The sequence below is a fragment of the Delphinus delphis genome, chromosome 12, assembly GCF_949987515.2.
Source record: "Delphinus delphis chromosome 12, mDelDel1.2, whole genome shotgun sequence".
In the NCBI taxonomy this organism is placed as follows: Eukaryota; Metazoa; Chordata; class Mammalia; order Artiodactyla; family Delphinidae; genus Delphinus; species Delphinus delphis.
The window spans coordinates 79932494-80004582 of NC_082694.2; the positions used below are offsets into that span (position 1 = coordinate 79932494).

The 72089-nt window shown below is 37.3% G+C and overlaps 1 pseudogene; it reads right to left on the reverse strand.

The window, feature by feature from the left end:
- Window positions 1-17908: 17908 nt before the first annotated feature.
- LOC132434750 (alpha-endosulfine pseudogene) lies at window positions 17909-50607 on the reverse strand (annotated as a pseudogene).
- Window positions 50608-72089: the final 21482 nt, after the last annotated feature.

Below are 72089 nucleotides of genomic sequence, written 5' to 3' on the forward strand. Positions count from 1 at the left end.
AGGAACACAACCCCACCTATTAGCAGAAAGCCTGCCTAAAATCATAATAAGGTCACAGACACCCCCAAACACACCACCAGACATGGACCTGCCCAGCAGAAAGAAAAGATCCAGCCTCATCCACCAGAACACAGGCATTAGTCCCCTCCATCAGGAAGCCTACACAACCCACTGAACCAAACTTAGCCACTGGGGGCAGACACAAAAAACAACGGGAACTACGAACCTGCAGCCTGTAAAAAGGAGACCCCAAACACAGTAAGATAAGCAAAATGAGAAGACAAAGAAACACACAGCAGATGAAGGAGCAAGGTAAAAACCCACCAGACCTAACAAATGAAGAGGAAATAGGCAGTCTACCTGAAAAAGAATTCACAATAATGATAGTAAAGATGATCCAAAATCTTGGAAATAGAATGCAGAAAATACAAGAAACGTTTAACAGGACCTAGAAGAACTAAAGAGCAAACAAACAATCATGAACAGCACAATAAATGAAATTAAAAATTCTCTAGAAGGGATCAATAGCAGAATAACTGAAGCAGAAGAACGGATAAGTGACCTGGAAGATAAAATAGTGGAAGTAACTACTGCAGAGCAGAATAAAGAAAAAAGAATGAAAAGAATTGAGGACAGTCTCAGAGACCTCTGGGACACTATTAAACGCACCAACAGTTGAATTATAGGGGTCCCAGAAGCAGAAGAGAAAAAGAAAGGGACTGAGAAAATATTTGAAGAGATTATAGTTGAAAACTTCCCTAATATGGGAAAGGAAATAGTTAATCAAGTCCAGGAAGCACAGAGAGTCCCATACAGGATAAATCCAAGGAGAAACACACGAAGACACACATTAATCAAACTATCAAAAATTAAATACAAAGAAAAATTATTAAGAGCAGCAAGGGAAAAACAACAAATAACATACAAGGGAATCCCCACAAGGTTAACAGCTGATCCTTCAGCAGAAACTCTGCAAGCCAGAAGGGAGTGACAGGACATATTTAAAATGATAAAAGGGAAAAGCCTACAACCAAGATTATTCTACCCAGCAAGGATCTCATTCAGATTTAACAGAGAAATTAAAACCTCTACAGAGAAGCAAAAACTAAGAGAATTCAGCACAAAAAAAACAGCTTTACAACAAATGCTAAATGAACTTCTCTAGGCAGGAAACACAAGAGAAGGAAAAGACCTACAATAACGAACCCAAAACAATTAAGAAAATGGTAATAGGAACATACATATCGATAATTACCTTAAATGTAAATGGATTAAATGCTCCAACCAAAAACATAGACTGGCTGAATGGATCCAAAGACAAGACCAGTATATATGCTGTAAACAAGAGACCCACTTCAGACCTAGGGACACATACAGACTGAAAGTGAGGGGATGGAAAAAGATATTCCATGCAAGTGGAAATAGAAAGAAAGCTGGAGTAGCAATTCTCATATCAGACAAAATAGACTTTAAAACAAAGACTATTACAAGAGACAAAGAAGGACACTATAATGACCAAGGGATCAATCCAACAAGAAGATATAACAATTGTAAATATTTATGCACCCAACATAGGAGTACCTCAATACATAAGGCAAATACTAACAGACATGAAAGGGGAAATTGACAGTAACACAATCATAGTAGGGGACTTTAACACCCCACTTTCACCAATGGACAGATCATCAAAATGAAAATAACTAAGGAAACACAAGCTTTAAATGATACATTAAACAAGATGGACTTAATTGATATTTATAGGACATTCCATCCAAAAGCAACAGAATATACTTTCTTCTAAGTGCTCATGGAATATTCTCCAGGATAGATCATATCTTGGGTCACAAATCAAGCCTTGTAAATTTAAGAAAACTTAAATCGTATCAAGTATCTTTTCTGACCACAACGCTATGAGACTAGATATCAATTACAGGAAAAAAAATATGTAAAAAATACAAACACATGGAGGCTAAACAATACACTACTTAATAACCAAGAGATCACTGAAGAAATCAACAGAAAATCAAAAAATACCTAGAAACAAATGACAATGAAAACACGACTACCCAAAACCTATGGGATGCAGCAAAAGCAGTTCTAAGAGGGAAGTTTATAGCAATACAACCCTACCTTAAGAAACAAGAAACATCTCAAATAAGCAACCTAACCTTACACCTAAAGCAATTAGAGAAAGAAGAACAAGAAAACCCCAAAGTTAGCAGAAGGAAAGAAATCATAAAGATCAGATCAAAAATAAATGAAAAAGAAATGGAGGAAATGATAGCACAGATCAATAAAACTAAAAGCTGGTTGTTTGAGAAGATAAACAAAATTGCTAAACCATTAGCCAGACACATCAAGAAAAAAAGTGAGAAGACTCAAATCAATAGAATTAGAAATGAAAAAGGAGAAGTAACAACTGACACTGCAGAAATACAAAGGATCATGAGAGATTACTAAAAGCAACTATATGTCAATACAATGGACAACCTGTAAGAAATGGACAAATGCTCAGAAATGCATAACCTTCTGTGACTGAACCAGAAAGAAATAGAAAATATGAACAGACCAATCACAAGCACTGAAATTGAGAATGTGATTAAAAACCTTCCAACAAACAAAAGCCCAGGACCAGATGGCTTCACAGGCGAATTCTATCAAGCATTTAGAGAAGAACTAACAGGTATCCTTCTCAAAATCTTCCATAATATAGCAGAAGGAGGAACACTTCCAAACTCATTCTACTAGGCCACCATCACCCTGATACCAAAACCAGACAAAGATGTCACAAAAAAAGAAAACTACAGGCCAATACCATGGATGAACATAGATGCAAAAATCCTCAACAAAACACTAACAAACAGAATCCAACAGCACATTAAAAGGATCATACAACATGATCAAGTGGGGTTTATCCCAGGAATGCAAGGATTGTTCAATATATGCAAATCAATCAATGTGACACCATATTAACAAATTGAAGGAGAAAAACCTGTGATCATCTCAATAGGTGCAGAGAAAGCTTGTGACAAAATTCAACACCCACTTATGAAAAAAACCCTCCAGAAAGCAGGCATAGAGGGAACTTACCTCAACATAATGAAGCCCATATATGACAAACCCACAGCCAACATCATCCTCAATGGTGAAAAACTGAAACCATTTCCTCTAAGATCAGGAAAAAGACAAGGTTGTCCACTCTCACCGCTATTATTCAACATAGTTTTGGAACTTTTAGCCACTTCCAAAGTGGCTAAATCAGAGAAGAAAAAGAAATAAAAGGAATACAAATTGGAAAAGAAGAAGTAAAGCTGTCACTGTTTGCAGATGACATGATACTATACATAGAGAATCCTAAAGATGCTACCAGAAAACTACTAGAGCTAATCAATGAATTTGGTAAAGTAGCAGGATACAAAATTAAGGCACAGAAATCTCTTGCATTCCTATACACTAATGATGAAAAATCTGAAAGTGAAATTAAGAAAACACTCCCATTTACCACTGCAACAAAGAGAATAAAATACCTAGGAATAAACCTACCTAAGGAGACAAAAGAACTGTATGCAGAAAATTTTAGACACTGATGAGAGAAATTAAAGATGATACAAATAGATGGAGAGATATACCATTTTCTTGCATTGGAAGAATCAACACTGTGAAAATGACTATACTACCCAAAGCAATCTACAGATTCAATGCAATCCCTATCAAGCTACCACTGGCATTTTTCACAGAACTAGAACAAAAAATTTCACAATTTGTATGGAAACACAAAAGACCCCGAATAGCCAAAGTAATCTTGAGAAAGAAAAACGGAGCTGGAGGAATCAGGCTCCCTGACTTCAGAGTATACTACAAAGCTACAGTAATCAAGACAGTATGGTACTGGCACAAAAACAGAAATATAGATCAATGGAACAGAATAGAAAGCCCTGAGGTAAACCCACGCACATATGGTCACCTTATCTTTGATAAAGGAGGCAAGAATATACAATGGAGAAAAGACAGCCTCTTCAATAAGTGGTGCTGGGAAAACTGGACAGCTACATGTAAAAGAATAAAATTAGAACACTCCCTAACACCATAGACAAAAATAAACTCAAAATGGATTAAAGACCTAAATGTAAGTCCAGGCACTATCAAACTCTTAGAGGAAAACATAGGCAGAACACTCTGAGACATAAACCACAGCAAGATCCTTTTTGACCCACCTCCTAGAGAAATGGAAGTAAAAACAAAAATAAACAATTGGGACCTAATGAAACTTCAAAGCTTTTGCACAGCAAAGGAAACCATAAAGAAGACGAAAAGACAACCCTCAGAATGGGAGAAAATATTTGCAAATGAAGCAACTGACAAAGGATTAATCTCAAAAATTTACAAGCAGCTCACGCAGCTCAGTATCAAAGAAACAAACAACCCAATCCAAAAATGGGCCGAAGACCTAAACAGATATTTCTCCAAAGAAGATATACAGATTGCCAACAAAGACATGAAAGAATGCTCCACATCATTAATCATTAGAGAAATGCAAATCAAAAGTACAATGAGATACCATCTCACACCAGTCAGAATGGCCATCATAAAAAAACCTAGAAACAGTAAATGCTGGAGAGGGTGTGGAGAAAAGGGAACCCTCCTACACTGTTGGTGGGAATGTGAACTGATACAGCCTCTATGGAGAACAATATGGAGGTTCCTTAAAAAACTACAATAGAACTACCATAAAATAGAACTACCAGCAATCCCACTACTGGGCATATACCCTGAGAAAACCATAATTCAAAAAAGTCAGGTACCAGAATGTTCATGGCAGCTCTATTTACAATAGCCAGGACATGGAAGCAACCTAAGTGTCCATCGACAGATGAATGGATAAAGAAGATGTGGCACATATATACAATGGGATATTACTCAACCATAAAAAGAAACGAAATTGAGTTTTTTGTAGTGAGGTGGATGGACCTAGAGTGTGTCATACAGAGTGAAGTCAGAAAGTGAAAAACAAATATCGTATGCTAACACACATATATGGGATCTTAAAAAAAAAAAGGTTATGAAGAACCTAGTGGCAAGACAGGAATAAAGACGCAGACCTACTAGAGAATGGACTTGAGGACACGGGGAGGGGGAAGGGTAAGCTGGGACAAAGTGAAAGTGTGGCATGGACATATATACACTACCAAATGTAAAATAGATAGCTAGTGGGAAACAGTCGCATAGCACAGGAGATCAGCTTCATGCTTTGTAACCAGCTAGAAGGGTGGGAAAAGGAAGGGGGAAGGGGGGGAGAGGCAAGAGATATGGGGATATATGTATATGTATAACTGATTTACTTTGTTATAAGGCAGAAACTAACACACCATTGTCAAACAATTATACTCCAATAAAAATGTTAACAAAACAAACACTTAAGTGTTAAGACATGGAAGAAAATATGGAAAGAGAGCAAACAAGGAAAGAATCAAAGTAATGATTTTATTATGTAGAATTCTGTTGAATTAGCTTGTAGGTTAATTTAGGATAGAATTTTACCTATTCACCCCAACCTGCCATCTGTCTGCATCTACTGTTTTAGTGAAGAGACTACAGTTGGTTTTCAAACAGTCATAGTTTCTTCTTATCTTGCCCAGCCTGGATCTTCACAATGAGTGAATCTTCAATCTTACCATGTTCTTATGGACGACGGGTACTTTTTATTTATCTCATTATTCCTGGGAATAATGGAATCTCCACATAATAATAATATGGAACAAACAGTATAGTTAATATTTATGGACTAAGTTACCTTTTACAAAATACTCTTCCCAACTGTTATCTGATTTAATCTTGAGGCCTGTGAGAGGTACTTCAATCTCTGTCTTAAAGGGGAGGAAGTAGAGACTCAGAAATAAAGAAGAATAAAAGATAAGAACTTAGTCATATAGCTAAGAATAGAGAGAAATTAAATTCATGTCCACTGATCATAACTCTTGGTCTTTTGAGTACTTAACAAGTGTTAGGTTACAGATGGAGGGGCAGGGAGATAGCTAAATAACGTAGCATTTTATACCTGTAGTGACCCTCATCTTTGCAAACCCATATCCTACCTATCCTTAGTGCCCTCTGCTGTATTATGCCACCTGTGATAACCTCAGATAGCCATGATATCTGCTTACTCTAAATTCCCATGCACTTCCCTAGAGCCTTAGTGGACCTTTTATATCATCATTATCACAAACTACTACTAGTTCACATTTATCTATCACTTAGCACACAGTCCTAAGAGCTACATACTGTGGTAGGCTAAATAATGGCTCCTAAACATAGCCACATTCTAATACCCAGACCTGTGAATGTTACCTTATGAGGTGAAGGGACCTGACAGATATGATTAAATTAAGGACCTTGAGATTGGGAGATTATCCTGGCTTATTGAGCGAGCACTTCATGTAGTTACAAGTGTCCTTATAAGAGGGAGGAATGGGGATTTAACACAGAGGGACAGAAGGCAATGTGAAGTCTGAAGCAATGTGCTAAGCTACTGGCTTTGAAGGTGGAGAAAGTGGCCTTGAGCCAAGGAATGCAAGGAATGTAGTTCTACAAGCTGGAGGTACTAGGAAACTGATTCTCCTGTAGGGCCTCCAGAGGAAGCACTGCCCTGCCAATACCTTGATTTCAGCCCAGTGGTACTGACTTCTAACTTCTAATCTCCATAACCATAAGAGAGTAAATGTGTACTGTTTTAGTCTCTCAGGTGGTGGAAATTTGTAACAGCAGCCATAAAGCATTCTTATGTACACAATAATTTAATCCTCATCACAACTCTGTGAGGTAAGTATTATCATTATTTCCATTTTACAGATGAGGAAACTGAGGCATTGGGAAATTAATAAAATTGTTCAAGCTTATACAACCAACTAGTACAGGAGATGGAATGTAAACCCCAGATAATCTGGCTCCAGAATCAATGCTTGTAACTACTATACACAATACGAAATGTTTGATAAATTGTGAGTTCTGTCTATGAAAGTGTTAATCATCTATTTTATCTCCTACTCTTGCAGTACTTAAGATAGCACTTCAGGTACTGTGCTCTGAATGGTTGTGTCTGCCTAAATATCATATGCTGCAATCCTAAGCCCTCAAAATGATGGTATTAGGAGGTGGGGCCGTGGGAGGTGCTTAAATCATGAGGGTAGAGCCCTCTTGAGCTCTTTATAAAAGAGCCTCCATCATCGGAATATTGGATGTAATAGTGAAAACCTGGAAACAATTTGAACATCTGTCAACAGAGGACTGGTTAAATAAAATATTGTACATTTACACACTAAAGAAAAAAAAAAAAAAGAGGCTCCAGAGAGCTCCCTTGCCTCCTCTGACATGTGAAGATACAAGAAGTCTAGGACCCAGAAGAGAGCTCTCATCTGACAATGCTGACACCCTGATCTCAGCCTTCTATCCTCCAGAACCACGACCAATACATTTCTGCTGTCTATAAGGCACCTAATCTGCAGTCTGGGTTATGGCAGCCTGAAAAAACCAAGACATCCTACACATTAAATAAATCCTTTATGAACATTGTTTTAAGTTTTTTACCACCATAAAATGTTATGTATTCTAGCTCATTATACAATATTTGAAAAATACAGAAAGAAAAAACACCCACGATTCCCAATACCCATGACCCAGAAATGAGCATGTTTAGTACTCAGATATATAACCATGTGTAATTTTTTATGCTTACAGTTTTGTTACTTTTGCATAGCTACAGCTTTAATACAATGTAAAATAGTATATCTTCCTATATGTACTTAACAATTTGACATCCTTCTCTATATTTAATAATAAAATCTTTAATCATTACACTATATATTTCTCCCTAGAATATCAGGATTTTTTTCTCTTTTATTATTTTTGATTATAAAATTATATAGGTAAAAATAAGTACAGAATTGCAATGAGAAATCGCTCACCTCTTAACCTTCCTGCTTCTTAGCATAAGTTCCCAGATAGCAATGGATGGATAGAGGCAGAAGATAGATAGATAGATAGATAGATAGATAGATAGATAATATATAGAGATTGATAGATGGGAGAGATAGATGAGAAAGAGAGAGAAAGATTGAGAGACAGAGACAAAGAGACAGAGAAAAAGCATAAATCTTGGATCTTGCTCTATGTATTGACCTACAATTTGCTTTTTAACCCAACAGCCCATCATGGATATTCTTACATGTCTGTAGGTAAAACTGAGCTTATTCTATTCAATGACTGTACAATAATCCTCAATATGATTGTATCATAATTGATGTACCGATGGACATTTAAGTTCTCTACAGCATTTTGATGTTCCAAAACTGCAATAAAAATCCTTGTCAACTCTGAGTTTTTCTGTATGAGAGTTAACTTAAAAGTAGAATTTGCTGGCCAGCAGTTTTATATATTTTTTATTTGATTGGTACTGACAAGTTGCTCTCTGAAAATGTTGTACCAATTTACACTGCAATCTGTTGTATAATATATGAGAGTACCATATTCCCTGTAGCCTTAAGAACCATATAAACTATGCTGTTCGTTGGTCCTTGAAAATATGATAGTTTAAAAAATAGTACTCTATGATTTTATTTTCTTTCACTGAACAATACACAGTTTGGGCATCTTTTCATACATGTATTTTTCTTCTGAATTTTTTTTTTTTTTTTTGCTAAATTGTTCAAATCTTTTGACCATTCTCCTACTGTTTTATAGTCACCATTTTAAATCATAATATAACATCCCAAATAGTGTATATACTGTTGAATTCTATCATTTTCTAGTATTGATAAAAATTATGGAACAAGCATCTCTGTGCAAAAAACTTTTGTACTATTATAGATTATATACTTAGAATACATATTTACTCTAATTTTTGAGTTAAAAAAGGTACACATTTTTAAAGTTCTTGATATTTTCCAATTAAACTTCCAGCAAAGAAGCAACACATAATACTGTCCATTTCATGGAAGACCAGAAAAAATAGTATTACTTTTTCAAAACTTTTGCTAATTAAGCAAGAGAAAATGTATCTCATATTTAGAAAAAGCATATTTAACTAATTATACTGTGGTTGAATATTTTTCTATTTGTTTGTTTACCTCTTTTTCCCTCTTGTAAATTACATTTTAGGATTCTTTACTCATTTTCCACTGAATTCTTCTACTGTTACAAAGATTCCCACTGTTTAGTGGTCCTGTATCTTTTTTGTTTTAAAGAACTAAATGTAAGTCCAGACACTATAAAACTCTTAGAGGAAAACATAGGCCAAACACTCTATGACATAAATCACAGCAAGATCCTTTTTGACCCATCTCCTAGAGAAATGGAAGTAAAAACAAAAATAAACAATTGGGACCTAATGAAACTTCAAAGCTTTTGCACAGCAAAGGAAACCATAAAGAAGACGAAAAGACAACCCTCAGAATGGGAGAAAATATTTGCAGATGAAGCAACTGACAAAGGATTAATCTCCAAAATTTACAAGCAGCTCACGCAGCTCAGTATCAAAGAAACAAACAACCCAATCCAAAAATGGGCAGAAGACCTAAACAGACATTTCTCCAAAGAAGATATACAGATAGCCAACAAACACATGAAAGAATGCTCCACATCACTAATCATTAGAGAAATGAAAATCAAAACTACAATGAGGTGTCACCTCACACCAGTCAGAATGGCTATCATCAAAAAATCTACAAACAGTAAATGCTGGAGAGGGTGTGGAGAAAAGGGAACCCTCTTGCACTGTTGGTGGGAATGTAAATTGATATAGCCACTATGGAGAACAGTATGGTGGTTCCTTATAAAACTAAAACTAGAACTACCAGAAGACCCAGCAATCCCACTACTGGGCATATACCGTGAGAAAACCATAATTCAAAAAGAGTCATGTACCACAATGTTCATTGCAGCTCTATTTGCAATAGCCGGGACATGGAAGCAACCTAAGTGTCCATTGACAGATGAATGGATAAAGAAGATGTGGCACATATATACAATGGAATATTACTCTGCCATAAAAAGAAATGAAATTGAGTTATTTGTAGTGAGGTGGATGGACCTAGAGTCTTTCACAGAGAGTGAAGTAAGTCAGAAAGAGAAAAACAAATACCGTATGCTAACACATATATATGGAATCAAAAAAAAAAAAAAAGGTTATGAAGAACCTCGGGGCATGACAGGAATAAAGACAGAGATGTAGAGAATGGATTTGAGGACATGGGGTGGGAGGAAGGATAAGCTGGGACGAAGTGAGAGAGTGGCATGGACTAATATATACTACCAAATGTACAATAGATAGCTAGTGGGAAGCAGCCACATAGCACAGGGAGATCAGCTCAGTGGTTTGTGACCACCTAGAGGGGAGGGACAGGGAGGATGGGAGGGAGACGCAAGAGGGAGGGGATATGGGGATATATGTACATGTATAGCTGATTCACTTCGTTATACAGCAGCAACTAACGCACCCTTGTAACGCCATTATACTCCAATAAAGATGTTAAAAAAAAAGAAAGAAAGAGCAGTTATTCCTGATTCCTGATATAATTTGGTTTAAGAGGCTTCACACAATGCTCACCAGACTCTTTTTTTTCTGGCTTTTCCTTACATTACAACACGCATAGGTAATCTACATTTTACTATTAATGGGATTTAGTAAATAGCCAAGGTGTTCAAAATTAGTTATTTGGAACACAAAAAATATCGAAAGCTGGCTTGCAAATGTCTAGCTCTTCAGAATTACCAGCTCTGCAGAGGCTACATCAGATAATCAGCTAAAGAAAATTCCGAAAGTTTTCCATTCTTTATTCCAATTTCTTTTAGGGATTGTTTAAAATCAAAATGACTTTATCAGAGCTTTGCCCTCTGACATCTGTTGTTCTCAATAGATTTATGGTCTTTATAACATTAACTCTTTGTTACTCCTATTGTCTGGGAACATTTAGCCAACAATTATTTGCTCTGCACCTTTTTTCTTAGCATTTAAGTCTTTAATGTTTACCTAGTAAACTTTACTTATTGTCTCTTTTTATTTTCTTCCCCCAGCTTTTAAACCAAAGAAATTCTCTGCATATAAACTTCCATGTGCTTGCTTTTTTTCTCAGTTGTTTATTATTTGTTTGTTTTTTCTTTTTATGTTTAACCCTTTAAACCATATAAATGTGTTTTAGCACATGTTGTTATGTGAGTCTATATTTATTTATGTTCCCAAAGACCAGTCACTCTATTATTAGCATTTATTGAATATTTTTATTTACTTATTGATCAAATTTGTTTACTTTATGCTGAATTATTATTAAACTACAGACTGTTTCAGAGTTAGCCATGCCTCTGCTTATAGTGATTTTTTTATATCAGTATCCTATTATTTTAATTATCAGAGCTATTAACATATTTTAGTATTTTTTAGAACTGTCCTCCCTCCTTAGGTTTCTTTTTCCAAATTTTATTTTCTATTTTTAACTATTCAGTAAACTCTTTATGAAGGGATGAAAAGAGGAATGGATAAAGCACAGCAGTAAAAAAATCAAGCCATGTAATGATACTTTCACCTACAAGGTAGCAGTAGTGCAGGAGTGGGCCAACCTTCCCTGAAACCATTGGACAGTAACCCAAAGGCAACAGAGCATCTATGTCAATCACTTTATGACTGCAACTCTTGCAGATGAAGCCTGAGACTGCCGTATATAATTAAAGACTTGCTCATAAACCATATAAGCCGGAGTCAAGATACACAATGATACAATTACAAAGGAAAAACCATATCTCAAGGCCCACTTTGCTTAGTTCCATAAGACACTGACTTGTACAGTAACTTGTATGCCTTTGTTAATATTGAAACCGAGAAGGACCCTGTGGGGTTCCTGGGCATGAAAGCCTTTTTGTCCCCCATTTCTTGTAGGCAAGACTCCAGCCTCCCTTGACCTTCCTTGGGTTCCAAAGGGCAGATTCGAACAGTTGCTAATCCAGGGAGGAGCAGTCAAGAAACTACCTGAGACAAGATTAAAGGGACCAGAGAAACTCATCAAGATTAGGAGACTGACCATTAGATGAGATTAAAGGATTGCAAACCCTGCTCACACCTGATTCTTATCAGCAACCCCACACTTGAACTCTTGCTATAAAACCTCTCATCGAATCCTCCCAGGTTGGGACACATAGTTTTTGAGGGCAGGAGCCTGCTGCATCCCTCTTTGCCTGGCAAAGCAATAAAGCTATTCTTTTCTACCTCACCCAGAACTCTGCCTCTGAGATTTGATTTGGCATCCGTGCAGAGAGGCTGAGCTTTTGGCCTTAATATGAATCTGCTGAAGTAATGGAAAATGTCAGATAAAATTGCTAAGCAAACAAATTCCAGCTAATGGCAACTTTTTCACAAGATAAATATGTCTATCATCTAATCATTAAAGAAACTACAAAACACATTGTCATAAAAAACAATCACAGGAACTTGTTCCTGGGAACCATTTGACTTGCAGAGTGTATGGAGGAAGTAGACATTTCTTTGCAAGTTTCAACACTTAAATAAGGTTTTCTTATTGAATCTGGAGTAATGTTTTTCAATTTTAAAAAATGTGAAATTCTCAAGAACTATAACAATTTAGGTATTTGAATTAAAGTTATAACTGTCACCAGGGCATAATGTGTAAATAAAAAGAGCAGGTGTAAGTCACTATTAAAAGAGCACACACAAATTGCAAAGACGACATTTTCTTGAAGCAAAAATCCTTTGTGATCTGGCTCTGTGATCCCAATTCCATTCATTTGCAGCAGAGTAATGGGAAACGCTGGATATTTCTCCCTCATACAGAAACTGAGTTTACATTATGTGTTTCATTAGTCCTACAGTGTACCCACTAAAATTAACAACGAATCATGTAATTTTCAAAGGTTTTTAATTATTGAAAAAACACAAACTCATAAATGTATACACACAAGAATCTAGTGAGTAAAACACAGAAAATACTTAGAATTGAGTGACCTGGGTGTGAGTTACAGTTTCCTGTTTTTTTAATCTGTAAAATCTTGGGCAAGGAATTTAAATTTACAGAATCAAGTTTCTCCATCTCTAAAAAGTGATAATAGCAATGATCATTTAGCATGACACCACTGGAGTTTCTGAGCATTAAATGATCCCCAAAAGGGTGTTTGGTAAAGTGTAAGCACTATATTAAAATAAGCTTTTATTAGAAACATCACAACAATAATTACTATATGTATTAAAAAATGATTTCCTTAAATTAGATTCATTTATATTGAGAGGTATATTTTTCAATTCTATTTATTTTCCTTTCTCATGTATATAATTTATTTTCTCAACTTTTTTTGAATGATCTAAAACTTACAATAAATTTGAAAGAATAGGACAATGAATACTCATGTACCCTTCACCAATATTGTTAGATTCACGAATTGTTAACATTTTCCCACATATTCTTCATCTATCCCTCTCTACCTGCATGGGGGTTTGTATTCATTTATAAATTTGTGAAAGTAAGTTGTAGATATTTTTCCATTTCTCCCCTAAATATATCTCCAAGGAACAAAGGTATTTTCTTACATAACCAAAATACTATAATCACAACCAGATGTCTAACATTGATACAATGATATTCAATAGGCAATTTATATTCAAATGTTTCTATCTAGAGTCTAATATTATAAAGGATTATAAATGACCCTTTGGTATTTCTTTAGTTTCTTTTAATCTAGAATACCCCTCTCTTTTTTTTTCTTTCACATCACTGACATTTTTTAAAGAGACAAGCCATGTGTGTTGTGTCCACATGTAGACTTGTCTGATGTTCCATTGTTTAGATTTTAAGCATTTTCAGCAGGGTGCTTCCCAAAGTATTTCATCACAAGGAACACAATGGCATTTTGCCCATTATTAGTAATATGTAGTTTTATCCCTCGGTTAATTTAGTATCTACCAGATCTCTTCATTGTAAAAGAAGCTTTCTCTCATCATAATTAATAATTTGGCGGGGGGCAATTATTTGAGATTGTGTGACTATTCTTTTCCCCAAAATACATTCAGTAGTGTAAGTTTATTTGATTTTGGTTTTTATTTGTAGTATGCGCATGCAAACATGTAAATTCAATACTTGGATTTCTGATAACTCAAAATTATTTTGATATTTTAAATTATCCCATGAAAATTTACTGTGAATTAATGAAAGGTCCAAAATGCTTAAATAATTTGAAAGTTCTTTTTTTTTTTAACGTCTTTATTGGAGTACAATTGCTTTACAATGGTGTGTTAGTTTCTGCTTTATAACAAAGTGAATCAGTTATACATATACATATGTTCCCATATCTCTTCCCTCTTGCGTCTCCCTCCCTCCCACCCTCCCTATCCCACCCCTCTAGGTGGTCACAAAGCACCGAGCTGTGCCATGCGGCTGCTTCCCACTAGCTATCTATTTTACGTTTGGTAGTGTATATATGTCCATGCCACTCTCTCATTATGTCCCAGCTTACCCTTCCCCCTCACCATATCCTCAAGTCCATGCTCTAGTAGGTCTGTGTCTTTATTCCTGTCTTACCCCTATGTTCTTCATGACCTTTTTTTTCCCCTTAGATTCCATATATATGTGTTAGCATAGGTATTTGTTTTTCTCTTTCTGACTTACTTCACTTTCTATGAAAGACTCTAGGTCCATCCACCTCACTACAAATAACTCAATTTCATTTCTTTTTATGGCTGAGTAATATTCCATTGTATATATGTGCCACATCTTCTTTATCCATTCATCCGATGATGGACACTTAGGTTGCTTCCATGTCCTGGCTATTGTAATTAGAGCTGCAATGAACATTTTGGTACATGACTCTTTTTGAATTATGGTTTTCTCAGGGCATATGCCCAGTAGTGGGATTGCTGGGTCGTATGGTAGTTCTATTTGTAGTTTTTTAAGGAACCTCCATACTGTTCTCCATAGTGGCTGTATCAATTTACATCCCCATCAACAGTGCAAGAAGGTTCCCTTTTCTCCACACCCTCTCCAGCATTTATTGTTTCTAGATTTTTTGATTATGGCCATTGTGACTGGTGTGAGATGATATCTCATTGTAGTTTTGATTTGCATTTCTCTAATCATTAATGATGTTGAGCATTCTTTCATGTGTTTGTTGGCAATCTGTATATCTTCTTTGGAGAAATGTCTATTTAGGTCTTCTGCCCATTTTTGGATTGGGTTGTTTGTTTCTTTGATACTGAGCTGCGTGAGCTGCTTGTAAATTTTTGAGATTAATCCTTTGTCAGTTGCTTCATTTGCAAATATTTTCTCCCATTCTGAGGGTTGTCTTTTCGTCTTATTTATGGTTTCCTTTGCTGTGCAAAAGCTTTGAAGTTTCATTAGGTCCCAATTGTTTATTTTTGTTTTTACTTCCATTTCTCTAGGAGGTGGGTCAAAAAGGATCTTGCTGTGGTTTATGTCTCAGAGTGTTCTGCCTATGTTTTCCTCTAAGAGCTTGATAGTTTCTGGCCTTACATTTAGATCTTTAATCCATTTTGAGCTTATTTTTGTGTATGGTGTTAGGGAGTGATCTAATCTCATTCTTTTACATGTAGCTGTCCAGTTTTCCCAGCACCACTTATTGAAGAGGCTGTCTTTTCTCCATTGTATATTCTTGCCTCCTTTATCAAAGATAAGGTGACCATATGTGCATGGGTTTATCTCTGGGCTTTCTATTCTGTTACATTGATCCATATTTCTGTTTTTGTGCCAGTACCATACTGTCTTGATTACTGTAGCTTTGTAGTATAGTCTGAAGTCAGGGAGTCTGATTCCTCCAGCTCCATTTTTCGTTCTCAAGATTGCTTTGGCTATTCAGGGTCTTTTGCGTTTCCATACAAATTGTGAAATTTTTTGTTCTAGTTTTGTGAAAAATGCCAGTGGTAGTTTGATAGGGATTGCATTGAATCTATAGATTGCTTTGGGCAGTAGAGTCATTTTCACAATGTTGATTCTTCCAATCCAAGAACATGGTATATCTCTCCATCTATTTGTATCATATTTAATTTCTTTCATCAGTGTCTTATAATTTTCTGCATACAGGTCTTTTTTTCTTAAATATTTATTTATTTATTTGGCCATGCCGGGTCTTAGTTGTGGCAACGTGGGATCTTCATTGCAGCATGAGGGATCTTTAGTTGAGGCATGCAGGATCTAGTTCTCTGACCAGGGATTGAACCTGGACCCCCTGCATTGGGAGCATGGAGTCTCAACCACTGCACCACCAGGGAAGTCCCTGAAAGTGCTTTTAAATGTTTTATGAATATATATTCCTTTTTAAATGAAAAAAATAATGACTTGAGGACCTCCATTATGACCTGGTGCACACAGGGGCATGGAGGCCAGGTTGGAAACAGATATAGTTCATTTCTGTATCACTGGAAATGAGGAGAAATCCAAAAATATGTCTTTGTTTTCACTTACTGAATATTAAAGAAAAGGTTACCTAGTGAATGACCTTAACTTCCAAAAATATCAAATATTTTAAATAATCCTTGGAGGCTTTGCAATCATTTTAGATAACTCAGATTGACCACCTAAGCAAGAAGTATTGAAAGGTATGCAAATGAATCTACGTGTACCCATAGAGGTAGCAGTCTACTGCAGCTGTTTCTGAAAATTCTCTCAGCTGAGTATCTATGGAATTATTACGTTTAAAACCTTTGCTCCTAAGCATTCATGTAGGCTGACTTTTCAATTTCAAGGGATTTCAGAACAGTTCCCTGCAATTTATCATGTGAAAAGAATTAACAAGAAAGAAAATGGAAGCACATTCACATTTGCCAAGACATTTCCCTTCAGAAGGAGAAAAAGCTCCTGAATGAATAATATAAGAAAGATGGTTTCAGTGCTTCAAAAACAGAAAAATTACTTAAAGTTCCCGTTAGTAAAGCCAGCCTTCCCTTTCCTATAGAATATGAATAAGAACCCGGTACACAGTTGAAACCTGATGTATTCCAGCCCATTATCACACCGGTTCAGGTTGCTAAGGGCTCACTGCAGTGTCCCACCCTCTATAGAAACCATCTTGATAAGGTGTTAGAACACGTCTCAGTACTGAAGGCAAATCCAAATTAAGTTGATCCTCTATTTTCCCAAAGCGGAATAAAATGAAAATAAGGTTTTAGGCCAATATGAATATACAGACTTTTACAGGTTTATAACACATAATGAACTAACTTAGTTACACATATTTTAAACCGTCTATGTTGTTGTCCAGAGCTAATGTTTGGTTCCCTTATCTCAACTCAGTCGCTTGGTCCTCTAATCTAGTTTCACGCCTTTAATCTTCCAATGGCTCCCAATTTGACCAGAAAATTTCCCCAATGTCCAGATTCAGATATCTAATATCTGAATTCAATGGGTTACAAGGAGACTGGTCTTTGCGGCTTCAGAGACAGCTGCAAACTCCTCCAGGACCATTCAGATTACAAGCATGGGTGGCAGATGGAACGTGAGTTTGATGAGGATCACTAATGGTGTCTATGAGGACGAAAACTATGAAGTGGGAAGTGATGAGGAGGAAATACCATTCAAGTGTTTCATCTGTCGACAGACCTTCCAAAACCCAGTTGTCACCAAGGGCAGGCATTATTTCTGCGAGAGCTGTGCACTGCAGCATTTCCGCCCCACCCGGGGCTGCTATGTCTGTGACCAGCAGACCAATGGCGTCTTCAATCCAGCGAAAGAATTGATTGTTAAACTGGAGAAGCATAGACCTGCAGAAGAGGGTGGTGCTTCCGATTTCCCAGAAGACCCCCATAAGGGTCCAATTCCTATTACTTAATTTTCCCATTATTCTCAAATCTCAAGATAAATGTTTTGTTGTTTTGGAAATCTTAAAAAGAAAAAGTCCAGATATCTAATTTTTATTCAACATCTCCAGTTGGGTATCTAACGGATAGCTCAGAGGTGCCACCAGAAACAGTCTCTGCCCCTCCCAGGGGTTCTCGTTTGCTAAAGCTGGCAACTCTAGCCCTCTTCTCCCTTGCAGCCTTCCACAGCTCAGGTGATGACAGGTAAGGAAGTAAGCAGAGACAAAAGGGTTCTTGAAAGACAAAGAAGGGTCATAAATGGAGCCCTCGGAAGATAGTTTTTTCTGGGAATGTTAAATTCTAACCTCCAATAGCAAAGAACTTTTACAGTCATTAGAGTGTATTTGAAAAGATTTATATCAAGACTTAACTGCACTGGAAATTCAGAAGTGAATCAAAGAGATCCAGGACAGTAGAAACACACCAGAGGTAGAATACCTCCATATGCTAATTACTGAACCCTGAACAATCAGAGTCAGAGGAATCTCAGCAATTAGTAAGTAATACCCATAGTAGTAGTCCTCTGGAATGCACCAGAATAAGACAATACAATAGATAATGTGGGCCAGAATCAAAGATAATCCAAAGAATGTGGCAAAAGTATAAGAAACACTGCTCTATTCACTGTTATTAATGTAGAAAAGTAGAATAAAAATTTTAAACTGGAACTACATTTCCGTTGATTCTCACATATGTACTAATTTGTCATATGCATTTCTGCTTAAATTAGCGCTTTGAAACACGTATGTTATTGTTCTGTGATATGAGTCTAGCTCCTTTCACTTAATACATTTTTTTTTTAATGAACAAAGATCTCCCATTTAACAGAATTTGCTTTTAGGTTATCCAAATAACATCACATGGTTTCTTCTATAAGAAACATACAATCACGATTACAAAACCATTAAAGATATTCTATACAAAATAGAACATGGACCAATCTCATATACAAACATAAAGGGTGCTATTAATTATTTCTAGTTGTTCCATAAGTTCCCAAATGGAAGAGTCCCTCCTTGTATTGATAAGAAGAGATATATGCCCAAGGTTATAGCATGTGAACAGTGAACAAGCAGAGTCAGGATTAAATAGATACTCAGATAAGCAACTCCCTTGAGTCTATTCAACAGTTCATGTCATCGACAGTGTTAAACATTGGGCTTCGGAACGAAGAAATTTGATTTATCCAAACTATAGTTCTTGAGAACTACTGAATTTTTATTAAAAAATAAATTGTAGAGGGGAAAAAGGATTAAAAAGCAAACAAGTCAATCTTAGGCTTCATTTCTGTTTTATATACCTGCCATAGCCTAAGGTTAAAAAGCACTCCTTTTAATCATGAAAAAGATATTCATCACAAGTTAGCCTGAAATAAATCACTCCCCATAGGAAAATCAACATAAACATGGATGGCTCTGCAACAAAGGTCAGAAAAAAAGAGAGAGAAATGGAAACATTTTGTCTTACCTGTGAACTTCCCCAGTTTAATGAAATCTCCAATCAGAGCCTTCTCCAAAGTCAATGTCTGCAAACATCTGAAGAACAAAACAATTAAATTTGATATTCTCAAATAGATCTTCCAAATGATGTAACTGGCATAATATTGCAATGTCATATAATTTGGAAGCAACATTTGAATTTGGTAAGGAAGCCAAAGCATGTACTAAACTCACTGAAATTTCTTTCCTTCAGCCTAACAATTTTTGTCAGTTTCTGAAACAGACCCACAGATAACGTAAACATTTTGACAGAAAATTGGTGGTGGTGACAATGGCATAAAACTATCTGAGGACAAATGTACTGTGACTTGGAACATAAGATAAAATTTTCTTTGCATAGAGGCAAAATGAAGAGATGACAGAGTTCACAAAACCTATTCTCCTCTTGAAATTGCATTCTGATTTTTCCTTTCATTGGGCATCTTTCAAAAATAAACACTCAACACTCCAAGCAATTCCATTGACATTGGTTTGCAAGTAATCACCATTCCAGAATTTGCTTTATACTCTTTCCACCTGTAAGAGTATTAAAAAGGCATTCCTGCTTTACTGTGTTTTATTAAGAAGTTTGATCTAGGGGAAAAATTTGGGTAGCCCAAACTCTATCATGCCCATCCTCCCTGCTTCTACATGTGCTGTTCTCCCTTTCCTGTCAAATACATATTTCCAATTGGTAATACCAAGCACAGTGTCAGGGGTGAGTAGAAAATTTGGGGTTAGAGTTTATTCTTTCTAACTACTAGGTTCCTGAGTACTGCCTCTCATGTATATATTTAACCTTTTTTCCCTTAGAATTTCTCTTTAGATCTTCCTTTTTTTTAAATTTAATTTTTATTTTATATTGGGGTATAGTTGATTTACAATGTTGTGTTAGTTTCAGGTGTACAGCAAAGTGATTCAGTTAAACGTATACATATATCCATTCTTTTTAAGATTCTTTTCCTATATAGGTTGTTACAGAATACTGAGTATAGTTCCCTGTGCTGTATGGTAGGTCCTTGTTGATTATCTGTTTTATATATAGAAGTCTGTATATGTTTATCCCCAATTCATAATTTATCCCTCCTCCACACCTTTCCCCTTTGGTAACCATAAGTTTGTTTTCAAATCTGTGAGTCTGTTTCTGTTTTGTAAATAAGTTTATTTGTATCATCTTTTTAGATTCCACATATAAATGATATCATATGATATTTGTCTTTCTATCTTCCTCTGTCTGACTTACTTTACTTAGTATGATAATCTCTGGGTCCATCTATGTTGCTACAAATGGCATTATTTTGTTCTTTTTTATGGCTGAGTAATATTCCATTGTATATATGTACCACATCTTCTTCATCCATTCCTCTGTTGATGGACATTTAGGTTGCTTCCATGTCTTGGCTGTTATAAATAGTGCTTCAGTGAACACTAGGGTGCACGTATATTTTCGAATTATGGTTTTCTCCAGATATATCCCCAGGAGTGGGACTGCTCGATCATATGGTAGCTCTGTTTTTAGTTCTTCAAGGAACCTCTATACTGTCTCCCTAGTGGTTGTACCACCCATCTATGTTTTAATAAAACTGAAGTACAGTAGTCCCCTGCATCTGCAGGGAATATGTTCCAAGACCTCCAGTTGATGCCTGAAACCATGGAGAGTACCACACCCTGTATTTGCTGTTTTTTCCTACACATACATATCTGTAATGAAGTTTAATTTATAAATTAGGCACACTAAGAGATTAACAACAATAACTAATAATAAAATGTAACAATTATAACAATATACTGTAATAAAAGTTAGGCAAATTTGGTCTATTTCTCGCTCTCAAAATGCCCTATTGTACAAATGTAATGCCTTTTCCATCTTAACAAAGCACTTAGCATGCACCATAGCCGTAACTTTTGCATTTTGAGATGCAACAGCCAAACTAGCAAGAATTTCTCTTTTCTTCTTCACAAGTTCATGGAGAGAAGATTTGTTCTTAGATCTTATCAACTTTAGCATATAATTTTTTTCTTTCCTTATTAAGTCAAAAGCTTTCACATCTTCACTTAAAGAAAACATGTTATGGATTCTCTTTGGCATGTTTGAATTGCCAGCATTACTACACTTGCACATTGAGGTCATTATTAAGTAAAACAAGGGTTACTTGAACACAAGTACTGTGATATCATGACAGTCAATCTGGTAACTGAGAAGGCTACCAAGTAACTAATGGGCAGGATACAATGGACAAAGGGCTAATTCACATTCCAGGCAGGACAGAGTAGGACAGCACCAGGTTTTATCATGCTACTCAGAAGACCTACAATTTCAAACTTAAGAGTTGTTAATTACTGAAAACTTCTGTTTAATATTTCTGGACCAGAGTTTACTGTGGGTAACTGAAACTGTGGAAAGTGAAACTGTGGATCAGGGAGGGCTACTGTAACCCCAATTTTCAAACCATCACTTGTGTTTGCCTCCCTTTGTGCTTCTTCTTAATCTATCTATCATCCTTCAAGTGTCCTTACTCAGACTTTTTCTAAGTTCACATTTGCTATATTTTCCAAAGTCCAACTCAATTATTAGCTCACTTGCAAAGCTTTTCCTGACTGCCAACTAGAAACAGTTTGATCTTCCTTTAAGCTCTCAAAATAATCCATGAACCACTCAAGTTATATATATATAATACAGTCTACTTTGTATTCAATTAATTTGCTGCAACTCTTCTCTCTCTTACTGGATGATAGCAAGTTGGTCACAAAATTGCTGCCGTGTGTTCTAAATCCATCCCTTGTTCTCCCCAAGGCCTAGACCTAACTGAACACTCCATACATGGAATATGATATCAGCAATTCTTTCTTTAAAAATGAGCATTTATATTCTTCACCAAATAAAATGTAAGACTTAGAAAATTCAATATTCACTGGACTCCAATTCATAAATTAAATTAAAATACCAATGAATATTTTCATTAAAGAAAGCAAGAAGATCACATTGGTGGCCAACACCACCCCCCAGTAACCCTGCAGAAATTGCAGCTCAATCACAACAGGAGGGTGCACACAGCCCACTCAGTGAACAACCCTGGAGCACCTGGTTCTGGTGACCAGAGAGGGTTGTACCACTGGGCCCCACAGAGTACTTTGTACATAGGTAACTCTTTTAAGACCGGAAGATGTGGCTGATATGCATAATAGGTAGAAACAAAAAGAGAGTTAGACAAAATGAAGAGACAATGGAATACCTTCCAAACAAAAGAACAGGACAAAAGTTCAGAAAAAGAACTAAACAGAATGGAAATAAGCAATTTACCATATAAAGAATTCAAAGAAATAGTCATAAAGATGACTGCAATCAGGAGAAAATGGATGAAACTCACTGAGAACTTCAAAAAAGAGATCAAAAATATAAAAAAGAACCAATCAGAACTGAAGACTACAATAACTGAAAGGAAAACACACTAGAGGGAATCACAGCATATTAGAGGATGCTGAAGGATAGATCAGCAATCTGGAAGATAGAGTAGAGGAAGAAGAAAAATATGAACAAAAAAAAGAAAAGAGAATTTAAATAAAACACCTGGACACAAAGGAAATAGAAACACAATGATCCATAATCTATGGGAGACAGCAAAGGCTCTTAAAAGAGTGAAGTTTATAGGGGAAAAAGTCTACCTCAGGAAATAAGAAATGTCTCAAATAAAGAATAAAACCTTACATCCAAAGGAAGTGGGAAAAGAACAAGAAAAACCAAAATTAGTAAAAGAAAATAAATAATAAACATCAGAGCAGAGACAAAAAAGAGTAAAGATCAACAAAACTCAGAGCTGACTCATTGTCAGCTGACACCACAGAAACACAAGGGATCATAAGAGATTACTATGGACAATTATATGCCAATAAAATGGACAACATGGAAGAAATGAACAAATTCCTAGAAATGTACAATCTCCCAAGCCTGAATCAAGAAGAAATAGAAATATGAACAGACTAATTACCAATAATAAAATTGAATCAGTAATAAAAAATTCCCAACAAACAAAAGTTCAGGACTGGATGACTTCATAGGTGACTTCTATAAAACATTTAGAGAAGAGTTAACACCTATCCTTCTCAAACTATTCCAAAAAATTGCAGAGGAAGGAACATTTTTGAACTAACTTTGAGGGCAGCTTCACCCTGATACCAAAAGCAGATAAAAGTACCCCCAAAATAAAATTACAGGCCAATATCACTGACATACATAGATGTAAAAAATGCTCAACAAACTATTATCAAAGGATCATACACCATGATCAAGTGGAGTTTATCCCAGGGATGCAAAGATGATCCAATATCCACAAATCAATCAACATGGTACACCACATTAACAAAATGTTAATAAAGATTATTCACTTTTGTTGTAGAATAAAAAAAATCATATGATCATCTCAACAGATGTAGAAAAAGCTTTTGACAAATTTCAACATCGATTTATGATAAAAACTCAACAAATTGGGTATAGAGGGAACATACCTCAACAAATAAAGGCCATATATGACAAGCTCACAGTTAACATTGTACTCAATGGCAAAAAAGAGAAAACATTTTTTTCTAAGATCGGGACAAGGATATCCACTCTTAGTGCTTTTATTCAACATAACATTGGAAGCCCTAGTCACAGCTGTCAGACAAAAATATAGGAATTCAAATTGAAAAGGAAGAAGTAAAGCTGTTACTGTTTGCAGATGATGTGATATTATATATAGAAAATCCTAAGATACCACCAAAGAAACTATTAAAACCAATAAATGAATTCAGTAAAGTTGCAGGATACAAGATTAATATACAAAAATCTGTTGCATTCCTATACACTAACAATAAACTATCAGAAAGAGAAATTAAGTAAATAATGCCATTTACAATTGCATCAAAAAAAAATAAAACATCTAGGAATAAACCTAACCCAGGAGGTAAAAGAACTTTACTCAAAATAATATGAGACATTAATGAATGATACTGAAGATGACACTAACAATTGGAAAGATATACCACCCTCCTGGACTGGAAGAACTAATATTATTAAAATGGCTGGGGGGGGGGGGACCTTCAAGATGTCAGAGGAGTAAGACATGGAGCTCACCTTCCTAACCACAAATACAACAAAAATACATCTACGTGTGGAACAACTCCTACAGAACACCTACTGAATGCTGGCAGAAGACCTCAGACTTCCCAAAAGGCAAGAAAATCCCCATGTACCTGAGTAGGGCAAAAGAAAAAAGAAAAAACAGAGACAAAAGAATAGGGATGGGACCTACACCTCTGGAAGGGAGCTGTGAAGGAGGAAAAGTTTCCACACACTAGGAAGCCCCTTCATTGGCAGAGAGGGGGGTTTGGTGGGGGGGAAGCTTTGGAGCCATGGAGGAGAGTGCAGCAACAGGGGAGCAGAGGGTGAAATGGAGAAATTCCCACAGAGGATCGGTGCCTGCCACCAGCCTGAGAGGCTTGTCTGCTCACCCGCTGGGGTGGGTGGAGGCTGGGAGCTGAGGCTCGGGCTTTGGAGGTCAGATCCCAGGGAGAGGACTGGGATTGGCTGTGTGAACACAGCCTGAAGGGGGATAGTGTGCCACAGATAGCTGGGAGGAAGTCCGGGGAAAAAGTCTGGACCTGCCTAAGAGTCAAGAGACCATTGTTTCAGGGTGCGCGAGGAGAGGGGATTCAGAGCACCATTTAAACGAGCTCCAGAGACAGGAGCAAGCTGGGGCTACCAGCTCAGACCCAAGAGACGGGCACGAAATGCTAATGCTGCTGCTGCAGCCACCCAAGAATCCCATGTGCAAGCACAGGTCACTATCCACACCCACCCGGGGAGCCTGTGCAGTATGCCACTACAAGGGTCCCAATCAAGGGAGAACACATGGTGTACCTCAGGCTGTTGCAATGTCATGTAGGTCTCTGTCACTGCAGGCTCACCCCATATTCCAATTATAGCTACTATACCCCTCCCTACACCTAGCCTGAATGAGCCAGAGCCCCCAATCAGCCGCTGCTTTAACCGCCTCCTGTCTGGGGAACAGACGCCTGAGGGTGACCTACATGTAGAGGCAGGGCTAAAACCAAAGCTAAACACCAGGAGCTGTGTGAACAAAGAAGAGAAAAGGAAATTTCTCCCAGCAGCCTCAGGAGCAGTGGATTAAATCCCCACAATCAACTTGATGTACCCTGCATCTGTGGAATACCTGAAAAGACAACAAATCATCCCAAAATTGAGGCAGTGGACTTTGGGAGCAACTGTAGACTTGGGGGTTTGCTGTCTATAACTGATTTGTTCCTGATTTTTATGTATATCTTAGTATAGTTTTTAGTGCTTATTATCACTGATGGATTTGTTTATTGGTTTGGTTGCTCTATTCTTTTTATTATTATTTTATTTTTACTTTAATAATTAAAAAAATTTTTTTATCTTTCTTTTTTTTCTCCCTTTTCTTCTGAGCCATGTGGCTGAGAGGGTCTCAGTGCTCTGACCTGGTGTCAGGCCTGAGCCTCGGAGGTGAGAGAGCCAAGTTCAGGATATCGGACCACCAGAGACCTCCTGGCCCCAAGTAATAACAATTGGTGAGAGATTTCCCAGAGATCTCCTTCTCAATGCTAAGACCCAGCTCCAATCAACTGCCAGCAAGCCCCAGTGCTGGGCACCCCATGACAAACAACTAGTGAGACAGGAACACAACCCCACCCATTAGCAGAGAGGCTGCCTAAAATTATACTAAGTTCACAGACACCCCAAAACACACCATTGGATGCAGCCTTGCCCACTAGAAAGACAAGATCCAGCCCCACCCACCAGAACACAGGCACCAGTCCCCTCTACCGGGAAGCCTACACAAGCCACTGAAACAACCTTACCCACTGGGGGCAGACACCAGAAACAACAGCAGCTACGAACCTGCAGCCTGAGGAAAGGAGATCCCAAACACAGTAAGTTCAACAAAATGAGAAGACAGAGAAATATGCAGCAGATGAAGGAGCAAGGTAAAAACCCATCAGACCAAAAATGAAGAGGAAATAGTCAGTCTACCTGAAAAAGAATTCAGAGTAATGATAGTAAAGATGATCCAAAATCTTGGAAAAAGAATGGAGAAAATACAAGAAAGGTTTAACAAGAACCAAGAAGAACTAAAGAGTAAACAAACAATGGTGAACAACAGAATAAATGAAATTAAAAAGTCTCTACAAGGAATCAATAACAGAATAACTGATGCAGAAGAACAGATAAGTGACCTGGAATATAAAATAGTGGAAATAACTACCTCAAAGCAGAATAAAGAAAAAAGAATAAAAAGAATTGAGAACAGTTTCAGAGACATCTGGGACAACATTAAATGCACCACATTAAAATTATAGGGTCCCAGAAGTAGAAAAGAAAAAGAAAGGGACTGAGAAAATATTTGAAGAGATTATAATTGTATAAAACTTGTATAATATGGGAAAGGAAATAGTCAAGTCCAGGAAGCGCAGAGAGTACCATACAGGATAAATCCAAGGAAAAACATGCCAGACACATATTAATCAAACTACCAAAAAATTAAATACAAAGAAAAAAATATTAAAAGCAGCAAGGGAAAAGCAACAAATAACATACAAGGGAATCCTCATAAGGTTAACAGCTGAACTTTCAGCAGAAACTCTGCAGGCCAGAAAGGAGTGGCAGGACATACTTAAAGTGATGAAAGGGAAAAACCTACAACCAAGATTACTCTACCCAGCAAGGATCTCATTCAAATTCGACGGAGAAATTAGAACCTTTACAGACAAGCGAAGCTAAGAAAATTCAGACCCACCAAACAGCTTTACAACAAATGCTAAAGAATTTCTCTAGGCATGAAACACAAGAGAAGGAAAAGACCTACAATGACAAACCAGAAACAATTAAGAAAATGGTAATAGGAACATACATATTGATAATTACCTTAAATGTAAATGGATTAAATTCTTTAAGCAAAAGACATAGACTGGCTGAATGGATACAAACACAAGACCTGTATATATGCTGTCTACAAGAGACCCACTTCAGACCTAGGAACACATACGTACTGAAAGTGAGGGATAGAAAAAGATATTCCATGCAAATGGAAATCAAAGGAAAGCTGGAGAAGCAATTCTCATACCAGACAAAATAGACTTTAAAACAAAGACTATTACAAGAGACAAAGAAGGACACTACGTAATCATCAAGGGATTAGCCCGAGAAGAAGATAAAACAATTGTAAATATTTATGCACCCAACGTAGGAGCACCTCAGTACATAACGTAAGTGCGAACAGCCATAAAACAGTAACACAATAATAGTAGGGGACTTTAACACCCCACTTTCACCAATGGACAGATCATCCAAAATGAAGTTAAATAAAAAACACAGGGGCTTCCCTGGTGGAGCAGTTGTTGGGAGTCCGCCTGCTGATGCAGGGGATGCAGGTTTGTGCCCCTGTCCGGGAGGATTCCACATGCCATGGAGTGGCTGGGCCCATGAGCCATGGCCGCTGAGCCGGCATATCCGGAGCCTGTACTCTGCAATGGGAGAGGCCGCAGCAGTGAGAGGCCCACGTAATGCAAAAAAAACAAAAACAAAAAAAAAAAAAAAACACACACATACAAGCTTTAAATGACATATTAAATAAGATGGACTTAATTGATATTTCTAGGACATTCCATCCAAAAACAACAGAACACATTTTCTTCTCAAGTGGTCATGGAACATTCTCCGGGATAGATCATATCTTGGGTTGCAAATCAAGCCTTGGTAAACTGAAGAAAACTGAAATCATTTCAAGTATCTTTACCAACCACAACACTATGAGACTAGATATCAATTACAGGAAAGAAACTGCAAAAAGTCCAAAGACATGGAGACTAAACAATACACTACTAAATAACCAAGAGATCACTGAAGAAATCAAAGAGAAAATAAAAAAATACCTAGAAACAAATGACAACGAAAACACAATGACCCAAAACCTATGGGATGCAGCAAAAGCAGTTCTAAGAGGGAAGTTTATAGCGATACAATCTTACCTCCAAAAACAAGAAACGTCTCAAATAAACAACCTAACCTTACACCTAAAGCAATTAGAGAAAGAAGAAAAAAAAACCCCAAAGTTAGCAGAAGGAAAGGAATCATAAACATCAGATCAGAAATAAATGAAAGACAAATGAAGGAAACAATAGCCAACATCAATGAAATCAGAAGCTGGTTGTTTGAGAAGATAAACAAAATTGATAAACCATTAACTAGACTCATCAAGAAAAAAGGGAGAAGGCTCAAATCAACAGAATTAGAAATGAAAAAGGAGAACTAACAACTGACACTGCAGAAATGCAAAGGACCATAAGAGATTACTACAAGCAACTATATGCCAATAAAATGGACAACCTGGAAGAAATGGACAAATTCTTAGAAAAGCACAACCTTCTGAGACTGGATCAGGAAGAAACAGAAAATATAAACAGAAACATCACAAGCAGTGAAATTGAAACTGTGATTAAATATCTTCCAACAAACAAAAGCCCAGGACCAGATGGCTTCACAGGCGAATTCTATCAAGCATTTAGAGAAGAACTAACAGCTATCCTTCTCAAACTCTTCCATAATATAGCAGAGGGAGGAACACTTCCAAACTCATTTTACTAGGCCACCATCACCCTGATACCAAAACCATACAAAGATGTCACAAAAAAAAGAAAAGTAGAGGCCACTATCACTGATGAACATAGATGCAAAAACCCTCAACAAAATACTAGCAAACAGAATCCAACAGCACATTAAAAGGATCATACACCATGATCAAGTGGGGTTTATCCCAAGAATGCAAAGATTCTTCAATATATGCAAATCAATCAATGTGATACACCATATTAACAAATTTAAGAATAAGAACCATATGATAATCTCAATAGATGCAGAAAAAGACTTCAACAAAATTCAACACCTATTTATGATAAAAACCCTCCAGAAAGTAGGCAGAGAGGGAACTTACCTCAACATAATAAAGTCCATATATGACAAACCCACAGCCAACATCATTCTCAATGGTGAAAAACTGAAACCATTTCCTCTAAGATCAGGAACAAGACAAGGTTGTCCACTCTCATCACTATTATTCAACATAGTTCTGGAAGTTTTCACCACAGCAATCAGAGAAGAAGAAGAAATAAAAGGAATCCAAATCAGAAAAGAACTACAGCTGTCACTATTTGCAGATGACATGATACTATACATAGAGAATCCTAAAGATGCTACCAAAAATCTACTAGAGCTAATCAATAAATTTGGTAAAGTAGCAGGATACAAAATTAATGCACAGAAATCACTTCTGAAAGAGAAATTAAGGAAATCCTCCCATTTACCATTGCAACAAAAAGAATAAAATACCTAGGAATAAACCTACCTAAGGAGACAAAAGACCTGTATGTAGATAACTATAAGACACTCATGAAATAAATTAAAGATGATACAAACAGATGGAGAGATATACCATGTTCTTGCATTGGAAGAATCAACATTGTGATAATGACTATACTACCCAACGCAATCTACAGATTCATTGCAATCCCTATCAAACTACCAATGGCAATTTTACAGAACTAGAAGGAAAATTTCAAAATTTGTATGGAAACACAAAAGATGCCGAATAGCCAAAGCAATTTTTTGTGAAAGAAAAATGGAGCTGGAGGAATCAGGCTCCATGACTTCAGACTATGCTACAAAGCTACAGTAATCAAGAAAGTATGGTACTGGTACAAAAACAGAAATATACATTAATGGAACAGGATAGAAAGGCCAGAGATAAACCCATGCATATATGGTCACCTTATCTTTGATAAAGGTGGCAAGAATATACAATGGATGAAAGACAGCCTCTTCAATAAGTGGTGCTGGGAAAACTGGACAGCTGAATGTAAAAGAATGAAATTACAACACTTCTTAACACTATACACAATAATAAAATCAAAATAGATTAAAGACCTAAATGGAAGGCCAGACATTCTAAAACTCTTAGAGAAAAACATATGCAGAACACTCTATGACATAAATCACAGAAAGATCCTTTTCAACCCACCTCCTAGAGAAATGGAAATGAAAACAAAAATAAACAAATGGGACCTAATGAAACTTATAAGCTTTTGCACAGCAAAGGAAACATAAAGAAGATGAAAAGACAACCCTCAGAATGGGAGAAAATATTTGCAAATGAAGCAACTGACAAAGGATTAATCTCCAAAATATACAAGCAGCTCATGCAGCTCAATATCAAAAAACAAACAACCCAATCCCAAAATGGGCAGAAGATCTAAATAGACATTTCTCCAAAGAAGATATACAGATTGCATCAAACACATGAATGGAGGCTCAACATCACTAATCATTAGAGAAATGCAAATCACACCTACAATGAGGTATCACCTCATACATGTCAGAATGGCCATCATCAAAAAAGCTACAAACAGTAAATGCTGGAGAGGGTTTGGAGAAAAGGGAACCCTCTTGCACTGTTGGTGGGAATGTAAATTGCTACAGCCACTACTGAGAACAGTATGGAGCTTCCTTAAAAAACTAAAAATAGAACTACCATATAACCCAGCAATCCCACTATCTCGCATATACCCTGAGAAAACTATAATTCAAATAGTGTCATGTACCAAAATGTTCATTGCAGCACTATTTACAATAGCCAGGACATGGAAGCAACATAATGTCCATCGACAGATGAATGGATAAAGGAGGTGTGGCACATATATATAATGGAATATTACTCAGCCATAAAAGAAATGAAATTGAGTTGTTTGTAGTGAGGTGGATGGACCTAGAGTCTGTCATAGAGAGTGAAGTCAGAAAGAGAAAAACAAATACTGTATGCTAACACATATATATATGGAATCAAAAAAAAAAAAAAGGTTCTGATGAACCTAGGGGCAGGACAGGAATAAAGATGGAGATGTAGAGAATGGACTTGGACTTGAGGACATGGGGAGGGGGAAGGGGATGAAGTGAGGGAGTAGCATTGACATATATACACTACCAACTGTAAAATAGATAGCTAGTGGGAAGCAGCCACATAGCACAGGGAGATCTGCTCTGTGCTTTGTGACCACCTAGAGGGGTGGGATATGGAGAGTGGGAGGGAGATGCAAGAGGGAGGGGATATGGGGATATATGTATACATATATCTGATTCACTTTATTATAAAGCAGAACCTAACACAACAATGTAAAGCAATTATACTCCAATAAAGATGTGAAATAAGAAAAAAATAATTAAAAGTTAAAGGTGGCAAAACAACAACAACAGAAAAAAATGGCTATACAGCCCAAGGCAGTCTACAGATTCAATATAATCCCTAAAAAAATACCTATGACATTTTTCACAGAACTAGAACAAAGACTCCTAAAATATATATGAAAACACAAAAGACTGCATATAGCCAAAACAATCTTGAGAAAGAAAAAGAATGCTGAAGGCATTATGCTTGCTGACTTCAAACTATACAAAAAGCTACAGACATCAAAACAGTATGAAACTGGCACAACAACAGACACATAGGTCAATAGTTCAGAATAGACAGCCCAGAAATGAATTCACCCTTATATGGTCAATTAATCTAGGACAAAGGGGCAAGAATATACAATAGGGAAATACAGCATTTTCAATAACTGGTTTCGGGAAAACTGGACAGCTTTATGCAAAACAATCAGGCTGGACTATTTTCTTATATCATATACAAAATAAACTCAAAAGCTATTACAGACTTAAATGTAATATGTGAAACCCTAAAACTTCTAGAAGAAAACATAGGCAGTATTCTTTTTGACATCATCCTAGCAAAGTGTTTTTGGATACGCCTTCACAGGCAAGGGAAACAAAAGCATAATAAACAAATGGGACTACATCAAAATAGAAAGCTTTTGCACAATGAAGGAAACTACTAATAAAACAAAAAAGCCCACCTATTGAATAGAAGATAGTTGCAAATGATATATGTGATAAGGGGTTAATATAAAAAATAGGCAAATAACTCATAAATCTCAACATCAAAAAAAAAAGGATTAAAAAATGGGCAGAAGATTTGGATAAACATTTTTCCAAAGAAGACATACAGATTGCAGTAGGCATGTAAAAACATTCTCAACATCACAATTCATCAGGGAAATGTAGATCAAACTACAATGAGATATCACAACATACCTTTAAGAATGGCTTATTATCAAAATGTCAAGAAATAACAAATTTTGGCCAGAATGTGGAGAAAAGGGAACCCTGGTACACTGTTGCTGAGAATGTAAATTGGTACAGCCACTATGGGAAACAGTATAAAGTTTCCTCAAAAAATTAAAAATGGGACTCCCATACAATCCAACAATTCCACTTCTGGGTATTTATATGAAAGAAACAAAAACACTCATCTGAAAAGATATATGCAGCCTTATGTTCATTCCAGCATTATTTACATACACACACACACACACACTTTTATACATATACAATAGGATAATACTCAGCCACAAAAATTAACAAAATCTTGCCATTTGCAGCAACATGGATGTACCTATAGGGTATTATGCTAAATGAAATAAGTCATACAGAGAAAGACAAATACCATATAGTTTCTCTTGCATGTGGAATCTGAAAAACAAAACAAATGAACAAACAAAACATGAACAGACTCACAGATGTGGACAAAAAGCTGGTGACTGCCAGAAGAGAGTGGGGTGTGGGGATAAGCAAAATAGGTAAAGGGTATTAAGAGATACGAGTTACAAAAGAAATAAGTCAGGGATGTACAGTCTGGATTAGGGAATATAATCAATAATATTGCAATAGCTTTGTATGGTGACAGATTGTTGTTAGACTTATCATGGTAATCAATTCATACTGTACATAAATATTGAAGCACTATGTTATGCACCTGCAACTATTGGGTGGGTGAAAAAGTGCCTTCAGTTTTTTAAGTAAAAATAAAAGACACTTTTTATTTTCACCAAGAACTTTATTGAACAACGTATTCACCCTTTTGTTCCACTACCTTCTGCCATTTATCAGGCAACTTCACAATTGCATTGTCCCAAAACTTTTTATCTTTTTCAGCAAAGAACTGTTCAAGGAACCTTTTACAGTCTTCCAGGGTATTGAAATTTTTTCCATTAAGAGAATTTTGTAAAGACTGAAATCAATGGAAATCCCAAGGTGCAATGTCTGGTGAATACAGCAGATGAATCAGAACTTCCCAGCCAAGCTGTAAGAGTTTTTGCCTTGTCATCAAAGAAACATGCGGTCTTGAGTTATCCTGATGGAAGATTACGTGTTTTCTGTTGACTAATTCTGGACACTTTTCCAGAATTAGTGCCACTTTCGGTTGGTCTAATTGGGAGCAGTACTTGTTGGAATTAATCATTTGGTTTTCTGGAAGGAGCTCATAATAGAGGACTCCCTTCCAATCCCACCATATACACAACATCACCTTCTTTGGATGAAGACCAGCCTTTGGTGTGGTTGGTGGTGGTTCATTTCACTTGTCCCGTGATCTCTTCTGTCACCTTGTTGTACAGTGTCCACTTTTTAATCACCTGTCACAATTTGTTTTAAAAATGGAACGTTTTCATTATGTTTCAGTGGGGAATCGCATGCAGAAATACGGTCAAGAAAGTTTTTTTCGCTTAACTTTTGTGGAACCCAAACATCAAAGCAATTCACATAACCAAGCTGGTGCAAATGATTTTCAATGCTTGATTTGGATATTTTGATTATGTCGGCTATCCCCCGTGTGATATAACGTTGATTGTTTTCAATTATTGTTTTGATTTTATTGTTATCAACTTCAACTGATCTACCCGACTGTGGAGCATTGTCCAGCAAGAAATTTCCAGCACCAAATTTTGCAAACCACTTTTGACATGTTCGATCAGTCACAGCACCTTCTCTGTATACTGCACAAAGTTTTTGTGCGTTTCAGTTGCGTTTTTCTTAAAGTAATAAAGCATAATATGCAGAAAATGTTGCTTTTTTCTTCCATCTTCAATATTAAAATGGTTACACAAAACTTCACCAGTTTTGATAAGTCTTCTTTTAAATGCACACTGATATAACAGCTATCCCATACAATCTAACAAAATTGTTTTGAATGAACTTAAAGACAACTAAGTGCTACTGGAGCCATCTTAGGGAAAAAACGAACAAACCTTTGGGCCAAACCAATAATATAATATTGTACAGGAAAAATAATTAAATTAAAAACTAAAACAAGAAGTTTAATGTATGAAAGAAAATTTATCTCAGTTTAGCTTTTCAACAAGAAAATTTCTTAGAATAAAACTCAAGTTTAAATACATACTAAAGAGGAGACCAAGCTAATCTGTTGAAGAATATAACAATAGAACAATTGTATTAAAATGTCATTAATAGTTCAGTGTATTTGGGATCTTGGAAGTATTACTTTGGCCTTGATTTCAAGCTAATACTACTGGAAACATACTCATTGGGATAAGAGCAAGTCACATATTCTCATTACTCAGTTCCACGCTGGACTGATTTTCATCTTGTTAGAATGCGTGGCATATGGTGGAAATTCACAGCTAATGTATTCTTCCTGAGGTCTTTACTTACCCATATAAGAACAATCAAAATTAAAAACGGTGCTTTACTGAACACTGATGTGAATTTCTTGTGCCCTCTGATAATACTGGGGAAAGTTAACAAGTGTGTTAAAAGCACAGAGAGTTTCTACGGACATACTTTCACTTTATGGTAAACAAGGTTAATGCAAGGTCATTTGAGACACTGCAGATAACTTGGATTTTTTAGCAAGTAGACAGATAAAGCCCGAGTGTACACAATGCAATAAAAAATCAGCCAAATGACAAGAGAGCACAAGAAAAGCATGTTTAAAAACCCCAGACTGGGCTTCCCTGGTGGCACAGTGGTTGAGAGTCCGCCTGCCGATGCAGGGGACACGGGCTCGTGCCCCAGTCCGGGAAGATCCCACATGCAGCGGAGCGGCTGGGCCCGTGAGCCATGGCCGCTGAGGCTGCGCGTCCGGAGTCTGTGCTCCGCAACGGGAGAGGCCACAGCAGTGAGAGGCCCGCGTACCGCCAAAAAAAAAAAAAAAAAAACACCCCAGACTTTCCATCCAAAACGCTAATTTATGAAATACATGAATATGTATTTCATGTATTAACACTGTAGCAAGCACAAGATTAATTATTAGTTGACTGATATCTATAATGCCTTTTCAAAAAGTCAAACTAATGGGAACATTAATAATCAGCATTTCAGAATATCTAAAATTATTAAGATAGAGAATTATTAAGAGAAAGTCTAAAAAGTTCTTCCAACTTCCTCTTTTGGTTATTAAGGCAACTGAGGCCCAGAGAATGGAAGTGGCTTGTGTAAGGACACAAATTACGTCTAGATCTGGGATTATGACCAGTCTCTCACCAGAATATGCGGAGTGATGCTTGCCACTTTCTTAAGAGGGGGCGCTGAGTCAGAGCTCCCGGGAGAGTGTGGCGGTTGGTGAGTGATTGACAAGGCACGTTTCTCTTCCAGCAGCAAGACTACCAATAAGTGCTCTGAATCCGCTCCTGGAACCAAAGAGGTACTATTGCCTCTTTAGTAAACGGCTGCTGAGTGATCACTAATGAGATTACAAGGAAATTATGTCTTTAATTTATACCAAAGGATATACTACATCATTATGATAAAATCTGCCCCCTGGGTTTTAGTATAATAATCACTTTCCAGGAGAGGTCATGCATGATGGAAAGAAGCATGGATGAGACAGTGGTTTAAGTGTATATCCTCATGGTGTTAGTCTGGGCAATTACTTAAATTCTCTGAGCCTCATTTTCTCCCACCAGTAAAGCCAAGGTACAATAATCAGTATGGGATAATAAAACTAACTTTTATATATGCCTACCATGAGGCATAAATTCAAATGCCTCCTTTTATTAAATCACAGATAACTATAACACAGGTGTGATTATCATCTCCATTTTGCAGATAAGAAAACTGTGGTTAGCAATCTTAGTGAAGTGTAATAAAGTGGTAATAAGCATAGGACCTGGATGCAGAATAAGTTTGAATTTGGCTTTAATACTTCCTAGCTGTTGGCTATTGAGGAAGTGACTTAACTTCTCTAGGCTACAGTTCTCTCATCTAAAAGTGGGAATAATAATAATATAAAATGCATATGTTGTTGCAACAGTTAAATGGAATAATTGTGCATCTCTCAAAACAACACCTAGAACACAGTAATTCTCAATAAATTAACTAATTGTCATTATTATTATTATGTATTGCCAAGGATCAGTGGGCCACTAAATGGCAGAGATCAAATCAGCAGGTCTGATCTGCTGGATCCCTGACTCTTACCCATGAAGTTCTGCTCCTGAAACACCTCCACTGTTTCTGTGTCCAAGATTTTACGATGCTGATAGGTAGGCCATTTTCGAGGGGCATTAACTCTTTCAACTTTTTACATGATACACTAGACATTTAAAACTATACCAGTTCACTAATTTATATCCTATGCTGAAAAGTAGGGACTTTTTTAACTTTGAATTTTTTCATTTAGATGTATGAAATTGGGAGGAATTCCCATACACCGTTCACCCCAAATCCCTAAACAAGATCAACTGACAACATGTGCGTTCTGATAGGGTGCACTGAGAAGGACACAGCATTGCTTCTGTGGGTTTCCTGCCAAAAATCGCATAACCTAAACGCAATCCTGAGGAAACATCAGACCAACCTGATCTGAGGGATACAGCACAAAACAACACGCGGTACTGTTTAAAAGTGCCAAACAATAAAAAAAAAAAAAAAAGAAATACAGAGGAACTGTGCTGGATTAAAAGAGACTAATGAGACATGACAAGTAAATGCAAAGTGTGTTCCTGAATTGGATTATGATCCAGAAAAAGGATAATAATGAGATGATCTCCTCTACTCTGAACAGATTGTCTCATGTCCTCTTTCTAGTCCAGAACCGGACCCACGAATATGAGCATTGTATCAATGTTATTGTCCTAATTTGATATTTGGAAATTTATTATGTGTTGGAGGTTAAATATAGATTATTTTTATGTAGATAACATTAAAACATAAAGGAGAGTCATGGGTTACAGTGTAGACAGAGGACCTGGGCTTCGGAAGCATGCAGTTGCCTATGGTCCCTAGTTCGTGAGTAACTAGCTGTTCTGGGATTCTGTCTCCAATCTCTCAGAACAGGCTCTTTCTGCTACACTGAGTTGCAGAAAACATTCAGAGCCTGTAAACACTGTATTGGTTTCCCGTGGCTGCTTTTATAAATTAACAAACATCTGGTGGCTTAAAACACCAGACATGTATTCGCTTCCAGTTCTTGATGTCGGAGACCAGAATCAGTCTCACTGGGATAAAGGAAAGGTGTGCGCAGGGCTCTACGCCCTCCACAGGCTCCAGGAAAGAACCCCTTTCCTGGCCTTGTCCGGCTTCTAGAGCTGTCTTCCTTGCACTCCTTGGTTTACGAACTCCCCTCCTCCGTTTTCAGAGGCAACAGCTCAGCATCACAAATCTTTCTCTTTCTCCATCATCCCTTTGCCTTCTCATCTGCTTTCACAACTCCCTCTGCCTCCCTCTTATAAGGACAGTTACATTACATATAGGGCCCACTCAGATAATCCAGGATAATCTTCCCATTTCAAAATCCTTTGTTTAATTGCAGCTGCAAACACCCCATTACCATATAAAGTATCAAACATGGGCTGCATGAACTGGGGCCTGGATATCTTCGGGGTTCATTATTCAGCCCACCACAGACATGAAAGGACATCTCCATCTGCAATGAGTTTTAATTTTTGATTCATATAGTCAAGTTGGCATTGATCCCTATTCAGATTGAAACTGAATTTAATAATTGGGAAGCCATTAATTCCTAATCATTTCCTAGCAGGAAAATAGTATGCTCTCAGAGTCTGTGTCTCACATTAAACTTTCTAAGATTTAGGTAATCTGTTTACATGGTTTTCATGTGAGCTTTTCTGAGGGCAGGTACATGGTTTGTATTTCATGTGTCTCCAGTATGGTAGGCTGAATATTGGTCCTCGAATATAATCAGATCCTAATTCCTAAAACCTACAAAAATTACCTTATGCGGCAAAAGGGACTTTGTTGGTGAAATTAAATTAAGGCTCTTGAGATTGGAATATTATTCTGAATTATTAGGGTGGGCCCTAAGTGCAATCTCAAATGTCCTTATAAGAGAGAGGCAGAGGGAAAATTGACACAGAAGAGCCAAAAGCAATGTGACAAGAGGAGAAGAGATTGGAGTGACATGGCCACAAGCCCAGGAACGTCAGCAGTCATCAGACATTGGAAGAAGCAACGGGAAACGGATTCTCCCCTGGAGCCACCCAAGGGAGCACAGCCCTACTGACACCTTGACTTAGCTGTTTATGACTCAGTCTGGATTCCTGAATTCTATAACTGTAAAAGCAAAAAAAAATTGCTGTTTTAAGCCACTAAGTTTGCGGCGATTTGTTACAGCAGAAATAGGAAACCAGTATATTCAGTAACCAGCTTAGCACCTGGCACGTATGCTTGTTAAATGTCAGAAGGCAAGAAAGGAAGGGAGGGAGGGAATGAGGGAGGAAGGAAGGAAAGAAGGAAGGAACGATGCATTAAAGTTACAAGGAAAAACAATATTTGGGGTTTTAATCAATATTTGACCTATTTTCCTCAACCTGGGACACATTACTAGCCTCGGACTGAAAAGACTTAAGGTTTTTTTCCCTTTAGTTAAATGTTCTCTATCTAAATCTGAGAAACTGTGTTTTTGAAATCTACATCTGGGACTGGAAGACTCCATGACATGTTTCACATTGAGGGGAGTTCTACAGCTGAGTTAAGAACTTCTGCAAGAAGGGGTTAGGGTGAAAGCCAGCCAGGTCCTTTTCTGAGGGAGAACTTACAGGCCTGGGGCAATAATTGGGAAGCGGGTGGAACTGACAGGTGAAGGTATACACTCTCACTGCCATAGGAGGTCATTCATTTCTGTCTGAAGTTTTTACGCTAGAAGACATACCAGTATAGGTAGAGCCACTGACAAACTGTCCTTGTGTTTAACAGCTCTGGGGAAACAATTATTACTTGATAGATTTGGTGATAAGTGAAATATCAGATCCATACCCACGGTTTCAGAAATAATATATCCTGACCCACACTGAACTCCTTAATTTGTGGTATTCAGTGAAAACTGAAAGACCTAAAAGGAGTTAGAAATGTCTAAGGCAGTATGTTACTATCGGGAAGTTCGCTGAAGTGTTAAATTAAACAAAACAAGATGGAAAGGTTGAAGCAATAATCTCTTATCCTGTAGACCTTTTTCTGTTAAGTCCTATGCTAGAGTGCAATTAAAATAAATAACTTTTCCCCTGGAATTACCATTGACTTATTGAGTTTGACAATACCCAACAATGCCTGAATGTTTGTCCAAGTGAAAAAAAATCTCTTTGCTCTGTCGTAGAGATAAATGAGGTCAATTCATCAAGAGACCCAACTCAATAAAATACTGATAATGTTCTGCTTGGATGCATAAACCCTTCAGTCACGAGCGCCTTGTCAGATACCCAAATTGAGGGTTTTGTTATTGCTTATAAAAAATAATTGTAAAAAGTGCATTTAAATTCCACATCCTGTAATTTCCTCAATTATTTTTCTGATTATGCTGTACTTTTCATTGCAAATTGCATTAAATCAGAGCTGGAATGAGAAAGATTGTAGAAAACTAAACAAGCAAATATACCATTGAGCTGAATCTGCTCTGTTATTTGCTGACTTTTTCCTCAAAATGTTATTCATCATTTAGATTTTAAAACATGGCTAATAAAATATGCATATAGTATTTCCCCATCTCTCAGAAAAAGATGCTGTACTTTTTTTACACATGTATATTTTACATACTATACAAATGTGGAACCATATCATGTGTACTATTTACTTAATGCAGTCTTGCGTTTTTTCACTCTTTCACTTTCATTTTTTTGCCTTCCTTCCTTCCTCTTTCCTCTCCCTCTACACCAGTGCCCTTTTAGGTAAAACATGTTAATATCTATATCTTCCATTCTTGTCTCCACACCTAGATATACCAAGGCACACAATATACACACACATTACATATATATAATATGTATATCACACTATATACTTATATGTATATACACACAAATATATAAACCTAAATTTCTGTTATACACATTTTTCTTCATCTTGCTTTTCTCAATATCTAGTAAACATTCTTTCCAGTAAACAGACATAATTCTTTTTTTTTTAAATTAATGCTCCCTTTCTTTTTTTAAAAAATTTTATTTATTTTTTGGCTGCATTGGGTCTTCATTGTTGCATGCGGGCTTTCTCTAGTTGCGGCGAGAGGGGGCTACTCTTCATTGCAGTATGTGGGCTTCTCATTGCAGTGGCTTCTCTTGTTGCAGAGCACGGGCTCTTCAGTACTTGTGGTGCACGGGCTCAGTGGTTGTGGCTCGCCGGCTCTAGAGCGCAGGCTCAGTAGTTGTGGAGCACGGGCTTAGTTGCTCTGCAACATGTGGGATCTTCCCAGGCCAGGGATCGAACCCGTGTCCCCTGCATTGGCAGGTGGATTCTTAACCGCTGCGTCACCAGAGAAGTCCCAACAGAAATAATTCTAACCCATTCTTTCTAATGGCTTTATTTCCTGGCGTTAACACACCACAATTTGTATAACCAATTCTTCATTGATGGGCATTTTTCCGTATACATTTCTACATGCATAAAAATGCAAGAAAGTCCTTGGTACATAGATCTTTGTTTACTGGTCTTTTGGTTTCTATAAGATACCTTTCAAGGAATACAGTATTGCTGGATCAAAGAGTATATGCATGTTAGGTTTCAATAGCATCTTTAAGATAGCTTAATAAAAAAAGATGTGACAATATGTATTTATACCAGCAGCTGTTAGAGTAGTATTTTCACTATACTCCCAACAAAAATAAATATTGTAGTTGCTGTAAATGTTTCCATTTTGATGGGTGTAAGTGGCAGTACTTCATTATTAGTTAATTTTTATTGCACCACCATATAACTACTTTTTACATCTGACCTTGTTGCATTTCTGGAAATTATGATCCCTCAATAAATTTAGCAAAAGACGCAATTATAGAGAGAAAAAGAGAAGCAATTCTATGCAGTAGGTATATGTGTGGATGTGAGTGGGCGCTCTTCTTCTGTTGAGATGTCCACTGTCTTGCTGTCTGGAAGGACACATGGGCAGTGAGGGAACACGAATTACCCGTGGGCCTTGTACCATTTCATCTTGCCGGTTGGTTGGTTATTTAATGTTTGCAAATCTCCCGGGAATCTGGAACTCACTTGATTCGAGGCAGTTCAGCGGAGACAACTCTATTCGAAACCCATGTCTCTGAAGAGTCATTACTCTAGTCATTGATCTTCAATTGTTTTCTTGAAGCTACACAGAAGAAAAAAAAAAACTGAATAGGAGTTCATTTAAATATCATATTTGATGGCTGTTAGCATTTGTTCAGAATTATTTTCTTCTCTATGTATCTTCATTTATTTCAACTGCTTCTCAGAAAACAGTAAAGTCCTCTCACCACAGGCACTTTGGTTTCCTGTCACATCTGTTTTCCTTGGCAAACCTATAAGTTATTACAAGATATTAAGAGGGAAAAATAACAATACAAACACCATATTGTTACTGAATTGGTTGACAGGACCCGTGGCAATGTCCTAGCCAGGCGAGACCCCCTGTCTCAGCCAGGGACGTTCTTTTTTTTTTTCTTTTTTTAATTGATATATAGTTGATTTACAATGTTGTGTTAATTTCTGCTGTACAGTAAAGTGATTCAGTTATACATCTGTGCAGCCAATAACAAAACCGATACTGAAACTGGAACTGCACAAGTTTTATTCAATGGCCAAAGGAGAAGCAGGAACCTAATTCACAAATCAGTTTCTCAACCCAACTCTAGCAGAGCCACCAACTCTATAGAGGGAAGGTCGAGGTAAAAGGGAGGGAGTTGGAAAGAGTAGGAGGAATATTCATGAGGTAACTGAGAACGCGGGTGTGGTTTGGACCTGGAATTGTTGCATCTCTCCTTTTCAGTCCTTGCATGGGCTTTTCTGGTTGTTGTCATAGCAACTGTCAAGGGGCTGGTGGGTGTGTCACTTAGCTAATGTATTACAATGAGTGTATAATGAGGCTCAAGGTCCGCTGGAAGTCAAATCTTCTGCCATCTTGGGCCTAGTTGGTTCTCATTCATTTTTTCTCTTTGCAGCTCCTTCCTGAAACTTAGGTAAGAGTAATTATTTTCTATTCCAGGGAGGGGCAGGTACGATTCTGGGGCAACAGCGTTGGTAACAATAGGATTCTGCTGTAAAGAGTCCTTACTGGAATACTGGCCTGTATTAAAATAATACGTCACCTGCTCTGTTTCTAGATGTGAGGAACATGGAAACAGTCTCCCTGCATGTTACACATGGAGATTCCTGGGCTCTACCGGCCAACAAGAGAAAACAGAGCTTACAGACACTAGGCTCAAAATCTGCCTTAGAAAGCAGACTCCCCAGGGTAATCTTCACACTCTAAGAGTCGAGCCAGAGCTTTAAAACCTTTATCTTTTTCCTAACATCTGGGCTGATTAGGAAGTCACTTAGTTGTCAGTTACAAAGAAGAAAGGTGCTAATTACCTCTTTGAAACCTCTGAGTGACTCTGAGTTTGACTTTTCTTCTTTTCAGTCTGAGAAGACTGCATGTTTCCTTCCTGGAACCTAAACCCCTTGAGTGCTTTACTCCTGCTGTGAGAGTTAAAATAAAGGTTTCTTTGAACCTTAACTGACTCTCTCCCACTCTTCTCATATGAAAATTTCTTTACTTTGCAAACTGCCTTCTTCAAAGTGTCAGTTTTTCTTCAGAAAATTTGATGTTCAGTAACCAAATTACAAGAACAAACAAAATCATAACGGTTTTGTCGTAAAAGAAAATGCCAAATGGTTTCCTTCTAAAGATGAATGAATCTCAGTTCTAACATGAAGATAGGCAAAAATATGGTTCCCATGTTCTTTCCATTACATATACTGTATGATTTTAGAACTTGAGAAAAAAATAATCTTGTCCAGTATCATTCCAGTTTTGATTCCTTTGAATATTAAATCTTTGGATACCTAAAGCACCCTCTTAAAGTATCGATGTTCCCTGAGTCCCTAACAGCTAATATCTTAGTCATCATTTGAAAAGTTTCTCAAAATTAAACATGAAATTGAGGTTTTAGTGGAAACAATGCCAAGCAGATGGGGAGTGGACCAGGAAATCAGGAGGTTTCAAGGACATCATTTACCTACCGACTAGTTTGCAGTGGAGAGGACTTTGAGCTCAGAGCTGGGACACGTGAGCTCCAATGGTGGAACCAAGTTCTGTAGACATATAGACAAGGGATGTGTCCCTTGTTTTCTTTTTTTAAATTGTGGTAACAGGAGATAATATGAGACCTGCTCTCTTAACATCTTTTAAAGTGTACAGCACAGTATTGTTAGCTGAAAACACAGCGTTGTACAATAGGTCTCTAGAATTTATTCTTCTTCCATAGCTGAAATTTTAGACCCATCAAACGATAGCAATTTCCCATTTCTCTCTCTGCCTTGACCGTGGCGACCACCCTTCTATTTCTGCTTCTGTAATTCTGACTACTTTAGATACCTCAAGAAAATGTGGCGTATCTATATCTATATCTATAGATAGATGATCAAGATAGATAGACATAATGGAATATTATTCAGCCATAAAGAAGAAGGAAATCCTGCCATATGCAACAACACAGATAAACCTTGGGAACCTTATGCTAAGTGAAATAAGTCAATCACAGAAGGACAAATACTGCATGATTTCACTTACGGAATGTGTGCTTTCTGAGTTTCAACTTTCTCTTCTGTAAAATGCAATAGTAATTCCTTTCCACTACAAGCTATTGCTATGATGAAACAAATAATATTAAGAAGTGAAAGAGTAACACTTTTTCACTTGAATCGGGACCTCAAGGGGCCAATTATACTCACCCCCCCAACACAGGTATGTAGACTGATGAACTCCATAGTCTCATTATAAGAACTGGGCAACTGTTAAAGCACTATCAAAATATTAAAAGAACAAGAAGACTGTGCTAATTAAACATTTATTTAACTTTGAACAGCTGGTTCAATGAGGTTGGCAGGGTTCTAAAGAAGCAGACCCTGAGATGAGGGTTTAGGTACAAGTGGTTTATTTATTTATTTATTTATTTTTTTGCGGCACGTGTGCCTCTCACTGTTGTGGCCTCTCCCGTTGTGGAGCACAGGCTCCGGACGCGCAGGCTCAGTGGCCATGGCTCACGGGCCCAGCTGCTCCACGGCATGTGGAATCCTCCTGGACCGGGGCACGAACCCGCGTCCCCTGCATCGGCAGGCGGACTCTCAACCACTGCGCCACCAGGGGAGCCCAGTGCAAGTGGTTTTTAAGAAACGATTCCCTGGGGAAACAAGTAAGGAGGTGAGAGAAGAGCAGGGAGGGGAGACATCAAGCAAGGTTGAGATTTCAGGTATAGTCCCAGCAATAGCATAGGAAGCCCTGGAGGATATTACACCTTCAGAATGTATTCACCCTGACGGCAAGGCAGCTGGGCTTTCATACTACTAGATCAGCCTGTCACTGGATAGGCTAGAGGAGGCCTAGTGGGGAACAGATAAACTCCTGGCACTTTTGTGAGTAAGGATGAAGCAAGAGGCACCATGAGTCAAAGGTGGTCCCCTGTAGAAAACTGCAGGCCCTGCCAGTAGAAACAAAGCATGCAGGAGGTGAGGGGACTTGTATCCAGAATGATAAAATGCATATGAGGGGATCTGAGCAGGGCACGAAGAGTATCTCCTTAGTTTACAAATGCCAAGACTGAGGCTAAGAGATATCAAGCAGTTGTCCAAGCTCACACCACATATGAATGGCAGACTTGATTGTCCAACCCGAGACTCCCATCTCAGTGTTCCTTCCACATCACCAGGATGCTGATGAGTCTGCTATACTGTGAGTCCTGATATCATTATACACATCCTGCATCCTGAACTGGTTTTTTATTCATGTCTGAGAAAATGTCCTACCCTGGTACAAATTGATACGTACCCACCACGGCAACAGCACAGTTTTTGTGAGGCTATTAATAATGTAAGAAGCAGTTGCTGCTAGAAGATCTCCTGCTAACACTGCAGTGAGTGGAAATGCTGTCCTTATTCTTAATAAATGGAAGGGAGAATGAGACACGCTTCCTTGAATATAAGAATTTTAGAGAAATCGATATTTTTAAAATGCTTGCAAGGGTCCATGTTTATTGTGCATTTCCTCAGCATCCAGAAATACAGACCAAATTAATTACACTGAAAGCAAGAAAAGGAATCCCAACATGATGAATATGAACAAGTAGCATAATAATCTTGCTGCTTGGAGAATAATTTTGCTGCCTCATATTGAAAAAAAAAAATACAATGTACCCATCTGGGTCAGAAATAAAAACTGTGGAGTTTGTCCTTTGTGATATCACTAAAAAATAAGTAACTTACACCGGTCTAAAATGGGGAAAGTACATTTTCAAAGGCTTTGGAGATTTTTTTAAGTGTCCGTGAGAACCCACACAGGAGCTACTGTTATAACATGGCCGTGGAGAAGTTGCCTTCAGAAGGATGGCTGCCCCACTCACTGCCTCCTCCTGAGGTGCCCAGCAAATGTTTGGGTTCTTCTCCATTCAGGCAAAATGATAATTACTTAATTATCAGTGACAAATAATCATCACTCTGTATCCTGGAGTCCAGCCCCAAATATAATTATAAGACTCTCAATCAAAAGAAAGTTAGCTGAGAAACATGGGCCAACTTCCAATAGAGGGTGACGTGATCTCTCTGCCCTTCCTTTACCTCCTTTTCCTTTGTCCTTGGCTAATCAGCAACAGAGGAAAGTGACAAATGGCTCTCCACAAAGCTTCAGAAGATTCATAAAACCAAGAGGAGTTAGATATACCTTCTTTCACCCCAGAAAACACCAGAATCAATAGATGGAGAGAAAAGAGAGAGGCTGTTTTAAGCTCTGTACTACTACACTCAACAATTAAGAACCGTTCGATTACAAAACGGAAGTCCTGTTCCCAAGACAGATCAATGTATTCTGCGCGACATGCCTTATATTGCCTTATATAACATTGCTCAACAATTCTGTAAGTTTTATATTATGTCCTCTTTACATAACAGTAAAAAATAAATAGTTTGTAAAAATTACAGCCAAGATTCTTGGGCGTTAAACTTCTAAATCCTGTCCTGAAGCCCCATCTCCCCACCCCCAAAACATACACACACCCAGATCTTGAGACTATGGCCCCTGCTGTGGGATTACCGTCCTAGACAGAAGACTGCTAGAAAGAAGTAATAAGGAAAGTGGGATTACGCAAGATGAACTAAGTGTCTCCACGGCAAATTTCAGGTGAAAAATAAGGGGATTTTTGTCCATACCTGAGCAGGGACTTACTCTTGCGAGGAAACAACAGGGTATAGGAGGATGTGGGCATGAAGCAGGAAGTGACTAGGCAAACATCCTAATAGACTGTCCCCTTAGAGGTTCTTTTTTTTTTTTTATGAACAATTAACATTGAGTTCTCAGCTTGCTCTGCAGAGGAGCTGTCTGCCTCTTTCATATTTAGACAGACAGTTTCCTTTATCTGACACCAGGTCCCCGGCCACATCCAAGCAAACAAGGCATTCTTCTACAGAGCTGAATCAGAGCCTCTCATCTTTAGTCCACTTTATGTCCTCTTCCTCACACCCACCCCACAGAAGCCACGTGGTTAAGCAGGAGGATAGTCAAGAATGTTTTTATCAACTCCAAGCCCTAATTCATATTCCCCCAAATCTCCACTCCACCCTCTCACACCCCCATCCCCACCCCCACCCCCAGGATTTCACTGAGACGTCTCCCAACAAGGGCAGGGGCTTCTGCCTCTCCAGCCCACACCCAAGCCACCTCCGGACCTCTGGCTGCAAAAGCAGGGAGGGCCAGGAGCCAGCACAGGACCCGGGGGGCAACGTCTCAGTATCTGGCAGAGCCCCGGGCAGCATCATTCAAGTTGGCCGCTGCGGACCAACACAGAAGAAAAAGAAAACACTGTCAGGTAGGAAGGGAAAGAGCCCTAAGTTCCACCCCAGTCTCTACCCCATCACTCTTCCGCACTTAACAATCAGGGCTACCTGGCACATGTCTCAATCTTATCCAGCGAGTTGTTTAAAACAAAAGAGAGAGAGAAAATTTCAGTTTTTTCCTATCTTCAAAACAAAATGTTCTCTTTTTGGAGATATCCATGAAAACAAAAACAGAAAAAAAATTATTTAGACAAGATCAAAATAACTGGAGGTTTTCAGGGGTGTAAACTGCCTGGCTCAGAGCAGGCTTGGTCTCAGAGGCATGGTCAGAGCCACTTGCAGCAGCGGAGACGGACTGGGGGCACACAGTGATCAGGTGGTAACTTCCCGGAGGTCAGGGCCAGACAGCACACATGTTCTTCTGAGTGGACTTAATAATCTAGGTTTAATCAGAGCAATTTGGATTTGGATTTTGAAATGACCCTTCTTTGCCATGGAAACTATGCACTTCACACTGTGGAAACAGGTGGCATATAGAGAGGGTAGCTTTTGCTTCTTTGATTTCTTAGCCTTGAAGATGACCAGGTGGAGAAAGAGACCAAAAGTTTTTCTGATTTCCCTATTTCTTCTATTCCTTCCTAAAAACCAGACTCGCTGTGGCCTCAGTCTTGAGGAGTCATACTGACCGATAGAGAAGACAGCTCAGACAGAAAAGAAAAGAGTACAAAATGCGAGAAGATTGGAGATGAAAACATACAAAATTATATATATATTTACATATATAATAAACACAACATATCTGTGTACAACATGTCTGGGACAGTTGAGGAAACTATACAAGGATGTGCAACACTTTCCCCTTTCCACATGGATTTTAGACTAAGGAAGACAGCATAAGGAAATGGAGCAAGAAACACAAAAATTATATACAATTACAGGCGACAGCCAAGGAGTTTGGGGGCCAGGGAATCACGGGATCTCGCTCTTTCCATTCCCTCCTCACCAACGTTTTCCTATCCAGTTGGAATGATGGCCTGAAAAGTGAATGGCTGGTCAGGAAAGAAGTGGAGGCACCCCCAACCCCCTCCATGTGCATCAGCAAGTTCATCAGTTGTTCTCATTGCGCCAGATGTGTGGCGTATCAGAAGTGGTGAGCTGAGAGGGCGAGAGAGGATTATAGAATCTTCCTCTCTTGAACGGCTAGCTAGTTCCCACCCTGCCGTCTCTGTGATCACTAGCAGGTTGCATTCAGTAATATTCAGGCCAAGCTACTGATAACTAGATTGACGATGCTGGCCTTCTGCAGCCCCTTTCCTCCGCCTGGTTCACGATCAGCACTCTGCTTCTCAGAGCACAGGAGCTGGGTTACTGAGCTCTAGGAAGGCAGAGATTTCTCAGTGCTTCTTCCCTTTCTCCCTAATCACCTTCCCCAGCTTCCTCCAAGGTGAGTCATCTCCTGAGAACCTGCTGCCCCAGCCCTGCTGTAGCACTAAACCCTGGAGGCTCGCTCAGTTCATCCCTTTTCTTCTTGTCTCCCTAACAATACGCCTGGCAGCTGACAACATCTGAAATGTGGGACTCCACATGTGCACGACTGAGCATGTTTCTCCAGGCCCACAGCTTGGCTGTCAGCGCAGCTTTTTAGCAGCAAGGGCCCAGATTGTAGGAAAGCAGGTGAGGGCAGAGGCAAGAGCTTTGCTAGCTTAGAATTTTTTTTCTTGACCCTCAAGACCACGATCCTGATGAGCCCCCTCACGCCTGAATTTATAACCCCCAAACCTCAACTTCTCTCCCCATGTAGTCTTCAAATAGTTCCCCTCTGTAGGCTCACCTATGGGCCTTCCTCACTTTTGGCTTTACAATGAACAGCACAGTTTTTTTCAGGATTTTAGAATCAGAATCAATCTCATCTATATTCAACTCTGTTTTGCAGATGAGGAAATAGAAATCCGGAGAGGTTAAATGACTTGACCAAGGTTACACGTCCGTTCTGCCTAGACTGAGTGGAGCTAGAACCCAGATATCTTGACTCCCAACCCAGTGTTCTTTCCACTATCCCATGATACTTTCAAAAAGCAACATGCTGGAAGAGAGAGAGAAGGTGCCCATTTTATGTGAATTATATCCTCCAATCTTTACGTTATTTAAGAGCCAGGGCAAACTGTAAAAGACACTGACTGAGTAAAGGAGGTTAAGTGGGCACTATAGTTTCAGGCAAGGAAATCAGTTCTTCTTTTTGAGGCTTCTCTAAACCAGTCATAATGGAAACATGAAGCAGTAGCACCCCAAGGGACAAAACACTTAAAGCACAGAAAACAGATTCCATTCAATCTACCTTTCCCAACCATGTCAGGTTAGCCTTGGGATGTTAAACCTGTCATATTATTCCCAAGGCCTAGGCTAACCAAGTTGGGGATATCCTCTTCCAAAAGGAGAAATCACATCTCCCCAGTTTCTTGTATAAAAGAAAAAGACAGTTTGCAGCATTATCCAATCCTAGTCTCCCACTTCTGAGCCCCTACCTGGGCCACATGAGGGTGTGAAAATCTCCATTTATCCAAAGAAATGAACTCTCTTCAGCCCACATTACCTTCTCAGCAGCCTCCAGGAGAATCACAGTCATTTCTGGCTAGCAAGTTGAGAAGATATAACTAGGTGCCCATTGCATCCCTGCCTATGATATATAAAAGTCCGATGGGTGAGGAAGGGAAGCAGAAGGGGGCCCCAGTTACCTCGCAAGCTTGCTGGTGATGAGCGAGGACTTTCCCTGGGGCAGACCCTGTGGGCTGGGGATGTGGTCACCCGTCACCAGGTTCTTGTCTGGTCCTGTACTTGGTAGCTGCCTATTCTTCATCTTGGCTTTGGGCATGTCGTAGTCTCCTGAGTCAAAGTACTTTTGCCCTCTCTGGAGTCTCTTCGTGAGGAAGTTGGAGCCTCCAAGCTTTTGTCCTAGGCTTAGATATTTGGCCTTTAGCTTTGCCTCCTTGGCTCTCTCAGGGAGTGTACCTTCTTTCTCCTGTGTGTCCTGCTTCTCCTTTACCGGTCTCCTCCCCAGGGTTCTCCTCCTCTTGTTTCTGGGACATGGTGGGATTGGGACTGTGGAGTGAGGGGACCAAAGAAGTCAACCGGAGAAGGGAAGGGGGAGGGGAAACGGGACAACCTGCACTGCTTCTTCGGCTCCTGTCACTAGGGCTGCTCAGTCCCTTCAGAGGTGCTTTGTTTATGCTTCAGAACATTTAAAACTGATCAAGAAATAAATTGATCAAGTGCTTTAAGTGTCTTATAGCACAGCTCTGAAACAAACGAGGCCAGCGACACAAACAGGAGAGCAAGTTTACCCGATTTTTCCTGTCCATGCAATCATATTGCTTTCCTGAGTGACATTTCCTTCCTTGTTTGATCTCAAATCAGGAGTTAGTCAGAAAGACTAATCCAAGCTACATTTCTGTAACCTAACACACACAGGTTAAAAATAAAATAACTGAGGGATTTGAGCAGTAAGACAAGCGCATGGTAGTACTGAATTTACTTCAAACAGTCAATCCTTCCTCAAATTTGTGTCCTTTCATACAGATTCCAGTGGACTTTTAGTTATTGCCTAAATTCAGCCTCAAAATAAGTCAGTGGAGTAGTCAAGATTAGTATTATTCCCACTTCATGAAAGGAAAAAATGGAGATTAAAAATCTAAAGGGGGAAACTTGACCTTCAGAGTTGACTGAAGGTGGGAATGGTGAACATCTTGTCACTGGAGGAATGTAAATGATGGTCCAAGTGAAGAGTGAAGACTCTTCCCAATGGTCAGACTGGTGATTATTTGGTCTAATGTTTTAGTAGCAGGTTGACAATTAGTTTGAGTGTCGTATGTATGATGTCCTAATTCATCACCCCATGAGTCTGCCTCTCTCTCCTAAATTACTTTATGGGTTATCATAATTATGGGGAAAAAAAAGTGTTCCCTAACAATACTGCATTTAACTAACAAATTTTACATGGGCAACTTTGAGTGAAAATACCATATATCTTAAATTATTAATCAACTGTTTTAAGAGGATGACATATTTAAGACAAGTATGTTAACTCAGATTCCCTTCAGGAATTTTCAGGACAGTTAACACTTGTATAGATGAGTTAACTGTAAACATCAGCTTGCTTTTAATATTTACTGATGCTTTAAAACACATAAAATATATACATTTATTGAAACATAAGCAAATGAAAATGACTTTTAATGGAAATTATATTTTTAAAAAAGACCTAATTTTACTGAGATGTGCTCTCTTCATTGGTATTTAACCTTGCTACATTTATTCCTGGGGCTTCCTCCATCTTAAAGAAGTGTAACACTTTTGAACACATTTAAAACTTCATCGTAAAATCAGATATACTGCAAGTAACCTTAAAACTTTCCTAAGATGAACTAATTGCTATGATCATTCTCCCATAATAATGATTAAATTTTAATTCTTTACTATTCATTGTTTTTATAACCTCACTTTTATTTCTTGTCATATATCAAGGGAAATGAGGGGCAGTTTATAGTAATAAACACCTATATTTAAAAAGAAGAGATACCTCCAATTAATGATCTCAATTTCTACCTTAAGAAATTGAATTTAAAAAGCAAACTAAACACAAAGTATGAAAAGATAGGAAGTAATAAAGATCAAAACAGAAAAAAACTAAGATAGGAAAAAGGACAACATATGGGAAAGATAAATTAAGCCAAGAGATGAATTTTTGAGACCAGTAAAATTGATAAACCTATAATCAGATTAGTCAGAAAAGATAGGGAAGAAACACACAAATTACCAAGATCTGAAACAAGAGAGGTGACACCATTACAGATTCTGCATATATTAAAAAGATAATAATGTAATATTAACAAATTAATGCCAATAAATGCGATACCTTAGATGAAATGAAAACATATCTTGGAGGACACAAACTATGAAAGCTCATTCAAGAAAAAATATATAAACTGACTAGTTCTATATATATTAAAGAAACTGAATTTGTAGTTTAAAACCTTTCAGTAAAAATAATTCTAGGCTTGGAAGGTCTCCCTGGTGAATTCTACCTAAGAGGAAGAAATAATGCCAATTCTACACAAACTTTGCCAGGAATTGAAGAGAAAGGAATACATCACACTCATTATATGAGACCAGTATTAACCTAATAAGAGAAGCAGACAAAAACATTATAACACAAGAAAACTACAGATCAATATCCCTCATGATTATAGATGTAAAACTTAACAAAGTTTTAACAAACTGAAACACAAATATATTAAAAGCATAATATACCATAATCAGTGGAGGTTTACCCTAGGAATTCAAGGTTGGTATAACACACAAAACTCAATGTATTCACCATATTAACAACCTCTCCAAAAGAGAAAGAGAGAGCAGAGAAAAACCATACGATCTTCTCAATAAATGAAGAAAACATTTACTAAAAATCTAATATTTTTCTGATAAAGACTCTCATAAAACTAGGAATGGAAACAAATTTTCTCAAAGTGACATAGGGCATCTATGGCAAATCTACAGCTAAACTCATACTTAATGGAGAATGACTGAACGCTTTCCCTGTAAGAGCAGTAACAAGGCAAAGACGTCTATCTCTCACCATTTCCATTTAATATTGCACTGGAAGTTCTAAATCAGTGAAAAAAGGAAAAAAAAGATAATAATAAATTAAAACATCCAGACTGAAAGTAAATAAATAAAATTGCCTTTACTCACAATCTTTTTCTTTTTTTTAAGTAAAACATACAGCTATCATAGAATACAGTCATCCCACTGTTAGGCATTTACCCCCCAAAAATGAAAGCGTATGACTACACAAAGACCTATACACAAATGTGTATAGCAGTTTTTATTTGCAATAAACAAAAACTGAGAAAGGCTCAAGTATCCACCAACAGATGAATGGTTAAACAAATTATGGGTATATTCATACAATGGAATACTACTCAGCAATAAATATGAATAAACTATTTATGCACACAAAACATGGATGAACCTGAAAATAATTATGCTGAGTGAAAGAAGTTAGACAAAAAAAAAGTACATACAATACGATTCCATTTCTGTAAAACTCTAGAAATGCAAACTAGTTTATAGTGCCAGAAAGCAGATCGGTTGTACCTGGTTGAAAGAACCAGGGAATGAGTGGTGAGGGAGGATTTCAAAAGGGGTTTACATGTATGTTCACTATGTTGGTTGTAGTGATGGTTTCATTAGGTTTATACATTTGTCAAAACTGATCAAATTGTGTATGAGTTATTTATTGTGTGTCAATTATGTTTCAATAAAGCTATTTATGTTTGTTTTTGAAATTAAAAAAGAGAAATCTAAAGAAAGGGAAAGATGAACTTCAGGGGTAAATAGAGGAATGCAACAAAGCTTCCCTTGACAGTACTTGATTACCCCTCCATAAAGGTTCTTTTTAGGTAACTGAATATATTTTTTAATATTTTAAGGAAAGTGATATATTAGCCTGCAAAGTGATACCTCATCTTTTTTTAATATTACAAACATATTCTTGTGACTGAGCTCTAACTTCCATTAGATTACCTAGAAAACAGGACTTGAAGGAGTTCATTGTCAACAGAAATAAACATTTAATTTTGCAATACATGAAAGCAAAGTCAAGTTTTTAAAAGGCTTTGAAGGGGTTAAAACTCACTGATTGGGCTGTATATCTTTATTAGGACATCTTTGGCAATGCTCTAGCTTGGAAAGCTCTTTTACCCTTTGGCACGAAAATATGATTTCATAATTTTAGACCTGACCTGAAATGCCAAGACTACTGTCCAAGTGGAACTGTTTACTGGACAAAGTTCTCAAATGAGAGTGACAATGGCCCAAATGTCCCTTTATTTAACTTACGGATTCAGGAATCCACTGTGCTATCTAAACCAGTTCTAGCCTTTTTATATGCATTAAACTTATACTTTCTCTTGTCTCTTGACCACTTAGTTCCAGAACTTTGAAATAGGAATCAACCTGCCCAAGTCTTTCATTTTAGAGATAAGATAAATATTCAGAGAGAGAAAGTAATTGTTTCCAGGTCACAGGGTGAGTTGGGGACAGATTAAAATCTGGATTTAGATATCCTGATTCTCAGACTAAGCTTTTCTCATACCACTGGATCTTTTCCCATCCCCAACCCCTGCCCCCCCACCACACACACACAGTGTACATTCACGATTTGTCTACTTTTCTGTATGGGTTTTATATTTGGTAATAAAAAGCATAAAATAAAGAACAATGTTCATTATTAAATTAATTGCTATTGACAAATATTCCCATGTGTTTGCCTTTGCACTTATTAATAAATTAACATTTCATATACAAAATGGAATAATAATGCTTAATGAGTATTTACCACTTGCCATGCGCTATGTTAGATACTTTTTAATGAATTATCTCAGTGATTCCTAACAATTTTATCGTGTGTATATTGTTATTTCCCCCATTTCACAATGACAAATTTACACAAATAGGTGATCCAGCTAGATCGCAAATCCAGATTTGTCTAATGTTAGAGCCTGTGTGTTAAAACAATAAACTAAAGCACCTCCTGGATTGGTGAAGAAATTTTTTCTGTATATATGGAGAATGAAAATTTACATATAATTGTATATATAAAATTATATATAAATCATATATATAATTATAGATATATTTTTGAAAGATAACTGGAGCTTTACACCCCACATTTAAGCAATTTCTGAGAGTATACATTCTTCAGTGGGTATAAACATACCTACATCCTTAAACAATAAAAATAAAACATTCTTTTACTGTTGATTGACCATGGCCCAACACTAACTTAATAAATACTTAGCAGCTACACAGACTATATAGTCCAGCCACCTAACTGGATGCCTTTTTTTGAATCCTTTGGTGAAGAGATGATCACTGCCTCAGGAAATCAGTGGCTTAATATATTTTCAGGTGGCTCCAATATTTATATGTTTTGTTATGAACAATATTGTGGTGGCAACATTACAAAGGGCTCTAGGGACAAAGCACTTGGCTAAAATGATGACTCTTCTACTTAAGTAGGTAGTCCTTGAGCAAATTATTTATATCTCTGAGATTTGGTTTTCTCAAGTGGAAAATGGGAATAATAGCAGCAACTCCCTCCTAGGGTTGATGCAAGGACTGAGTGAGTTAAAAGATGTAAAAATTTAGAACTGTGCCTGGTACATAGGTAAGTGTTATTGACACAGTTGCTTGTATTATTATTAAGTAATAGCATGTATTGAAATTTACCTGTGTATCAGATACTGTTTTACATGCTTTACAATTTTTGTTTCAGTCTTCACAATAACTCCACAATGAACGTATTCTTATTTTATTTTCCCTTTCAGATGAAGAAATCAAGACACAGGTTAAAACTTGGTCCAAGTTTGCAGTTGATGAAGTTGGGATGTCAATCCCAGGCAGTATGACTTTTGAGCCCATCCTTGACCCTTGTAACCACTATGTTAGATTACTGTTGCTATGGAGCTGATTTTGTTTGTACTATATGGGCCTAACTAGCTTTCTTAACCAAGTTCTGTATATAAATTTTATGATGACATCCTTAAAAAGAGATGAGGTGAAACAGTTGAGGTCATGTTGTTTCTCAGTGAATGGAAAGAACATGGCCTCATATTTCAATGCTGTGTTGGTTATATCTGTTTTTTTATTTTTTTTTAATTAATTAATTTATTTATTTTTTGCTGTGTTGGGTCTTTGTTGCTGCACACGGGCTTTTTCTAGTTGCAGTGAGTGGGGGCTACTCTTCGTTGCAGTGCGCGGGCTTCTCATTGCAGTGGCTTCTGTTGTGGAGCACAGGCTCCAGGCGCACGGGCCTCAGTAGTTGTGTCACGTGGGCTCAGTAGTTGAGGCTCACGGGCTCTAGAGTACAGGCTCAGTAGTTGTGGCTTGCAGGCTTAGTTGCTCTGTGGCATGTGGGATCTTCCCAGACCAGGGCTTGAACCCATGTCCCCTGGATTGGCAGGCAGATTCTTAATCACTGCATCACCAGGGAAGTCCTGGTGATATCTGTTTTGCTTTTGTTTTTGTTTTAGTTTTTTATGTCACTCTTTAATTATAGACTTTAATTCTTTCATTCTATTCCCTCTTCTAATACCTGGAAACATTCCTCTGTAACTGTTTTTTGATGTCTGAGTATTCTACTTTTTACTATTACTAGTATTTTTATATATGTGAAGTTTCTCTAACTTTATACTGAGATCTTTGAAGATAGGACCATGTGTTCTACATTTTTGTAGCTGCAGAGTATACTGCAGGGCTTCACCTATATCAACTAATCAATAAATACTCAGTGAAAATGACACAGTTATCACTGACACATTTTGTGTTGTAAATGTGATATGGTTTAGGAAATCTAGAAACCAAGTTTACTAGAATTTGTGCCAACAAAGAATCAATAATTTCTGAATGAGGGTTGCTTTTATATATTAAAGTTATATGGGCTTTCAGAGTATTATTTTCTTATTTATAAATTCACACTTCTGTCATAGAATTTTCAGATTGCTCCAAATCAAATTTTCAATAAATAGAACCTCTATTGTACAAACAACTCACATTATGACTCATGTCTGGAGAGACAATGCTATTGTATGAAAAGATCACTGAACTAATGATACAAGGTTAACATAACATGAACAAAGGAAAACAAACCAAAAATATCTCACTAAGATTTATCCTTGCTATAAACATGACATAGACACATGAACAAAAGCAAAGAGGGGGCATGTATAACATTAGTCATTAATTGTTTTTGGTGTGACAATAAAATGGGTAATATTTTCTTACTATTATTTACCTCCTATTAATACAGTTACTGCTATATTGTAACATTTTTTAAAACAGAAGTGTGCATTAGGTATCAAAAGACCATGGTAAAATAATAAACATTGTACAATTCCTTATTGTTTCTGATTTCTTATTCCCCAAATGAAAAGGAGAGCATAATTAGAACCTAGAAAAGGATATTATATACCATAGCACTGTTGCTGCTATCAAATGAGAAAATTTAGATGAAAACACTTAATAAATGATATATAGGTCTACAAATTAAAGAATACATTTAGCCCAATTCTGATTAATATGACTACATTATGATCAATATATGTATTTGCCAGTAGCAATCATAAATAAAAGAGTTATTTCCTCACGATTATAACAGTAGACACAGAAAACGCATTTGACAAAATTCAACACCAATTCATGATAAAAACTCACATCAAAGTTGGTATAGAGTGAATATATCTCAACATAATAAGAGCCATTTATGACAAAGCCACAGCTAACATCATACTAAGTGATGAAAAGCTGAAAGCCTTTCCTTTAAAATCAGGAACAAAACAAAAATGCCCACTCTTGCCAATTCTATGTAACATAGTATTGGAAGTCCTAGCCACAGCAATCAGATAAGAAGAAGTAATAAAAGGCATCTAAATTGGAAGAGAAGAAGTAAAACTGTCACTATTTGCAGGTTATATGACACTATATATAGAAAACCCTAAGGTCTCCATGAAAAAAATTATTAGAATTAATAAACAAATTCAATAAACTTGCAGGATACAAGATTAATATACAGAAATCTGTTGCTTTTCTGTACACTAAATATGAACTTTCGGAAAGAGAAAACAAGATAATAATCCCTTTTAAACTGCATCAAAAAGGATAAAATGTCTAGGAATAAACTTAACAAGGCAGTGAAAGAACTATACTCTGAGAACTATAAAACACTGATGAAGGAAATTGAAGATGATACCAAGAAATGGAAAGATATTCCCTGTTCTTGGATTGGAAGAATTAATATTGTTAAAATGCCCATACTACCCAAAGCAATCTACCTATTCAATGCAATCCCTATCAAAATAACCATGACATTTTTCACAAAACTAGAACAAATAATTCCAAAATTTATATGGAACCACAAAAGATCCCAAATTGCCAATGCAATATTGAGAAAAAAGACCAAAGCTTGAGATATCATCCTCCCTGACTTCAGACTATACTAAAAAGGTACCGTCATCAAACCAGCATAGTACTGACAAAAACCAACACATAGATTAATGGTACAGCATAGAGAGCCCGGAAATAAACCTGTACACTTAAGGTCAATTAACCTATGACAAAGGAAGTAAGAATACACAGTGGAGAAAGACTGTCTTTTCAATAAGTGGTGCTGGGAAAACTGGACAACTACATGTAAATGAATGAAATTAGAACACTCCCTAACATCATACACAAAAATAAGCTCAAAATGGATTAAAGACTTAAATGTAAGACCAGAAACATTAAAAACTTTTAGAAGAGAACATAAGCAGAACACTCTGACATAAATTGTGGCAATATACATTTTTTTAATCTATTTCTTAAGGCAAAATAAATAAAAGCAAAAATAAATGAACATAATTAAATTTAAAGGTTTTTGCACAGCAAAGGAAACCATTGACAAAAAAAAAAGACATCCTACTGAATGGGAGAAAATGTTTGCAAATGATATGACCAATAAAGGATTAATATCTGAAATATATAAACAGCTCATACAACTCAGTATCAAAAAAATGAATAACTCAATTAAAAAATGGGCAGAAGATCTGAATGAACAAAGATATACAGATGACTAACAGGAACATGAAAAGATGCTCAACACCACTAATCATCAGAGAAATGCAAATCAAAACTATACTGAGCTATCACCTCAAACCTGTCAGAACAGCTGTCATCAAAGACCACAAATAACAAATGTTGGCAAGGATGAAAAGAAAAGGGAGCCCTCATACATTGCTGGTGGAAATGTAAACTGGTGCAGCCACTGTGGAAAACAACATGGAAGTTCCTCAAAAACTAAAAATAGAGCTACCATATGATCCAGAAATTCCACTCCTGTGTATATATCTGAAGAATATGAAAAAACTAATTCAAAAAGATACATGCACCCCAGTGTTCACAGCAGCACTATTTAAAATAGTCAAGATATAAAAGCAACCTAAGTGTCTATCAACAGATGAACAGATAAAGAAGAAATGATATTTATAGATATACACATACATACAAATACACACGCAATGGAATATCATGCAGCCTTTAAAAAGAATGAAATTCTGCCACTTGCAACAATGTGGATGAACCTAGAGAGTATTATGCTTAGTGAAATAAATCAGACAGAGAAAGACAAACACTCTATGTTATCACTTACATGTGAAATCTAGAAAGAAATAAAACAAATAAATGTATATAACAAAACAGAAACAGACTCACAAGTATAGAACAAACTAGTGCTTACCAGTGGGGAGAGGGAAGGTGAGAGGGGCAAGATAGGGGTATGGGATTAAGAAATACAAATTACTATGTATAAAATTGATAAGCAATATGAATATATTTTACAGCACAGGGAACTATAGCCATTATTTTGTAATAACTTTAAATGGAGTATAATCTTTAAAAATATTGAATCACTATGTCACACATGTGAAACTAATATAATATTGTAAATCAACTATACTTTAAAAATTATGTATTTCCTCTACAACTGTTTACTGGTATTCTATATCTGATTGAGAGAGAAAGTAATGAAGCCTGTGAACAACATGACAGCCTCATGTACAGTAAGGCATTGCTACACATTTTTTTCAAGTGTTTACAATATTTCAAGAGGCATATCTAAAAACAAGATGGTACATGATTAAGATAAAATGTTATAAATAGGTACATATTATCCATCATCAAGTCTAATATGACTTGAGTCCAATAACACTCTAAGGGAAATCATTAACATAATGAAAAGATATAAAAAAGAACCAAATGAAACTTTAAAAAATAAAAATACAACATCTGAAATTATAAAAGATAACAGGATCAGATTCACAGGAGATTGAATATTTCAGAAGAAAAGATCAGTAAACTTGAAGACTTGACAATAATATTTACTGAAAATGAAGTACTGAGAAAAAAAGAGACCACAAAAAATAAATATAGCTTCAATAAACCATAGGAAAGTTTCAAGTAGTCTGAAATGTCTGAGTCTCAGAAAGGGGGATGAAGCAGAAAAAAATATATGAAGAAACAATGGTTGAAATTTATTAATATTTGATAAAAACTATAAAACCATAGGTCCAAGAATTTCAATGAACTCCACAGAAGAAACATAAGGTCACACCAAAGCATATCATAATGAAATTGTTGAAAATCAGCAATAAAAAAAATCTTAAAAGCAACTTTGTTTCTGTACAGAGAAAGATAAGAATGACCACAAAAATTATTCAAAAGAGGAAAGTGAAATGCTATCTCTGAATCACTGAAAGAGAAAAAAAATGATCAAATTCTAATTCTATACTTAACTAAAATAGTTTTTAAAAAATGGATGTGGATCGAAGACTTTGCAGCCAAACATCATCTGTCCTGAGTGAATGGCAGGACACCCAGGAGAAACCAAGAATCTGCATGGACACCATCCTGGCATTCAAGGCTTCCATAATGGGGAGTGTAGCAATAAAGTGCTATTATCTGAACCAGCTTTTACATATTGAAAAATGACCATCTCATTAATTGGTTAACTCAGAAATCTATTAAGTCATTCAACACACCTGGCTTTCAGTGTGCAAGGTACTGTGCAATATACTAGGGAATAAAGTAAATAAAGCATAGTCCCTGACCTCACAGAGCTTACAGGTTATCATGGAAGACAGAAATATAGGTGGAGGATTATAATATGGTGTCATGGATGCAATGATGCAGACTAGCCCAAGGAGTGATGAGAACAAAATGGGAAAACACCCAACTCAAACTAAAAAAGAGCAGCAACAACAACAAAAATGAAAACAAAACCACTCAACGGAAAGGACACTTTTATAGGATCCATAGCTCTTAGGTAAGAGGAAAGGGGATTAAGTATTTTCAAGTAGCTAGGATACAACACATGTAAAGCACAGAGACAGGAGGATACTGTAATGTTTGAGCACTACTTCAGCGTAGCTAGAATTCAAGATGTTTAAAGGGACATGTGAGATTAGAAGTCCAAGAGCTCATTAGGACATGAAATATTAACACTGTAGTACATTCTACTAAGGAGTTTGAACTCTATTGTGAAGGCAACAACCATTCAATGGCTTTAAGAAGGTGAGAGAATCATTAGGATTGTAATTTCAAAATATTTGATAGTAATATGGAAATTAAATGGAAAATAATACTGAAGAGAAGTAGCAACTGGTATTTTTTACCAATCTAGGAGAGAAATGAAAAGTCTTGAAAGAAGACAGTGACAGTGAGGATGAAATAAAGGCAAATTCAGCAAAACTTTCCAGTAGACATAGCTGTCTGTCGTCACTGGACTTATGCTGGTGCTGATGTAGAATATCAAGGTGAATTTTCATTTTACCCCAGACCTTTCACTACAGAAGCTCCTAAGCTTTAAAATATGTCATTCGATGCTTCAATCATGTCAAGCCTTAATAAGTAATAAAGAAGGACCAGTACAATTTAGGGAATTCAACTTAGAGCTCTTAGTTACCCAAATTGCAAGCCTAAAATCATCTGACCTTTCCTTCTTCCTGCTGAACTGTGTTATGAATAAGCTGTAGATGCAGTATTTCAAAACACTAATTCCTGTCTTCATTCCAGTTGTAAAAATGCCAAATTGAGAAAGGGATGAAGGGGGTGAGTAGCAGAAATCCCTCAATTAGAAAGATGGAAGCAACTGCAGGAGCCATTTAATCCCATCAAGGAATTTGTGCTATTTAATCCCATCAAGGAATAATAGAGCCACCTGTAACTTTTTAAAATAAAAAGTCATGTATTAAATACCAAACATAGTCATCTCTTCACCATATCATACTGGGTACTAACTCTAGAAATAGTCATTAAGAAAACCATTTAAATACTGAGAGCCAATATTGAAGTAATGTTGCTATTTCTTTGTTTTAAAGGAAATTGGGAATCTGAAGTAAATTTACACTCTGTGTGGGGGGTGTGTGTGTGTGTGTGTGTGTGTGTGTGTGTGTGTATTCTAGATTCAGTACATCAGCTGAGCAAAACCCAGAATGAAGTTTAGGGCTGGAGATTGCTGGTGAAAAACAGGGAACTGAGGAGTAAAAAACTGAGATTCAAGAGAAGTAACGAATTTCAAGAGCGATTTGTAGTCTGCCTATGCTAAATGCATGATTTCACTTTGAGTAAGGAAACTTCCTTCCTCAAGGAAAATCTTCCTTCCTTTGGGTGACAAGAAAATGTCACCCAAAGTGCCCTAGACCCAAGTAAATTATCACCAAAACAAGCAGTCGGGAAATCAAATATTTGGGTGGAGGCTTCTGTGATTGAGGTCAGGGCAGTTGGGCAAGTTCATGAGTGTTATAGCCAGACTACGGGTAAAATATTTATACAATTCTGTGATGAGGACAAAAAGACTGTCCTTCTGCTTCCAGAGGGAAGGAGAGCTTCTGTACCTATGAAAATGGTACAGATATCAGAGGGGCAACCTTCCCTGTCCTTTTAAAGCTCCAGAGTCCTTCCCCATCCGCTCTCACCTATGGCATGTTACTCAGCCTTTTCTATGTCATCTGACACCTGTGACATTTTCCACCCTTTTAATATTTTCTTTGCCTTAAAACAAATCAGAATCAGATATGAAGCTGTTAAATTCCCTGGGGGTAGCAAGACTCTGCCCAGCTTCCTCTTCCACCCATACTAACTAGATAGACTTTTAGAGTGGGCACTTATACCTGTGTGTTAAATGAATATATAAATTTGTATGTTAATTAGTTAAATGTTGATTTGGAAGGTGGGGAGTATAAAAAATAAGAAGTAAAATAGATACTTATCTCATTCCAAGAAGACCCAAAGGCCAATAGTTATGTTACAGAGAGAAATATATTGGCTCATTGTACTTATTTCTAAAACTTAAGTATATCCAGGAACACTTTACAGGACAGTCATCTCTTAGACACTAAATGACCTCAAACAGAGAATGTATGAATCACCAGCATGCTTCCTCAGATGTTAAATGAGGTCAACTTGGAGGCCCAGCAGAGACCCAAGTTCTGTGATCCTTTGACTATTCCTCATGTAGATCATGGGGTCTGGGGTATCTCAAACTCATCTCAAATTACAAGGACAGCATACAGTGCCATTTGCTTATTGTCACCTTTGACTAGTCCCACTGGGGATAAGCCTCTTTTAGAGAATGCTTTCTCCAATTTTTGTATGATAATTTCACTTGAGGAATTCCTTGGATCTCAAGGATCCATTATCTAGGACCAGTTCGTCACTACGGAAGTACAGTCAGTCACACTAGAGACACTCGCCAGTGGGAGAAATGCTTTTGAGTCAATCCACATCCTTTATGAGGCATTCCCATGAGAGGCAGAGTGCTCTGGATTTGGGGTCTTTATGACATTATAAACATGACTTTTTGTAGAACCACTAATTTTCCACTATGATTGTACTTTTTCTTTCTACCCTTATGGATTGTGTGAGTCATGAGAAACGTCAGTACGTCCTATTCAGTCCTCTCTCCCCAGCACAGTAACCAAGAAATCCAGTGCTCACTATCTGTTGACTTAATGGTTGAACCTGCTTATTTAGAAGGATGCATTTTCTGAGACATTGTGATAACAGCAGACTTAAAAGCAGCATGTTCTTAGAGAAAAAGGTCTTTTTGAAGATGATCTAATCTATATCTCCTTTGAGCAAAGAAGTAGAAAAAAGAGAGATGAAGTTAGTTTTGAGAAAAGAGAGATGAAGTTAGTTTTGATGGAAAGATTCAGTTTTGACTCCAAGACTGGAAAGTGGTGGTGAGGATTGTGACACTGAGGCAATCTACCTGGATTCAAATCCTGGCTCTGCTGATGGTGACTCTGTTCCTTGGGCAAGTTTCTTAACTTCTCTGTGCGTCCACTTCCTCATTTATAAATGAGATCCTAGTAGTACCTGCCTCATAGGGTTGTTGTGTTGGTTGAAGGAGTAATGCGCAAAGCACTTAAAAATAGTGTTTGGCATGTAAAGCGGTATATAAGAACAATACTAGCTGTTGTCACTGTTGTTTCATGGTTATAAAGTTACTGCATCCAAAAATGTAAGAGTTTGAAAGGCCTCAAAGGTCATCCAGTCTTGATCTCACATGGTAACAGGTTGTTTCTGTCTTTGGGATCACAGTAAAATTTCAGCTTCCACAAATTTTGCTGTACCTGTCAGGACCCAACTTCAAGTTTAATTGCTGTAGGGGGATGGTTGATCAGAATCCCTTCCAGAGCCTGCACAGTGAGTACTTCTTTTAGCATCTACCTCTCTTGGAAGGATCAGGACACCTTGATCCATATGCTTTCTTTGTGGTCATGGCTCTACCGCTGTTGTGGCAGAGTTTGATTGGGAAACTAACAACCTTCTATCACATTATCTTCAAACCTGGAGAAGAGGCAACTCATAGGCACCCTCAGTATAGACGGGGTAATGTGTGTTCTGCTTTTAGTTGTAATGATAACAGTTAACAGTGTTACTAATCAGTATTATTAGCTTTCAAATTTATACAAAACTTTGCTATTTTCAAATTGCATGTATGTAATGATTGCGTTTGATGCTCAAAGCCTTTCTGCAAATGCGTGACATGGACTCTTGGTTTCACATTAGAGGAAACAAAGCTCTGAAAGAATCAAAATAAAGACTTATTGGCAGAGCCATACCTGCTGGATCCCTGTCCAGTGCTTTTTCACTACAGCATATTTATTTCACAGTCAGCCAAGAAGGAAAGGGAACTAATGGTCTGAATATTCCTTGGGCATCTGGGAGTTTGAAAGTCTGTGAGATGCACAGCGTATGCTCCAACTAAAGACAGAATACAGTCTCAGATCCACATCAGGGGATATTCATTGCAAATTCTCTAATTGATGATTTGTGCGCATTTTCCTCAAGGACAAGTTGTTGTCTATACGAAGGCCTCCTGTCAGGGTCAGAGGTGAACCAAAATGAATAGATCTGATGAATCTGACACCCTGATGGGAAATGCCAGACTTGTAAACAAAAGGAAGCAGGAAAATAGCATGCATTGTTCTCAGCACTTACACACGTGAATTCCCTTACTTCTTCTCACAGCATCCCTCTACGGCAGTACTGTGATATTCTCATTTTACAGATGAGGAAACTGAAGCCAAAAGAATTAATCACTTGCCTGAGATTATGTAACTGGCAGAGTCTTGTAGACTCCTTTAACTATTTTGATTTCTAGAAGTAGAAGCACAACTATAATATGCTATTTGCTGGGCTTCTGTGTTTCAGACGATCACAAACCCTTCAAGTTTGCTTGGTGTGTTTTTTTTCAGCATCACTGATATCCTACTGAGAGAGTACAGGGAAGAAGAAAACTCCCAGACTGTTTCCACATTCGATTAGTGTAACACAGGAAGATATAAATTTTAAAAAATTAAATTTCTTATCATTAAAATCGCTACTTATAAAACAAAATAAAATATTAGAAAAGAGGGCCTTTTAAGACTGAGCTCCTCAGATGCTCTTAAGAGATTTGTCATTGATCATTAATGATATCAGCTTTCTAAGGCTTGCTTCCCACTCACTGACTAAGCTCCCAAAACTCTGAGATGCTCATGCCAGTCTCGAGAGCTTCATCTTAAATAGATACGCAAGGTCTATGTGCTGAGTTGATGAGATTTTGGCATACGGAGTTGGATTCCTCATTTGAGCTGTGATAGTGCTTTAAAGGGTACAAGTTCCACAATGCTGCAATTGCAAGTAAGGAAACTGGGAACTTTCTTGAAGGTTATGAAAAGGCAGGGAGGCTCTGAATCAAAGAACAGAGAAGGTGGTCTTGAAGAGAACTGGAAGGGTGGCTCTGAGTGTGTCTCAGGTGCAAGCCCCTTATCCTAAAGATTTTAAACAAATGTCTCAAAAAAACACGTGATTTTGAAGGTGAGAAAGAGTCTTTAAGTTGATGAGAACTACAAATGATGTGGGTCAGAGGATCCAGCTTTGAGGGGAGAAAACCAGCACAGGCAGGGCTGGTGTTCATCAAAAGAGGAGCAATCAAGTGACAGAGGCAGGGAATCAAACTAAGAAACTCAGGAACTGGTAAGAACCAGGTAAGCCAACAGTCCTTGAACAAGGAGTCATCACGAAGTCCTAGGAAAAGGCAGAAATACTGACAGAGAGACAGGTGGATAGACAGTCCCTTTCTGAATAAAGGGACTATCTAGATTATCAAGATTATCAACCCTAACTAGATTATCGAGTACAATGATAAGTAAACACATCATAGCCACTGAATTCTTCAAGTAAATGGTCTGGTTGGCGATAGAGAACAATCAAAAAATTACACCATAAATATAAAACTGCAATTCTGATAAGTTTTACAAAGGAGAGGTTCAAGATGCTGTGAGAATATTTGATAGAAGATTTGAGCCAGGAAGGTCATGGAAGTGTTCCCTGAGTGATACTTGTGCTAAAATCAGAAGGAAAATTAGAAATTAGATAAAATGGCAAAAGAAATTTTAGGTGAAGACACTTGTAATTGCAAAGAAACTATGGCAGGAGTGGGCTGGGGGAAATGGCTAGAACATTATGGTTAGAGATGAAGCTAGAATTACATTCAGGGTTCTGTGGGGCACACAAAGTTGGTTCCAGTAAGGAGTGTGTTTTTTTATCTGAAGTGCAATGGAAGACAGATGTGTAAGCAGAGGCAGCAGAGGGGATAAAGGACCATCCATCAGACTGGTGATTTGAAATGTGAATGATGGACCGGAAGAGACTAAAGCGTTTGTGAGTATGCAAATTAAGAGGCAATGAATGCAGTGGGCTAGATCTACATGAAACGATCTCGAACTAAGTAGAAGGAAAGAACTGGGAAGATTCCAATCAACAGAAGGAAATCTTGTTGCTCCAGTTGGCTGACGTCACACAACCACAGCTTAAGCTAGCTGAATCAATTTGGTCTTACTGAATTTTCCCTTCTTACTGGCTAGAAAAAACTAACATGACAAAGATGTGGCGGTATGGTTAGAGTTGAGGAAAGCAAGACTCCAGAATCTGCCTAGACTATTCCAGAGCTGAAGATAGCTGAGGAGGCCCAGCCAGTGCCTAGAGATTGCCAAGCATGAGAAAAATAAATGCTGTGGAGCATTTGACAGATTTGAGCTTCCCAGCATGAACTGATGGGTGAAGTTGTTAGACTGTAAGGAATTGAGAAGAGAAAAAATAATGAAAATACAGAGACAAAATATATAAACTAACCTTTGGAGAGAATTCTTTAGGAAAAAGCAGAGATTGGTTGAAAGGGCATAACGTTGAGGGAAAGGAATATTAAGAAGGGATGCGATCTTTAGGAAAAAACAGAATCGCCAGTGAGGTTGATGTTAGCTGTAGCTTTTTCAAAGATATCTTTCATTAGGCTGGGAAACTTCCATCTTATTCCTACTTTGCTGAGAGGTTTGTTTTTGTTTTCATCATGAATGAGCATTTTACCTTTTTAAAATAGTTCTTCTGCATCTATTGAGTAATCATATTCGTCTTCCTTTTATTCTGTTAATATGATTAATTAAATTAATTATTTTTTCAAAATTTAAAGCAATATTTTACTCCTCTGATAAACCCTTTCTGATCTTGATTCATTATCTGTTTTATATATCAATTTTTGTATATCAATTTTTTTTATATAGCGAATAAAAATGTTTTTTATTTGCTATTTTGTAGGATTTTTGTAATCTGTGTCCATGAGGGATGTTTCCCTTTAATTTGTTTTCCCTTCTCTTCTTTCTTTTGTATTGTTTATAATGTATGTATCAGGTTTCATCATCAGACTTAGGTTGACCTCTTAAAATGAGTCCAGGAGTGTTCCCTCATTTTTTAAAAAGAGGATGGACTATTGGAATTCATCAGATAAACCAACTGGGTCCTGAGGTTTTTCTTATGTAAATGTTTTCTTTGTGGAGTATTTAATCCACTTGTATCATTGATAAGGTTGAACTTACGTTAATCATTTTATTATTAGTCATCTTGATTTTGCTTCTCTGTTCTTCCTACCTTCATGTGTATTTGAATATTTTCATAAATCCATTTTATCTATTTGACTGTAAACTATACTTTTTTGCACGTTTGGTAGTTGCTCTAGGATTAGAAATATGTATAATTTTCAGTCTGCTTAGAGTTAATTTTCTACTATTGCAAGTAAATATAGAAATCTTTCAAACCCTTATGTCATGTAGGTCCATTTATTCCAACCTTTCTTTATGCTGGAGTTGAAGCAGATCCTGAGGTTCCTGGTAGATATTATCATGGGAAACAGAAACTATCTCTTAACGATATGTGACTATAACAGTCGTCAGAGAATTAGATATAAATTCCCCATTTAACAGATTTGAAGATGTAAATTGATTTGTCCAATACAAAACAGCTGGTGCTTTCTAATAATGACCCTGAATCCAATCCAATATGCCTGATATAATTCCATAAGCAGTATCTTTTCTGTGATAAGAGGAAATGAAGTATAAATAAACACCTAGCAATATCCTGACATGGAGAGGGAAGGGGAAGTGGGACATCATTTGTTCTCCCTGATGTGAAGTTCTTGATTTAAAAAATTATATTCTAGCCATGCACTTAGAGAAGAGCACAGGCTCTGAAGGCTGACAAATTTTGGTAAATTTGTTGATTGATGTCTTTACTTCTCCCTTGTCCTCAACAGCAACAAAACAGTACTTTGAGTCTACAAAAAAATAAATGCTTCTTGGTTAGTTGACTACGGCAGATTCTCATGGGTCAAACTGGGATGACTGAACATAGGGCTTTTACTGCTCTCAGAAGATCAAATGTTTGCTTAAATCATTCTCAGCTACTTTGAATGAGTGAAGCAGACACGTTCCACAGCATATTTGGCTTCTGTTTCTTTGTCTTAAAAAAAAAAAAAGATGAACAATTCACAGAATGGTTCACAATGAAACAGAGAGAGAATATGGATGATGCCAGCTTATTTTAGCCCCTGTGGGAAGTATTATTAAAGGAACAGGGCTATTAAAATAAGCATAATGTAATATGGGGGCTGAACTGTCAAAATGAAAAATTTCCCTTTGGGTTTCAGTGACTCCCTGTGGGTAAATTTCTAGGGAGCCTTGCAGGCACCCCAGCAGTTGGTTCCCAAGCCTCAGCCTCCCTGCACCCAGGAGAAATGTTTTCTACTTGTCCAGTGACTGTTGAGCAGTGATGGCCTAGAGCAACATACAGAAATTTTGCATATGTTGGGAGCAACACCTAAACCTTCTGTGGGGTCTGAATCCTAGTTTTGGAAAGGAACTCTTCACTCCCTCCCAAGTTGATCATTTCCATGTTTTGTTTTTCCTTTAACTCTTGCCTGTTTATAGTTTCCTTCTTCTAATTAGCGATAATGATTCTTTACATTAAATTTGTCTATAGTAAATACTAGGCAGTTTCTTTCTCTTGATTGAACCCTGACTTATAACCGAGCCAGAGAACTGAGATTAGCAAACTAGTCTCAATTAAAGCTAATGACAGTCAAGCTATTTACAGAGAAGTGTTATAGGGGAAACAGTCAGAGTGTAAAATTAATTCAAGAGATGGGGAAAAAGTAGATAAAATTGGGAAGCAGCTCAAGATTGTAGAGTGAGCAGGAAACCCTCAATCAAGCCTGGGAGAGTTGAAGTTAATGTAGATAAGTCTCAGCAAATTGAAGATGTATTCCCAATTATCAAGGCTTCTCCCACTCACAATAATAAGATTTACTATACTTGCAAAAAGATAGGCATAAATAGCATAGTGATTGACAATCAGAAAACTTCTCTAGTACAAAAAAAATGAAATTAATTGATCTGGACTACAATATGAAGAAAACTACACAATGTTGTAGAAATAGAAATCATTAATGACAGAGAAGATCCGAACTAACTCAGGAATGGGAATACATAAGCAGATAAATTATGGGGCTCAGGGATACAAAACACCTGTTTCATCTTGTTGTTATTTGTTTGACTGTTTTAATGGTAGAGCAGACAGCTCTTCATAGCATGTTATAACCATGCCAGAAGACTGATTTTGGCGATATGGAAGCACTCTGATGATTTCAGAAAGACTGAGGGAGGAGAATCCAGTGAAAGATGGGGCCCCTTATAGTCACATAGGGTAGAAGCTCATATCGTGCAGTTAGGTATTAAGCAGAAAGGTGACCGCTGAGGACTGGGGAACTTGAGGACATTCACAGTCACAAATAACACACCTATACCTCAGAGAAATTCCTATTGCTAGTTTGAATGTCAGTTGAAGGACAGAAGTCTAAAGATTCCAATGTGCGGACTGTAAAGTGGCAACTTTCTGGACTTCATCTGAAACTGAATAAATGATCACTATCACATCAGGCATGCTGAAAAAAACAAGAAAATAGATTTTTAATGGATTCTTTCTACCTTGAGTAAAAGACCCTTCCATCTCCTTTTCAAACCTTTTTTTTTTTTAATTTGAAAAACAATGTCCTTTAGTGTCATCAATTTTCACAAATATTCAGAAGGGGCATAAAAACACCAGCTTTCATATATGATTTCTTAGAGTCTTTCATGTGTGTGCCTGATGTAGGTAAATGCTGAAAATGTTCATGGCTGTGATTCATGTAAAAAGAGATGCTGTTCCCCTAACCAGTCTCATTCTGAACTGTTCAAACCCTTGTCACTAGGGCCATCAAGTGATCAAAAATAGCTCAGGTGTTGAGCTTCCATTTAATAACTCCACAGGGTATAAGCCTTGTCAAAAGCTCAAGCAGGATGATTCTTTGTACTATTTCTTTTTCTTTCTTTTTAATCAACAGAGATGGGATGCAAAGAACATTAAAAGAAATGTCGAGAGACCTGGGATCATACCTCAGCTCTGTTTTTAACTTGTTCCGTGACTTTGGAACCATCTTATCTCTTGGGGCCTTAGTCTCCTCAACTAAAAATATGGACAGAGATGCCATTGTCACATAGTTATAGGTATAAAGGCCCTTTAAGAAACACGGTGTTATAGAGATGGGAGATTCTACTAATTTTCCTTAGAGTAAAACAGAGTTAAAAAAAAAAAAAAAGACAAACAGCCATTTATTTAATAGAACCTCAATTTTTTTTTTTTTGGTCAAGAAAACAAATCTAAGGCTAATCTTGCATAATTTCATTATACAAGAGGGAAAAGTGATTTGCAGAGAGTCTATACAAGCTTATAAGCTGAATGGTTACCACTCTATCTCCCCATATGTAGGTAGTTGAGGAATGGTTTACTAGGGGTGAGCTAACAGGGCTGTAGTTTGCTTCCTTCACTAACCAGTAGAACACTGTCCATCTTCACAGAGCTTTGGTTCTCTGGGAGTATCCTGGATGATGGGCTTGACCTGTGAAATAGCTACAGATGCTGCCCTACCTGCCTAGTGTCTGGTGTTATTGAGATGTAGGCTGGAACGCGTGGGTCCTCCCTTTGAATCAGCTCCCTGGCACCACAGTGGCCAGTTGTTATACTGGTTGGTCATTAGAGTGGCAAGTCTCTGTCTATGTCTATTTAG